The 63,680-nt window shown below is 47.7% G+C and overlaps 3 long non-coding RNA genes across 5 annotated transcripts; 1 reads left to right on the forward strand and 2 right to left on the reverse strand.

The window, feature by feature from the left end:
• The first annotated feature begins 9,351 nt into the window (after window positions 1–9,351).
• LOC104872390 lies at window positions 9,352–15,829 on the forward strand. 3 transcript variants are annotated; one of them, XR_783140.1, is made up of 4 exons: window positions 9,352–9,507; window positions 14,222–14,720; window positions 15,058–15,315; window positions 15,536–15,829. It is a non-coding gene; the product is annotated as an uncharacterized LOC104872390 (long non-coding RNA). The 3 variants fall into 3 exon arrangements; XR_002025858.1 differs by lacking the exon at window positions 15,536–15,829 and having other exon boundaries at window positions 15,058–15,371; XR_002025859.1 differs by lacking the exon at window positions 15,536–15,829 and having other exon boundaries at window positions 14,222–14,702; window positions 15,058–15,371.
• A 3,244-nt stretch (window positions 15,830–19,073) lies between these two features.
• On the reverse strand, window positions 19,074–26,950 carry LOC104872389. The gene is made up of 4 exons (XR_783139.1): window positions 26,863–26,950; window positions 24,089–24,240; window positions 22,939–23,014; window positions 19,074–19,238 (listed from the first exon to the last, which is right to left on the reverse strand). It is a non-coding gene; the product is annotated as an uncharacterized LOC104872389 (long non-coding RNA).
• Window positions 26,951–44,711: 17,761 nt separating this feature from the next.
• LOC117283754 lies at window positions 44,712–47,860 on the reverse strand. Its single transcript, XR_004514782.1, has 3 exons — window positions 47,398–47,860; window positions 45,552–46,135; window positions 44,712–44,752 (listed from the first exon to the last, which is right to left on the reverse strand). It is a non-coding gene; the product is annotated as an uncharacterized LOC117283754 (long non-coding RNA).
• Between the last annotated feature and the right edge of the window lie 15,820 nt (window positions 47,861–63,680).

The following is a 63,680-nucleotide window of genomic DNA, read 5'->3' on the forward strand; positions in this document are numbered from 1 at the left end:
TTTTTTTTTTTTTTTTTTTTTTTTTTTTGGTACCAGGGATCGAACTTGGGCCCTTATGTTTGCGAGGCAGGTGGTGGAACCACTGAGCCAAATCTCCAGCATGGCTTCCTTTTAATTCTAACCTTTTCAGCCACCAAGCTCTCTTCTCCAGATTTACAGGTCCCAACTTTATAATAACTTCCTTTCTAGTGAAATTCAAAACTATTATAATCACTCAGCTGTGCCAATTGCTCCTGATTCTTATTTTTTAATTTATTTTTTGGTACCAGGGATTGAACTTGGGTCCTTGTGCTTGCAAGGCAGGCCACCAAACCACTGAGCTAAATCCCTGGCCTCTACTCTTGATTTTTAACATAGAGCTGACTAGAAGTTCCCAACAGTACTCATACCACAGCCTGAATGTTGGGCTGCCTTGAAATTTCTTCTATCAAATTAATTAATCCACTGCCTTTATTTCTGTCTCCCACAAAAATCTCAGGACAGGAGCAAAATATAAATAAGTTTTCTGCCACAGCATAGCACACATGGCCTGAGTTTAACAATGAAAGGAGCTCTCAATTGAAACCTCCTGAGCCTTGTCTTTTCCATGTGATTTTAAATTAGCATTTTGATCTTCTGAGCTCTGACCAGAATCTCCCATCAAGCTAGGGCTACTTCTCCAGGCAGCATCACCAAACATTTCCAAACTCCTCCTGAAAATGTCACTTATCTGGTACTAAAACTTTGTCTTTATTGCTTTTTATCACTAGAACACAGTGCCCAGCTCCCACAATTTAGGGAGAAAAGGTATATTTTGGCTTGTAATTCTAGTTCATAGTTGACTGGCTCCAAGACAGAATGGCAAAGGGGCGTAGTGTAGGAGAAGCTGCTCATATCATGATGTCAGGGAAGCAGAGAGAGTGAAGGGAGGAACTAGGAAGGGAGGTACACATATCCTCCTAGGTCAGGCCTACAGGGATTCTGCAGGAATGTTTGAGGAGCTCAGAGCCTACAAACAATGAAGATAAACAATTGAATTGAGTGTGTTGTGCTCAGCTGGGAGGCAGTAGAGACTCTGCAAACACAGGGTGAATCAAAGGAGTGAAGAGTTTGCCTTAGGAGAAGGGTCTTTAGCCATGTTCCAGGGCAGTCTGTGGTGAACACTGAGCACCCAGTGGGAGGTGGCAGTTTGCTGTGTTCTCCCTGTGTGGGAGGAATGAGGCTGGGGAAGAGGTTTCAGGCTTGCTCCAGCTACCTGCAGTTGCCTGCAGAGCCCCATGCACCGCAGACAAAATGCCTGTCTCCTACCATCTATTTGTTGACACCCCAGTGGCCCAGAGCTTGCCTCTCGTTCCCACCCTCTATGCTCAAGCCCAAGGTCAGCTTCTGGAGATGAATAAGCCTGCAGTACAAGTCACCCTGAGATGCAGCTTTATCCAGGGATCTTCTCAAAACCTCCTAGGATCAGTATCATTAATAACATCTGTGCATCAATGACGCCAGGACCTTGATTGCTGCCCCTCATTTTTCAGGGAGACCACTTGTGATTTGCCTATGGTCCTGTGGCTGGGTTATCTCGATCCTGGAGTGCAGCTACCGTTGGCACTTCCTCCAGGACACTGGTATCTGGTTGCACCTTTCTGCTTCTCCCAACTAGCAAGATGCTGCCAATGCCATCCTTCCAGGCTCCCAAAGTTACACACTCAGCTATCAACAGAGGGCTGCAGCCACACAAACGTTATGAAGCATTTTGGAGCCATAGGCTACTCACATTTATGAGCAGGGGAGAAGGAGGTGACTGAGGACTCGAAGGCTGGTTAGGATGAGAGGCAGAGTAGGAGCAATGACAGCCCTGAACCATGCCACATCCAGGTTTTATCAGCATGTGTTGGAAATATGCCTGCTTTTCCTCTGCTCTCACACCCCAAGGAGCACAAAAGACTTCCTTGGCCCTAAAAGGGGCTATGGGTTCCTGCCAGCAGCAAGCAAACCACTCTTTAGCTGCAGACTCCAGTGTGCTGGCCTCTAATCTGATTCTGCTCTGACAGCATCTACTTATGGCAGCATCAGCTCCCACAGACTTGGGGTTCTGCTCCCCAGCCCTGCCCCACTCAGATGCCAGTCACAGGCCCCAGGTTGTCTGATGTGTGCTTCTGACTGGCCAGTGATACACTGGGGTCCCTACAGTCCTTTATTCAGGTTCAATTCATTTGCTTGCATGGCTCACAGATCTCAGGGAAACATGTCTGCCAGCTTATTATAAAGGAGACTCTGAGGGGCATAGTTGAAGTGCACGGTTATGGGCACACAGCTTCCACACTACCGTCCAGGGGCCTCTGCACATCCGGCCGTCTAGAGCCCTCCAAACCCTGTCCTTTGGGGATTTGTGAGGGTTTTGCTGCATGGGTGTGATGGTGCATGGACCAGGGGGGAGTCCAGCATGGCCCACACATGTCTCTGCAGCAGTGCCCTTCTGATTTGGGACTGACAAGTAGCAAGCTGCATCCAGGGCTTTCTTTATGGCCAGGGAATAGCATTCCTATGACCTGCTTTGGGAAGAGAGTTACCATCCAGAAACATGGATGAAACCCAAGACTTATATATCATCAGGTCACAGTCACCATAGTGGACATCTCTGTCAAGTACTAGCAAAGTTTCTTGCTTCCCTATAATTCAGCTGTATTATATTAGGAGTCCGAATGAAGCCTTATGTGACTCTCTCATATGGGCATATCAGATGGCAGAGTTGGGCAAGCACAGCTCCTCCACCGATGGCTGCCGTGGAGACCTGAGTCTTGGTCTGTGAAGTGGCAGGGCCCTATTGAGTTCACTTCTAGCTGAGGTCAGCCTGACCCCAATTAAATTCTTTTCCCCCTGAATTATGTCTTCCCTTACTGACCCAATGGGTTGCTGGTTAATTATGACCCTAGTCCCAGTACCCATTTGTTTTCTTTAGCAAGATAAGTAGTGCCTCCCCTTTTACAGCCTTGCCTGCGTATCTGCTATTGCTGGGTGCCTTGCACTCTTATCGCCAGTTGTCTCAGGGCATACGCTGCTCTCCTCCTTCCTGTGCTTGTAATCAAGAAGCACTGGATGTCTCTGGTGCCTTTTGTCTTTGTTGCTCAGAGAAGCTTGGACCAGCCAAGACCCAGCTTGCTCTTTAAGGCTTATTTCTGTGTCTTTCTTTAGCTTGCATCGTATTGCCTTGCGGGAGATCGAGCCCCATGTCAGGGGCTCTAGGTATTACCACATATGAGGTGACGAGGATCACATTGGGCTGATCTACAGGAGCAAACCGGGCTGTCCAAAGTTATCTGAACTGGTTTCCAGTCACGACTGCCCACCTGAAGTATCAGTCTCGAGCTGCTGTCCACTCAGCTACAAAAAGGGAATAAGGCTGTTACTAGGGTGCAAAACTAGCAGGACAATAGTGAACTCCCTGAGAAAATTAGGAAAACAATAGCATCAAGAAAAGTTACATACTCAGGAATTAACCTAGCCAAGCAAGTGAAAAACCTCTATAAGGAAAACTACAGTACTCTGACAAAGGAGTTAAAGAGGACATCAGAAAATGGAACAATGTCCCCTGCTCCTAGATAGGTAGAACTAGTGTAGTCAGAACAGACATACTTCCAAAACCATTATGCAGATTTAATGCACCAAATCAAAACACCAACAGTAAGGCCGGGGATTTAGCTCAGTGGTTCTGCTGCCTACCTCACAAGCACAAGTTCCCAAGTTCAATCCCCAGTACCAAAAAAACAAACAAAACAAACAAAATACCAACAGTATTCCTCACAGAAGTACAGAAATAATCCTAAAATTCTTATGGAACCAGAAGAGACCCAGGGTACCAAAAGCAATCTTGGGTAACAAGAACAATGCAGGAGGATCACAGTCCTGGACTTTAAGTTACATTACAAAGCTAGAGTGATGCTTTTTTAAAAAGCATGGTACTGGCACAAAAACAGACATGTAGATCAATGGAACAGAATAGAGGACACAGAAATAATCCCAGACACATTCAGCTATCTGGTCTTTGACAAAGGAGCCAAAAACACACGCTGGAGGGAAGTCAGCATCTGGTAACTGGGAAAACTGGCTGTGTACATGCAGAAGATTGAAACTAGACCCGTATCTCTCACTCTGCACTAAACTAAAATAAAAATGGATTGAAGACCTAAATGTTAAAACAGAAACACTTAAGGTGCTGAACAAAATAGATAAACGACTTGAAGACATTGGTGAATGCAAGGATTTTCTGAACAAAACCCTGATTGCACAAGAAATTGCACTAAGAATCAACGAAGGGGATCATATAAAATTAAAAAGCTTCAGGGCTGGAGATTTAGCTCAGTGGCACTGCGCTTGCATCAAAAGTACAAGGTCCTGAGTTCGATCCCTGGTACCAAAAAAGAAAAAAGCTTCTGCACAGCAAAGGAAACAGTCAAGAGTGAAGAGACAACTTACAAAGGGGGGAAATTTTTGTCAGCTATTTCTTAGAAAGAAAACTAATATCTAACCTATATAAAGTACTCAAAAGAATAAACCCCACAAAATAAGAGACCCAATTAAAAAAATGGGGAACTGGGATGAATAAATACTTCTCATAAGAAGTACACATAGTCAATAAATGCTTGAAAAAATGTTCAAAATCACTAGCCATTACAATAACGCAAATCACAACAGCACTGAGATTTCATTGCACTGCAGAAAGAATGGCTGTCATCAAGAAATCACACAATGCAAATGCTAGTGAGGCTTTGTTGGGGCCAGGGAGGAACTCTTGTACGCTGTTGGTGGGACTGTAAATTGGTAAAACCATATGGAAATCAGTATGGAGATTCCTTGAAAAACTGAATCTAGAAATTCCATTTGACCCAGCCAATCCTGTTTTAGGTATTTTCCCCACAGAGTTAAACACACCACATTATAACGATCCATGGCTGTCTGTTTATAGCAGTGCAACTCGTAACAACTCAATCTTGGAAGTGATCTATACATCAACACATGAAAGGATAACAAAAATGTGGTATGGACACAGTGTGGAATATTCTCCATAAAGAAACAGAAACTTGACTCATTTGTAGGAAAATGGATGTTCCTTGGGACTATAATGCTAAATAAAATAAATCAGACACAGAAGCTTAAATATCACATGGGTTCTCTTATATGAGAAACCCAAAGTATAAATAAAGAGCAAACAAAAGATAGGTAATAGGAAACAGGGAGATAGATATTCTGCACATGGGAAGAGGACCAAGAGGTGGAGGGAGGGGTAGGAAAACGAGGTGATATGTGTTGTGTACTTGTACCAACTCCACATGAGAAAAGTAAACATTTTTGTGCTGCAAACATCTATCTATAAGAAATAAAAGTTGGAGAAAAGAAGAATCACTGCCGTGACAATCAGGGACTTGATTTATGAAGCAGGTACACGGTGCCTGGCCCAGTGGCTGCCTAGTTGGTGCTGGCATGCTCCCTGCAATCATTCATTGGCTGCTGTCCTCGTGGGCTCCCGAGGCTGCAGTGGCACCGCACATCACCCCACAGCCTCACCCCACATCGCAACGTCACCAAGAGCACAGGGGGTCACAACCACATCAGCAAACTGCCGTGAGGTCCCTGCATCACCAGCCATGGTGGTTACCACGGGCACTGAATGCAAAACATGCAGAACGCACAGCACATCTGGGTTCAGAGTCCCTAGGCATAGGTAAAAGAAGACTTTTTCCAGTTTACTGTTGATAAAGCTTCTTTGCAAGTTATCCGATTTGTGAAACAGAATGACTTTGTGAGATCAAAGGCAGGGGCTGGCTGCTCTTAACCATGGCAGAGTAGAAGGCTAAATGGATAGAAACTTGTATTTCGCCATGGTGGGTTGGGGGGCGGTGTCTGTGTGGATTCAGGACTGAAATCCAGGTCTCTAACTCAGTCAGACATTTTAAAGTAGGTGGTTTATTTTAAAGTAAGTGCCAATACTTTGAAATAGGTGCTTGGGAAATACTGAAGATAAAAAGAACCTAATAAATCTTGAGTTTTAAATAATTCTCATCATTTTAAATTTGCTTACTGTCTATGTTAATATATGTGGATTTCATTGTAGGTATATATTGTAGCATGATTTTTTTTCATTTTTATTCTTGTTTTTGAGACAGGGTTTTGCTATGTAGTTCAGGGTGGGCTTGAACTCACTATGTAGCCCAGGCCAGCCTTGAATTTGTAGAGATCCTCCTGACTCAGCCTCCAAGTGCTAGGATTGTAGGCGTGAGCCATTACACCTATCTGCCTTCCACTTGTATTGCACAAACCATTTCCACTGTCAGCTAATTTAGAGATTTCATTTAATGGAATCCATTACCTGTGGATGGGTTTGCCTCTAGGAACTCCTAGGTTGGCAAGGTAAGCAGAGCCCCTTCAGTTAATTCACGAATGCAGACACACAACCTGAAGGGTCCATTGAGCAGGCAGATGGGTGCTGATCTGCAGTCTGGTCAGGCAACCCAGAAGCGCACATGGAGACCGTGGACGCGTGTCCCTGAGGCGGGGGGCACAGGCCTTCAGTCTGCAGCCGCTGCCACCCCTCTTCTCTTCGTCTGCCTTAGTGGGAACCGTTTCCATAGTAAATTGTGTTGTCCCGTAGTAAATGGTGTTTATTTAAGGATGTCACGTGTTATCCACGAGGGTCGCGTTGAGAAAATGACGTAACTGACACGCACTGGCTCACAGGATCGTAGCTGACTGCTGGGCGAGGTGCACGCTTCATAGCCTGTGTCCATGGTGCTCAAACATCAGTCTGCCTCAGCCTTTCCAGGAGGCTCCTGAAAGCAAGTATTGCTGCTCCCTGGCCCAGAGTTTCTGACTTTGCTGGCCTGGGGCGGGGTCTGGGAGCCCGCGCTTCTGGTAAGTTCCTATGTAACACCCGTGTGGCTGGTGGGGAGGCCCCACTGTGGGGCCCAGACTCACACGGCAGTGGGGGAGCAGTGGCTCCTCTCCTCGGTCTGCATTGCAGAGCCATCGCTTCCCTCCGCTTTGCCTCAGAACCATCACCTCTCTATGGAAAGGTAGAAACTAGACACAGCGGCGTCTTGAGATACAGTTTCAAACATTTGTGCAGTGAGAACCTATGATTGTTTCCCTACAAAACACCTTTGTATTAGAAGAAAAGCCTGTAATCCAAGCACTCGGAGAGGCTGAGGCAGGAGGATCAGAGTTTGAGCCCAGGCAGAGCAACTCAGCGAGACCCTGTCTCAAAATAACAAATGAAAAACAGCTGAGAACAACAGTGCAAGACCTTGGGTTCATTCCCCAGTACTAGAAAGAAAAAGAATGAAGGGGGCAGGCGGAGGAAGAACAAGGAAAGGAGCATCAACCTACATCAACCAGGAGGCCCATGTTCAAATCCCTCAGCCTCTGCTAGGGCTCAGGGGAGGCAGAGAAATTCCAGGAAGCTCCGGGACTGCTAGTCTTGCTTTGACGGACGCTGCTTCCTTAGGGTCTCAGCAAGGCAGGCTTGGGAAGGCCTCTGCTCTCTCGAAAGCAACCTACCAGTCCGCACAGGAGTGCTTTCTCCTGGCAGCCAGCCCACCTGAGCTTGCTGGGCAGCACTTAACCTCCACTGTGCGGAGTTCTGGCGCCTGAGGCCCCCTCTCCATGTGACCTTCTCTACTTTACGCTGCTTCTCCAGCCAGGTGAAACACAAAATGAAAGGAGGCCAGAAAGGTCTTCACTGGCTCTGAGGCACCAGACCCACACAGCCACTGTAAAGATCTCGGTGCACCCAGGGTTTGACAGCCATATCGGCCTTATTTCAGCTTCTCCGTGAATGAGATTGGCCTTAGAGAATGACCAGGTTGAAACCACCGGCCCCTCACCAAGGTCCACACCTCCAGGAGTGGAGTGCAGTAAATTTATTGAAGTGAATGAAAGCAAACAGCCTCCAGTTTATTGTTCTCAAGTACTTGTTAAAAGGAATTTGCAACTGTTTTTAAGAGCTACAAATGATAATTTTCTCTGCTGTGCTGTAAGAAACTCCCTGAGATAGATCAACTTGTGAGGAGAAAGGTTTACGTTGGCTGCAGTCTTGGTCCGTTGTCATTGGGCCCCATGACTTGGGGCTGTGGTGGGGCAGAGCCCTCATTTCCGGGTGGGGACCCCGAAAGAGGAAGACAAGAACTCCGCTAGGCCTTTCTTCCTCAGCTCCCCCCTCCCAGGTGTTCCATGCCGGGCACTGAGCCTTTGGGGCACATTAAAGACCCAAACTCTAGCCCACAGCATATCTTCCTCCCCTGATTTTTGAAATAACAACAACAAAAACGTCTCTTGGGTTAAGCATGGAAAGAACATCTTCCACCTCCAGTTGACTCCATCTTCAGAAATAAAATTGCAATTCATTTCCCCCAAAAAGGAATATATCTGTAGAGTTTCAATTAAGGAGAAAGATGTGAAAGCCAAATCCTTAAAATCTAGAAATCTTACCATTTTAGTACATGCTTTTGTAAATAGCAGTCAACCTAGCTGACAGAGAATACTCACAGTGAAGCCAGAACAGGATTTAATCCTTTTATAAGGTTTGTGCGGTGTGGCCACAGAGTCCTCCTTTCTCCAGGCAGCTGACAGTCCCCAAAGGGGTCAGGAACTGGAGGTGAGGGAATATTCAGAGAAGGGATCAAAGTTTCTGCTGGCAGCAGATTATAATAGTACTTTGTTTGATTCTATTCTCATAAGAGGGGCCTTACTACTTTATTATGTGAATTCCTGAGGACCTATGTAATTTTAAAACAGTCAGCATTGTTCAGCATTATAGATAACACAGAGAGAAGCCCCCAGATTGGATTCCGTGGAAGCACAGAGACTGCCACAGCATGCCCAAAGGCTTCACAAGTTTTCTGGTTTCTGCACTTTCCAAACCAAATAAATCACTGACAAAGCTAAACGGGTAATTATTATTAGTAAGAGTTCTTGAGAAGTCAGAGTGGTATAGAAAAGAGAGAACATGTTTAGCTTGAATATAATCAAGTTGTAAAATCTAATTTCCAGCTTATTAGAAATATAGGGGACGGAGAAGAGGCAAGTTAAAAAGCATTTGGGAAAACGTAATTCTCCAAAGTGATATCAATGTCAACACTACAAGTAGAAATGAGGAATATTGTTTGAGATTAAAAGAAAGTTTAATAACTTTCAAAATAACCGAATGTAAGGCATGAACCTTGCCACACTTAGATGGTCTGTGTTGAAGGCTACTGGGAGGTGGGGGCCCCTTAAGAGGTGGAGCTTAGTGGAAGGAAGGAAGTCAGGTCTTGGGGGAGTGGCTGGAAGGGCTGTTGAGGCTCCACCCCTTTCTCTCCCTCACTTCCTGTCCACTGTGAGATAAACACCTTGGCTACACCACAGACTCTGCCATGTTGTTCTTACCACAGCCACAAAACCAGAGCCACGGGGACTCGTGGTGCCCTCCTGGAAACCCAACACCTTGGGAGGCTGATGCAGGAGGATCGCTGCGAGTTTGAGACCAGTCTGAATTACCTAGTGAGTTCCATACCATCCTGAACTATACAGCAAGACCCTGTCTCAAAAAACAACAACAAAAAAAAAACAAAACAAGTCAGGGGAGTCATCCAACTGTAGACTGGGCAGAAGCCTCTGAACCCATGAGCCAAAATCAACCTTTCCTCCTTTTAAGTTGATCATGCCAGGCATTTGTTACAGCAATGGAAAACTGGCTAACATGAGCCTTAGTTGGAGTTTGGTTTGAACAAGCAGGTGTCAGAGATGGTTTGGGCACAATTGGGGCGGTTTTTATGGAGGATGGACATCAGTGGAGAGGGATTCGCTGCACCTTAGGTCTGGTGTGCTGTTTTACTATAGTTGTGTGTGCAAACATCTTTTTTCAGAGGTATATTCTGAGTAAGAGGGAAACGACACATCTACAATGTAAAATGTTTCAGTAAACAAGAAAATAGTGTCTGTGAAGCAAATACGTTGAATATTAATTGTTAAATCTAAATAATGGGAAAAATTATTCCTCTCTACTCTGATGTTTAAAGTTTTTCAATAGAAAAGGTTACAAACAAGATTTGAAGTTTATATTTAAGCAATCTCCTGCTTTTTCAGTTATGCACTTTATGAATCTGAAAAAAATCGTTTAAATTCTGAGACTCTGATACTTTGTAAATTTGTGATGCTAACAATAAAAATCAAAGTTGTATGAAGATTTAATAATATGCCTGTGGAAGTGCCTCACAAATGGTAAAGCTCATGTTTTTCTCCATCTTTTTTATGTACATGGCTTTTTAAAATCCTGAGATAAACTCCAGAATGCAAAGAGGGGCTAGGAGTTTAGCTCCGTGGTAAAGTGCTTGCCTTCCTTGGCTCAAGCCCTGGGTTTGATCCCCAGAACAAGGGGAGGGAGACAGAGAGGGAGGGGGAGAGGGCCAGGGCCAGTAGTGTGCAAAGCGATACGTCATCTCTGAAAGCACTGAGGATGCAGGGATTAGGGTTCTCCAGAGAAAGAGACAGAACTCAAGGGTGATGAATGGCTGATGGATAGGCAGATAGATACATTTGCTTTAAGGAGCTGGCTCACATGATTGTGTTGGAAAAATCTGCAGGGTAGGCCTGCGGGCTGGAGACTCGGGGAAATGTCTTGGTTCAAATCGTTTGATGCCATAGCTTTCAACCAGCAAGCACTATGTAGGAGTTTTTAAAAATAGAAGGTTTTAGAGATGAGGGGAGAAAGTGGAGGGATAAAAATAATCCAAATATTTTATATGAGTGTACCGATATACCGAAAGGGATCTCACTATTTTTATTACTACTATGCTCCAATAAGTAATAATAAATTAAAGCTGTAATAGAAGACTGTAAACTCAATGTCAAAATCTAGTTTTACATATCAAGCACGTGTTTATTGCTGGCCCCACATGGCAGCCTCCCTGCCTTGAGGCTGTGCTCACTGGAGATGGATTTATACTGGATGTGTTTACAAGGCCTGCTTAAAAATGTAGCTGTCAATCCAGGAAAATCAGTGTAGTTTGAGTAATGTTTACGTAGTATCGGTATTTCCATTTCTGTGTAATATTAAGTATGCAAAATAAAATTTCATTGTGTGTTTGAAAAAAATGATGTTTATACTATTAAGCCAAAACCAAAGAGAGAATTTGTGTCCAGATTTGTAAGTTACAGCTGATCTCCATCTACACGAGGGTCGATACCACGCCTGGCTTGCGCTGCCTCTCTGCAGATGCCTCTGTGACTGTCTCCCGGCCTCCCTTGGGATGTATTCCTTCCCAGCCTTCTCCAGCAAAATGCGAATACCTCACAAAGGGTGCTGAGCCGAAACTGGCATTCAGTACCCGAGCAGGGCCAACCCGGTCCGCCCATTACACTGGCCGGCGGTGTCCGGGGTGTCTCTGCCTCCGCGGGGACTGTGTCCAGCTGGGATCGCCCAGAGACCAGTGTTCAGCTCTGCCTCACAGCGGCAGCAGCTCCGGCCGGTGGAAGGCAGGGGGCTTTGTGGAGAGTGTTTCTTCTTTTCCTTCTTTCTACGGTTAGCTCCATGTGGGTAAGGAATAACCCCACTGTTTTCGCCTCTATGAAACTGGAGAGCAGTGCTGCGGGCCGAGACAGGAGAGTCAGGCTGTGGAATGAACCCGGACACAGGGCCCGGGGAGCAGCCGCACCTCAGGGGTTTGGTGAGCATGTCCACATACCTTTTCCATTATCCTCCATCAGCTTTCCAAGGTTGCAGCCATACACTTAACAGAAGACACGACCGAGAAACAGTTATGAAAACGATGGCTGGATTTTGACGGCATATTATCATTAGGGCAAGCATCACACTGGGAAGTACAATTTTTAAAATAATGCAAAAGCTAATAGGAATATTTTATTGTTTTCCATTTGTATATTAAATTTTATTATGACTATACCTACCTTAGAAGACCTGATGTTCAGGTTTTAGCCTCAGGTGATACGCAAAAACTTACATTTTTGAAGAGCAAAACTATCTATTTGCTTCCTCAGACAAAATATACATTCACATGTTTCTAGCAGCACAACTCATAATAGCTAAATCTTGGAGGTGGCCTCTATATTCACCGATAGATGAATGGATGAAGAAAATGTAGTAATGGGCCAGGGATTTAGCTCAGTGGCACTGTGTCGCTCACATGTGCAAGCTCATGAGTTCAATCCCTGGTACAAAAAAAAAGAGAAAGAAAATGTCGTTTTTATACACAACGGACTCTGCCATAAAGAAGGATAAATTTAAGTCATTTGTAGGCAAGTAAATCAGACACACGAGCTTAAATATCCCATGGTTTCTCTTAGATGAGAAATCCAAAGTACAAATAAATTAAGAGCAAAATAAAAGATAGATTTTAGGGGATAGGGAGATCTTTTATAAATGGGAAGGCCACCAAGAGATGGAGGGAGGGGTGAGGGAAGGGAGGGAAAAGGCAGGTACCAAGGATTAAGATGTGGTATGCATGTGCATCAACTCCCAGCACGGCAGGTAAACATAAACATGTACGAATAAAAATAAAGAATGAGAGTCTGTAATCACATACTAGCTTTAAAAATCACTCCCGATGAAAAGATTTAATAGTGACAGAGTCATGTTCCCTGAGAAGAGGATTTCTATCCCGAAACGCAGATATTTTTAAACAGAGATGCCAGAAATTGGGAGAAGTAGTTCCTGTTCTTCTTCCACATCGAGAGGGAGGTACAATGTCACCTTCTAGGGTGGTGCCTGCCATGGCTCCGGAACAGCAGTGAGGCTTTGCCGGAATGAGGTGCTCAACTTCTTGCAGCCTCTCCCAAGCGTTACCCTCCCTCGTTGATCCTAAGGGACTTAAGAGTACACCTGGAAAACTCGAGAAATAAAAATCACACAGAAAATTGGAATGGTTGCATAGATGGAAAATTTCATGAATCGGCAAAATTCTGCTCTTACCAGTTAAGTAGCATTCCTGGGTTTATATTGTAAATCAAATCAAATCTATTTAAAAGTTTTTCTGTGAAAAGACTGCAACTTTCCCCTTCCTCTTTGAACAAGGTTCAGCTGTGTTAAACTCAGTGTACAGTGTAGAGGTCACGTATATCTTCCGGCCCTTTTGATAAGATAAAAAAGGCATTCTATGACCTATGTTCAAGGTGCATCTATAAAGCAAATATGCTTCCTAGTTACTATGGTGAACACTGTTTGCTAGGCAGAAATACAACTGCTTCCTCCTCTACCCTGAGTGATACTCAGTTGTTCTGAAAAAGTATACATTTTATGAATCTGATAAATCACTTCTGGAATTCTGTATAGAGTCAAACACATTTCTTTAAAAGTTGTGAACACCTGTGGAGCACAATCCTGGGCTTCCTTGTCAGACTCCAACTCTCAAGGCCCAGTATGTGAGGAGCCCCTGCCTTTCCCTCCTTCCTCTCACACTCACTGTCCTGCTAGATTTTCCTTGTGCTCTGCGCCGGTGGATGGACGCTTACAACTTGCTCTGTGTATCCTTACAGTTCCTTTCACTAAGTACTGGTCGGGAGCCACGTTGGCCACCTCTTGTGGTCAGCTCTGAGCTCTCAGCACCCTCTCTGTCACAAGTGGTCATTGTTTCCTGGGACCAGGCCCCCCAACCGGTGCTGCCAGAATTCTGCAACTGGACCTCTCCAACCTGCCAGTGGTTACCTAGGTAACTGCGAGATTCCCATCTTTTGGAATGCTTAAAGATATGTTTCTGACGAGAGATTCTCTCAAATAATGGATCAAGAAATTAACCAAGATACAGTGGCCCCCATTTCTGTGAAACAGAAACCAGGGACTTGCTGCAGCTGGAGACACTGCAGACGGTTAGCTTATATCCTGACCGAAAGAATGCTGACTCTGGTCTCCTGAAAACGGGAGATGCTATTTGACCTTCATGATGATTTTTCTTGATTTGCTCTCTGTATTAGCTTTTGCTTTGACCCACTGTGCTCATAGAGGCACCTTGGTTCTCCCACAGCTGTGTGTCTTGCTGCTCCTATGACATCAGTGGCCGAGGTCACTCTATGGGTGTTACTCGTGCTGGATGGGAGAGTGTGACACACTGCGTGAGCAAGCGTGTGCTGGGACACTCCTGAGTGTTAGGAGCAGTGCTCAAGGTCATTAGGATGAGTCGTGAGTCAAGCCCTCCCTGGGCAGTCACAAAAGTCCAGAGCAAACGAGAATAAGCAACACTGTCGTTTTTCCATTTCTCACCAGCAGGTCCAGTTTGCTGTGGTTCAGAGTCCTGGTGAGCAGTAGCTGGGCCGGAAAAGCTACAGAGCCCCGGGACTGAAGGGAAGGCCATGGCCCACGGCCCCTGTGTCCAGTCACAAATGGCAGCCTGCACCAAGGCACAGAAGTGGTCATAGCCCGATGCCCTGATCCAAAGTCCTCCCAGGCTGAAGATTCAGCAGTCCCCAAAGCTGGATACTGCGCGCTCCATTGGAACGTGGATGCAGAGGGAGGGGGCGCTCACTCTGCGACGTCCATCGGCCTCGTCCTCCACGCCTGCTGCATTTTGTGCTTGTAGTTCTCCGGGGAGGAAATCTCCTCTCCACGGGAAGACACTGAGGAAGGGAACAGCAATTTGGAGCGGTCTACTTGCAGAGTTGGCAAGAGTCAGAACCAACTTCCCACCCAAGCCACCCCGTCCGGAATCCTCTCCTGGCTCTGTCCCTGGGAGTGTAACGGGCATGAAGTGAGGAAACCTATAGCAGTAAGACCTTGGTCGAACTCCAGCTCCCTCCCAGCCACTCTTCCCTTTGTCCCCGAGCCATGGTCCCAGTAACACATCCATCTGCAGTGCTCAGCCACTCAGGGGTCCTGGCCCCGACCCCTCCTGCACGGCTCAGGGGAGGCCTGGAGACAGCGAGGTGGCACTGCCCACTTGGGAGCCTGCGGGTGACAGGCTCCGCTCCGTCTTGCCTTGCAGGCACACAGGCAGCTGGGTGCCAACTGTGACTCCTGGGACAGCCAGAGAGTTGCTGTCCTGGCTCTTATCTTGTTATTTAAAATGTTCGGAATTTCTTCTTAACCAGTTCATTACGTTTCAGACCCGTGTGAAGGGCACAGAGCCAGAATGATCCAGCCCTGAGGTCGGCTCTGTGGGGCCCTCACTCTGGCCCGAGTCTGGCCCTGCACCACCCTTGTCCTCGCACGGATCCTGATGGTGGCACGAGGCCTACTTTGCAAGGACAGAGCTCCCTGTGCTGGTGCCGAAGATTAACAAGGCCTGAAGTGCAGAGTCCCCGAATCACTGCCAGGCGCGGGGACAGAACGCTCATCACCTCTGCCCCTCGGGCCGGGCCGGGGTGGGTGTCACCGCGACTGGACAGGGCCCTGGGGAGCAGGTGGGGAAGACCCTACCCCTGGGTGAGTGGAGGCAGAACCCTTCCCCGGGCTTTCTGGAGTGGGGCGTGTTCTCTCCCACCACTGCTCAGCAGATGAGGAAAATCAGAGTTCTAAAATTGTGTTTTAAAGGAAAACTGCAGCTTCAGGACACGAAAGTTACTCAAGCCTTTTCCCTTCTAGGGAACTCGCTTAAAAAAAAAACTCCTAAAGGTGTTAAAGACACCACGGGCTGTCACTCAGGTGCTGGGCCTGCGCTTCTCTGGGAACGGCCAGGACGCCGCAGCAGGAGAGAGCTGTGGACATCGGCCTCACGCCCAGTAATGGTTTGCTTTCTGACTCAGCCCAGCGGGGCAGACCGGAGGAGACAGCCCAGATCACCATCCTGAGGACGCCCGTGCAGCTCCCATCCCCAGGCCGCACTCCACACCTTTGCGTGTCTACTGTACTTTAAATTTCTGCCTACTAAATCCTTTGAGCCTCTTGCTAGCGCATCTGAATGTTCTTTTTCAGCCACACTGCAAGTGGATTCCCCAGGTGGGGTGGGTTTGAGAGCCTCCTGGACCCAGCGCGGGGAGCTGCATCTCCGGCTCCTCAGCCTTTGGGCTCTGGGACTTGTACCCCCTGCCCTTGGGGGGCTTCGGGCCAGGCTGCATCCTCACTGCTGGGGTCTGAGGCTGTGGCTCAAGGGACAGAGTCCCTGCACATGTCTCCTGTCTGCTGGGGATTATCCACGTGGGAGAGCCCGGACTGATCTGCCGCTGCTGGAAACCCCCAATCTAAGAACTGATGCAGACCGACATAAATGTTCTGTCTTCCTGATTTTCCCTACTAGATTTCACTGGAATTTTCCACTTTTGATTTCATTTGATAGCTAAAGGGGTTACTCTTCCTTTTTTGCAGTGCTGGGGATTGAACCCAAGGCCTCAGGCAGGCTGGGCAAGCTCTCTAGCACAGAGCCATACCCCAGCCGAGGGTCACCGCCTTAGTCTTAGCATGTCAAGGCTTTTCAGAGCGAGCGTGGCCCCATCTGCAGTGCGGACCTTTTGAGGACAGTGGGAGACTGTGGACAGCACTGCCGCCCTGTGCCTGCGAGCTTACAGGCCCTGACAGCAAGCTCGCTCGCCCATCTGGCCAGAACCTTTGGTGGCCGGAGGACCCCATGGCCTCAAAGCCCCTGCTGCTCATTCCGCTCCCCCCCACAGCCGTGCTCAGCTCCTGTGCAGAGTCCACCCCAGGGACACTGCAGAAACCAGGACCACGGTTCAGTGTAAAGAAGCTAAACTTCCCAGGGAGAAACAGTGAAAGGAACAAGGTTATCTCATGACCTGTAATAGGATTCACTGCTGGAGGGAAGAGGTACACCAGGGAATTAGAAGTTTGAAAGGGAGGCGGACCCCTCCTGGATTTCACTGTCATTCTCCAGCTCCTCTGCTGATCCAGCCAGTCACTGCTTCTGGAGCCAGTCCTCGGGGAGAGGGGACTCTGGCACGGGAAGGAAAGGGACTTTCACCTTGGGCTCATAGGCAAGGAGACAGAAGGCAGGAGATGTCACAGGGAGGTGTGTGCTGGGACTTCAGGACAAGCATAAATCCAGCTGGGTGTGGCAGTACCCTCCTTAGCACTCTGGGAGGCTGACACAGGAGGAGCATAAGTTTGAGCACAGCCTGAAAACTTCTCAATTTAGTGAGAACCTGCCTCAAAATATAAAATAAAAAAGGGCTGTGGCTATAGCTCAGTGCAAAGGCCCTGGATTCAATCCACAGCACTGAAGGGAGAGAGGGAGAGAGAGAGAGAGAGAGAGAGAGAGGGAGAGGGAGGAGAAAAAATAACCTCAGCTCATTGCCTGTGCAGGAAGGCTTAGAGGGCAGGTGTTCAGTCTGACCTTGAGGACGAAGCCGGGTCTGTACGTGTGGACTTGATCAAACAGCCCATTGGTGGTGCCTGGACAATCTCTTCTCAGGTGATCCTTGGTGTTTGGAAAACATACTTTACAGAACCAGTGCTTTCTCCGGCCTTCCCTCTCCCTGTCTGCCCACAAAAGCTCATTTAACCCGCAGTGCACCTGTGGTTCTCATAAATGCATCTGCTCAGCCACCTGTAAACATTGCGTGTGCCTGCGGGGATGCTGGCCCTGTACTGACCGTGAGGTTGTCCCATCCTCCTTCTCTGGCTGCAGCCCTAGGGTTCGGCCAGTACCAGGCTGCAGGGAGGAGCAGAATTTGCAAGGGGGAGCCAGGTGTGGGGCTTGAGCGACGCAACTCCAGGGGCTCCATGTGAGAAAGATTTTGCAGATCCCTTTTACTACTTTCATAAAACCATAGCAACTGTGTGGAGGTATCAGTAGGACCTGCCTCAGGGCTGGGTCCCAGCAAGCTAGAGACCCTGAGGTGTGAGCTTCATCAGCTTTCTAGAAAATCCACCTCTGAGATTTGAAATGCCTGGAGTCCAAGGTTCTTGATTCCCCCCCGCAAACACGGTGACTCCCAAGGTGCCCGGTGTCTGGGAGAAGCAAGATGTGCGCTCCCGCTTTTCCCCACCCAGCAGAGGGGTAGGAAGATGGAGATAAACACGAGGTCCAGACCTCAGTCGCAGCACAGGTGCAGGAGCCAGACAGGCCAGGGCTGCCTTCCAGAATTTCCCACTTTCTACAGCCAGTGGTTTCCCACTCAAAGAAGCGGATCACAGTGCCAACTTCAGAGAGTAGGTTCAGCAAAACATCACCTCTAAAACACAGAGCACAGATGAGGACAAGTAAGTCAGACTGCTGGAGAACAAGGACCACGTGAGCAGGTGGGCCAGGGAGGCAGAGCAGCTGAACATGGGTATTTATTAAATAGCAGTCAGGTGGAGCCAGGTGTGGTGGAGTATGCCTGGATCCCCAGCTACAGTACTCAGGAGGCCGAGGCAGAAGGATTGCAAGTTCAAGGATAGCCTGGGCAACTTAGCAAGACCCTGAGTAAAAATAAAATAAAACTTTAAAAGGCCTGGGGTGTAGCCCACTGGTAGAACTCTTGCCTAGAGTGCACAAGGCCCTGGGTTCCATGCCTCCTACTACCTCCATCCCTAATGGCCAGGTAGAATCCTTAATTTTGGAGACAAATACCAAAATATTTATCAACATGGTGTGTGAGGGATTTGCTCCCCTGTCAGGCAGTAGTCAAGGGCACAGGTAAACCTGCCCATTTGTCTTCTTCGGTGTTCAGCAGATCTGCCCTATCTGTGGTTTTGCTTTATGCAATTTCAGTTACCCACAGTCAATGTGACCTGAAATATTAGATGGAAAGTTCCAGAAATGAATAATTCCTGGGCTTTAAAGAGTGCACCACCTGAGTAATAGGATGAAACTGAGTAACAGGAAGAAATTTCATGCTGTCATCTCAGTCCCACCAGGACCAAGAGTCGTCCCCTTGCTCAGTGGATCCAGTTGGTATATGTTACCCTCCCATGATTCACTCAGTTATCAGATCAACTGTAGCAACATTGCAATACTTATGTTGAAGTCACTCTTATTTTACTTAAAATGGTCCCCAAAGTCCAAGAGCATCGATGCTGACAGTTCCAATAGGTCAAGGAGAAACTATCAAGTTCTTCCTTTAAGTGAGAAGATGAAAGTTCTTAACTAACGAGAAAAAAATTTATATGCTAAGCTTGCTAAAATCTGTAGAAAGAATGAATCCTTTATCCATGAAGTCATGAAGAAGGAAGAAATTCATGCTTTTCTGTTGTCCTTCAGGCTGCAAAAGCCATAGCTATAGTATCTGCCAGGTTCTTGGATGAGCTGGGAAAGGCAGGTGAGTGAGCAGGTCAGATGCTGTCTGTGGTCTCAGACGTCTGCTGGGGGCCCTGGAGCACCCCTTCATGCCTAATGGGGACCACTGCACATCTGAAAAATTTCACAGGACACAACTTTGAAATTATCAGATAAATGAAGTCAGTTATTCTATAATCTAGCAAATGTCAGAATGTACCCTTCACTGGCGTTTCCTCAGTCATGCATACTCTGGGCCCTAGGACTGGCTCCTGACTTTGGGGAGGCTTCTTGGTGGCTACAGAATCGTTCTGCTTTAGAGGATTCCTCTCCAGGGGCATGCTGGGTCTCTGTCATTGCCTTCTTTAACTCATGGTCTTTTCCTGCCTCTGGCCCTGCCTGGCCAGTACAATGTATTTATAATCTTTTTGCTTTCTCTCTGGAACTTGGAACTTGGTACTGGAACACCTCTAAGGCTCAAGACAATTTCATGCCTGTTGATTAACTTTCCCCTTCTTTACTTTTTTTATTTTTGTACTGGGGATCAAACTCAGGACTTTGTGCTTGCGAGGCAGGTGCCAGCACCACTGAGCTAAACCTGGCCCAATTTCACCCTTCTTTTAGTTTGAGACTCACTCAGTCTCCCTGATCAATTGGTGCTGCTGGCTCAAAGCCTTTGAAAGAGGAACAACTGTATTTTTCACTGTCAAAAGAAGTATATTTCCTTTCATTTCCTTGTAATTTTATTTTGGAGCTTTTAATGTGCTATGTATTTTCTTTCTTTCTTTCTTTTTCTGGTACTGGGGCTTGAACCCAGGACCTTCACACCAAGCTACATCCCCAACCTTTAAAAATTAAAAAAAAAAAATTTTGTAGACATGGTTTTGCCAAGTTGCCCAGCCTGGGTGCAAATTTGAGATTTGTCAAGCCTGGCCTGAATGAGACCTTCACAAGCAAATAGGCTGCTCTCTGTAAACAATGGGCTACTAGACAGATGGCCACAAAGAAAATTTAGGACAGAGTTTATAATCTCACCAGTGCCTGGAAGTACAGTGATTATCGGCACACCTGCACTTACTGTCCTTGGACTCTCGGTCATAAACATTTCACTCCAGATTCTTTAGCCCCTTCAATACCTATATAAACCTAATTCCCTTCCCAGCTTGCTTTTAGTATCTTCTCTTGATGTTAGCGCATCCACACACAGATGAAATCTCTTCCTAGCTGAAATGCTGAAATCTGCCCCCCATTTCAGTCACTAGAATAAACCTTTGTTTTTCACAAAGTCTGTCTGTGGATGTGCTCACATTCGCTATTTATAACAAGATCCTCTTGCCTCAGCCTTCCAGAGTGCTGGGATCACAGGTGTGTGTCACCACGCCAGCTTTCTGCTTTCAGTCTCAGTTTTCAGCCATCGTGTGAAATCTCAAGTGTGGGGACACACACCATGTACCAGTTTCCTGTTGCTGCTGTTACAAATCACCACAAATGTAGTGGTCTAAAACAACACGAAATTTATTATCCAGAAGGGTGGCAGTGCTGGCAGGGGGTGCTCCCTTCGAGGTGTGGGGGAGATCTGTTTTCTTCATCCCCTGCATGTTGCTGGGCAGTGAACAGCTCTGGGGGCCATGGGTCACCTTCAGGGCCATGGTTCTATAAACAGCCGACAGATCTGTGGATCTCTCTCCATTTCTTCACGGCTCAGCTTCCAGCAGGACGCAGAAGAGTGCTGGTCGATTTAAGTGATCCCTGATCTTAACCTGTGTGCTGATAACAAACCAAGTGACATACGCTTGTGGGTTGCTGCTGTTGGCTCAGGACACCCAGGTTCTGCTCTCTACTCTGCCTGGGCTCCAGCTGACCCTGCACGACCACATGTCCCAAGAATGTGGCCTGGTGTTCACATAAACGAGGCTGCCAGGGCCACCACCCCAAGCAGGGTGGAATATTCTGAAGCTGGGAGGGAGATTGGGGAACATCTATGATTTATTTATTTTAGCTAATTTTTTAGGTGAAGACAATGAGACCTCAGGACACTTAACTGCATGACTTAGAGAGGCTCTGTCTCAAAATTGATTTTTAAAAATAAAGGGCTGGGAGCTGGGGATTTAGCTCAGTGTTTTTGCTGCCTGCCTCCCAAGTACCAAAAAAAACGGGGTTGGGTGGGGGGTGCTGGGAGGTAGCCCAGTGCAAGTATTGTACACAGCTAAGTTAGTCAAAAACATAGGCACCAGGCCGGACGTGGTGGTGCATGTCTGTAATCCCAGCACTCATGAGGATGAGGCAGGAGGATCGCTGTGAGTTTAAGATGAGCCTGGGCTACATAATGAGTTCCAGGTCAGCCTCAACTACATAGCGAGACCCTGTCTCAAAAAACCCAAAGAAACAAATGAACAAAAGGCATCAGGCAGGGCTGGGCCCTCAAAGAAGTCAGTGCAGAGGACAGCCGTGTCTGGAGACACATTCACTGAGGGCCAGGCTTCAAGTGGAGAGGAGCACTACACCCACTGCCCTAGGATGAAGAGCGGTAACCGCCACTCTAGGCATCACTCACCTGGGCGGGGACCAAGACCTTACCCATCCCTTCCAGGAAAGGTCCCTGACCGGTCCCTGCCGGGAAATGCTTGTCCTCACTCATTCCATATATGTTTGCTACATGATTTGCTGCCCTGTTTGATTCCTGTTTAATCAGTATTGCCTAAGCAGCTGTACTTGTAATCTTAGTTGACTGTAGTTTTGTTCCACCTTGTGCCTGCCTCACCCTGTGGCTTTGCTCTATAAAACTCCCTTGAAAAGCGAAGTCCTTGGGCAACTCACTTTCCAGGCGCCTTCTGTCTCTCTTCAGCAGAAGCCAGCTTTTGATAAATTCTTCCTACTCTTAACCTCAGGACATCTTCAGTTTTAGAGAACATGACTTCACATTTTTGGACACCTAGCAGGTTGGGAGTTATAATATTTCCCTTATATTATTTGGAGGTCCATAGATCATACACCTTGTATCACAAGGACCCTGGGTTTAATCCTCAGCACCACCAAAAAAAAAAAAAAAAAAAAAAAAAAAAAAAAAAGACATAAAGAACTTTCCTTATTTTCTTTCCAAACACCCCTGGTAACATCTGTAATTCTGCCAATAGGTCTTTTTATTTTTATTTTTATTTTTTTGGTTTTGTTTTGAGACAGGGTCTCACTATGTAGTTGAGACTGACCTGGCACTCACTATGTAGCCCAAGCTGGTCTCAACTCACAGTGATCCTCCTGCCTCAGCCTCCCGAGTGCTGGGATTACAGGAGTTCACCACCATGCCAGGGCCGGCCAACAGATCTTTGTGAGTATTTTTTGTTTTGTTTTGTTTTTGAGACAGGGTCTCACTATATAGTCCAGACTGGCCTTCACCTCGTTATATAGCTCAGGGCTGGCCTTGAACTTGCGTTGATCATCCTGCTTCAGCCTCCTAGATGTTAGAATTACAGGTGTGCATCATCACAGCTGGCAGTAATTGTTTTAAAAAGAAGGCCCGTGTCACTTGTGTGTTATAAGTCCAGAGCCATGTGATAGTAGAAGAATGAAAGTCCTTTGTTCCAAAAGCGCACCCAGATGAGCTGTGGTGAAACAGCACAGTGCTGGTGGGAGAGGGCAGCCTGCCTTCCAAGTCAGTCCTTTCCTGGGCTGTGCTGCTGTGGTTGGCAGTGTCTCTGACCCCTAGATGTGGCAGTGGGGCAGGGGGGTGCTGCCATGCCCGATCAGGCAGTGCAGTGGGGGCCCCGACCGCTGTCCAGGGACACAGAGGCACACGTCCCAGCGGAGGACCGTCCACACCCTTTCCCAGCCAGCCTACCTCATTTGACCCTTTGTTCATTCCGGTCAGCAATGCTGCAGCTCCGTTCCCTGCTCCCAAGTCGGTGCACTGGGGCCTGGAAAGACAAAAGGAGGAGCAGCTGGTGATCTGGTGGAATTGTTCAGGGTTCCATGCTTTCACAGAATCCAGTCTGACCAGCAACCCCTAGGGGTCCACACAGCCTAGGGAAGCCCCCGATTATGTGGGAAACAGTAGGTTCTGTCTCTTCTATTCAACAGGAGTGACTTCATCTTGGACTCTGACCCATCCTAGACAGCCCTGCCTGAGCACACCAAGTTATGGAAAACACCTGCTTTGTTCCAGTGATGGGAACACAGCTGCAGACCAAAGACAGCTTACCACAGGTCAAGGATTTTCTGGTCTTCACACTCCCCTCCACCCTGCTTTGCTTCCCCTAGACAACCAATTGGGATAGACTGTGACCTTCCGAACCAGCCAATGGGAGTGGGTCCAACTGCCCCTCCTGCACTGGGGTGAAAAGGAAGGGGGCAACCCTCCTTTGTGCCACGCGCCTGCTGCCTTAAGCCCGTGCCCATTATCTGCACCAACAAATTGAACCTGGGGGCTCATTTCCACCAATTAGAAGGCTTGAGTTGAAGGCTGTCCCCACCCCTGGGCCCATCCTGGGAGGAGGATGACTCATGGGCAAATACCCTGGCAGGGCTAGATCTACTAAAGATCTAGAGGTGTTACAGTTGGTTCAGGCTTTTTTTTTTTTTTTTCCTTAAAGACAGTTGCCCAAGCTGGTCTTGAGCTCCGGAGGCCCTCCTGCCTCAGCTTCTGGAGTGGCTGAGACTATAAGTGCTCTGTGGTGCCCAGTGAGGGTCAGATTTTTAAAAGTAAAGTATGAGTTTGTCTGGCAGCTCATAAGCCTTGGGAGCTATTACTGTAATTCAGATTTCTGGTCAGGAGATTCTACCAGGCTTCAGTGGAGCTATCAAGTGGGAGGCTGGGGTGGGAAGGTGTGGACTGCGGCCCTGTTTCACAATGGCATTTGTAAACTAACTCAAATCGTAGTGGAGGGGGAAGCGTGGCTCCCTGCGTGACAATGGGGAAGGCACAGTTAATGTGACAGCTGCTCTCTAGATCGCACATGGGATGGCCGGGGTGGAGGCTGGGGGTGGCTGACCTTCGGTCTGCAGGTTCCTGGGCTCAGGACACCTAAGCCCTCGAGCGTGTGTTCAGTGAAGGAGACGTTTCCTGGACCAAGGGAGGCTGCTCGGATGATTTGTACGCCTGTTGTTCACAAAAGTGACACCTCCTCGAGCAATGATTCATTTCCTATATTAAATGTTGCAAAAATAAATTCTGACAAGTGGGTGTTGGAGGAAGAAATTATGCAGGCTGCTTAATTCAGTTTCCCATCTTTTGACGTCGATATTCTAATTCACTGCCACCTAAAATGAGCTTTCACGAGAGGCACTGATTTATTACTGTGAATTTTTCCTCCCGCTTCCTTTGCTCCTTTGTTATAGTATTCCTGAAACAGTAATGGAGAGTTATTTTTAAAAACACAGCTGATCTGATCGACAGCAAGATAATTTAGAATTTTAAATAAAATAAACTGGAGGGTCCTTATTAACCTCAACACAGGGACCAGAGAGTGAACTGTCACCTCGGAGACAGGCAAATCTAACGAGCCTGGAGTTATCACCATATATTCTGGTCTTAGCACGATCCCATCTCATACATCAATCATCTTAAGTTTCTCCCTGAAGGAGAGGTGTTGAGTGAAACTAACAGGAACCATGCTCTGGGGCGCAGGGTCTCCAGATCCTTGCTTCTCACTGGAGAAAGGGGAAATCCGCAGCTCCCAGGTTGCCCTTACTTTTCCGATGGGGTCTGCAAAGAGAAGGTTTTCTGCATTTTAAAAAAGAGCCTCAGAGACCTTGCCTGGATGACTGTCTTGCCTGGGTTACCAGAAGTAGGTTCTGGGAGCTGGTCAGGGGATCGATTCCCTTTCTGTCTCCGCTAAAGCAGATCCCTTGTTGATATCTCAGGGATTTACATTGACTTTAAAAATTAATGTGCAGCAGTTAAAATTCATGAAATCTAGTTCTTTCTTGAGCATCTAAGTTCAGTCTGATGTCTTACTGCATTTACCCACGTGATGCATTTTAACCATCACCTTTAAGGGTGTTCCTTTAGAAATTCCAAACTGTGTAGTCATAATATACTCAGTTTCCTTTTAAGTACCTTAAAATTTTTTTCTTTCTCAAGTTCTTAAATACCTAATAATACTTGACAAACTAAACACATATCCTTTTGATGTTATAGCACTATAAAAGCTTAGTGAAATGTTCATGAAAAGCATCACAAATCAAACTGAACCAGAAAAACGATTTCTGAGCAAAAAGTTTTTTCTGGGAGCTAGCTGACCTAACAGAGTCGCCACCAGATCATACCCGCGCCCCCCGAAATATGTCCTCCTTCATTGTCTTTTGTTCTCAGGAAGTGTCTGCGTCCTCAAGATGATGTAATCCCTACTTTCCTGCTGTGTATAAATGAGAGCAACTCCTGTGTACTTTTCTGCCCAATCGTGTCAACTGAACATAACTTCCTCAGCCAATGAAGTTAAGTGTCTTGCTTCTGTATCTATGCCCCTCTCCCCTCGATCCATGTAAACCCTGTTCACTGCCGGCTCCGGGCCTACGGCTTTGTGGAGAAATCCCAATCAGTCCACTGGTGTAAGAAAGCTGTCTGTCCGCTTGCCTCCAGCCTCCTGATGTGTTCTCCGTTCTTCTTGGCCCAACCCTGCTAAACCACAAAGAGCAGTAACGTCTGCCACAACATAATCAAGATTTAAAAAATGAATTACTATACTAACCTCTCTGCCTCTAATAACACAAATATTGAAAACGTTGCAAGTGGATAAAATTCAAATTCACATTCCATGACACAGTAATAATTTCGTAAGCTCTCAGATTTGACTTTTTAAATGTTTTTATGCTTAATTCTAAATCTTCCCAGGGAGAGAATTTTCTTCTTACTCTTGGATGTTCTGGGACGGCCGAGAGCTGTTTTTAGTGTGTGTGTGCCGTGCATCTTAGACATTGGTCCCTGTGTGTGCAATAGAGAATCTCCGTCCCTGAAGGCGGTGCTGTAGAGACACAGAGGCAGGGTCTGGACCCATCCAACTCTGGGCCCAGACCTAGGAACCGGAGGCTGCTATGTGGGGCTAGTTTTTCAGAATCGTGTGTATTTTATCTTTTACTTTGGAATACAGAAGTGAGTCTGTAATTTGAAGCTTGTGCTCCCCCGCATGGTTTTCCTCCTGAATCCTGCTGGGCCCTCTCCCTGACAGCCCCACAAGTGCGCCATGGCTCTCCCTGCCCCTAGGACTCCTCCTCCCCACCTTGGGACTGCTGCTTCTCCACAGGTGCGGGAGGGATTCAGAGGCTCCAGCTTCTGGACTGGAGCAGTTGTGCTCTGTCACGTGCTGTTGCTATCGCAGAGCACCACAGACTGGGGGAATTAGAGAGCTGGACTGGGTGCCTGCCCTTTGGGAGTCCTGGAGCTCGGCACCAGGGCCTGGCAAGGGCGACTGTGTGGAAGCACAGCCTGGCAGAAGGCAGTGAGCCTGTGAGGGACACAGAGAGAAAGGGGAGGGCGTGAAGTCGCCTGTGTGTGTGTGGGGGGTGGTACTGGGGATTGAACCCAGGGCCACTGCACTGAGCTACACATTCCAGACCTTTTTATTTTGAGACAGGCTTGCTAAGGGTCGTGCTAAGCCACTAAGTTGCCCACTCAGGCTTGAATTTGCAATCCTCCTGACTCAGCCTCCCAGAGTTCTGCGATTACAGGTGTGCACCACCACGTCTGGCTATTATGCTTCTATCAGAGGCCCATGCTAAGATTCCTAGCCCATCCTTTCCGTCCTCATGACCTGAAGGTCACACCTACTTCTGTCACAACAGCAATAACATTTGGACCCGAGCTCTGGGGGACTTCGAGCCACAGCGATCTCCTTCTTGTATTCAGCATTTCCTCAGCTGTGCATGCAGCAAGAAGCAGCGGCCTAGGAGCAGAACATAGGCACCGATTACCAATAGGAATAATAGCTTTACCCAAACCTCAGTATCTTAAAATATCTGTAGGAACCACGACTTTGAAATTATGTTAATCATTAGACCTGCTACCTCTTGTGGTTGGATGGGGTGTTGAAGTACTTGTGTTCTGACATCACAACTTTGTTTTTAAATATATTTAGTGCATTTCAACATCATTTTAAGAATATTATTTTCTCTTTCTTCTCTCTCTCCGTCTTCATGCTGTCTAGGCTGTCCTGGAATTCCCTCTGTTGCCCAAGCTGGCCTCGAACTTGCGATCCTCCTGCCTGAGCCTCCCAGTTGCTGGGATTGTAGATGTGCACCACTGCGCCAAGGTTACAGGGTTATTTTCTACTTATTTTGTCAGCTTTACTCTTCGCCTTACTCTTTGTCGAGTTTAACATTTACAGAATAAATGCATATGAAACACAACCTGCAGCATGCTCTCGGCGAGATCATACATTTGAGTACACCTGCTGGATGGCACCAGAGGTTCCTTGTGGTCTTCGCCACTTTCTTGTGTGGCCTCTGGTGGGAAAGTAACCGTCACCGGACTTCCATGTGAGTGCTCTCTGTGCTCACCTGCGTTAGCTCCTTTCCCAGCGCAGTCGCCGTGGGAGACGGCTGGTTTTGTCTGGTGTCTGCCGGTCTGCTCTCTCTTCCCGCTGTGCGGTACTCCAGTTTACGAACCAACACACGAGTCTACTCCCCTCTTGGTGCATGGATGGGTTGCTTCCTGTTCCTGTTATAAATAAAGCCACCGTGGGCATTGCTGTCTATCTTCGGGAGATAGCAGCACTGGATTCTCTGGAGATAAAGGTATGGGTGGGGTTGTGGGTCCTGGGGTGGACGTAGGGTTGGTGTTGTAGATGCTCTCCGACACTGAACGGCATCTCTGGGGTTGGATGAGCACTGCATGCATGCCAGTCGCTCTGCTTTGTCACCGGTCCAGGGTTTTCAGCCTCTCTCATGGGTGTTATGCAGGGTATTTTATTTTATGCATTTAAGAATGTTTTGTTGAGAAGAGACCTAAGGAGCCCACGCCTCAGGAGATTCTAAGGTGCTTGCATCAGATCGGAGTCCTTGTGTGCTAGGCCTCGGCTGAGCACGTTGCTTTTCCAACTCCAGAGAAGGACAAAGAGCAGAAGTCTGGACAGGCAATTTCCTATTAAGCGAGGGTTGCTCATTGCTTAGTCACTTGGCAGCTTAGTTGCTTGGCCACACCTGTCCCCCAGGGAGTCTGGAAATGTGGTCTCTGTGAGGCAAGCCCTGTGCTCAGCTTAAACTTGGCCAGTGGAAGGCCAGCTATCCCTGTGCTTACGACTCGGGAGGGCAGGGGCTCACAGTGGCACAGAGTGCCTGCCAGAGAGAAAGGCTGAGACAGCCTGTCCGCCCTGTCCTGCCTTTGGGTGCCCAGCCTAGGCTCAGGGGAAACCCAAATGTATTAGGCAATGAGTCCCGAGGTTTTCCAGCCCTGGGTACGAGATGTGTAGCATAGATCCAGGGCCCGAGGGTGAGTTCATCACTGTATTTGGGTCCTAGAGGTTTCAGTCCATAATCAGCTGGCTCCAATGCAGAGCAGCAACAGTCCATGGCAGACAGACAGAGGCAAAGCAAGAAGAGTTTAACAGTGTCTTTCTGCCCCTTTTATCCTGTTCGGACTACTGGGATTAGGGTGGTGCCAAACCAATCATCCACATGGTTTAGTAATCACACAGTGTAAACCCAGCGTCACACACTCTACATTCAGCCCCACCTTAGGATCTGTGTTGTAGAGGAGAAGTTCACACTGGGACATGGACAGGAAGAACCACAGTTGTGGTTCTGCATTACGGAGCCACAACTCAGAAGTTCAAGGCTGCAAACAGTCTTGAGAACCATCCGATAACATTCTGGGGGCAGCCTGTTTTGAGAAAGTATATGAATAACTAGAACCAGGGGTTCATAACAAATATTTTCTAATGCTTTGCTGGAGGTAATCTGTAAGGAACTAACTGTTTATCCTCATGGAAGTATTGTGCATGTACCTAATAAAACCAAGATTGGTGAGAGTTGGCTGCTGTTTGCCTGTGAGAGCTTCAGCCCCTCGGCTCCTCGGCAAAACCACTTTCCTGCTGCCTGCTGTCCTTCGCGTCCCCGACGACAGCCCTGTGTGAGGCTGTGGGGGACATCCAGACACGGCCACAGCGAGCGCTAACGGTGTCCGTGTAGGGTCTCTGCCAAATACCATAGGTGCTGCTTCACTGTTTAACTCCATTGCCACAGACATGCTGACCCTTGTCCGGGAAGTCACCAATTCTACTGCTCTCCCCTCAGATGGCAGTGATCGGAGGGTGGAAAGAGCGAGCAGGGGAGAGGAGACACCCGTCTACTGGGGAATTGTGTAGCCGGCGCCACACAGGTATGCGTGGGTCCCTCGGGAATCAGGGAAAGGCAGCGGCCCGGCTCCTGCAATACCAGGTTGTCGGAAGAGGCCCAGCCACACAAGTCAGTGTCCGAGTGGAGCTAACGTCTTCATTGCAGGGAAGCTGGATTTAAGCAGCCAGGCATGGGTGGAGCTTGGAGCTCCAAGACAGACTAAGGAGGGCAATGATAGAGAGACTAATTCGTACTTTAAAAAATATATACCTGGGGTCCACGTCGATTTTCTGATGCTAATAACACAATACTGCAGTCTGGGTGGTTATGAAGAAGAGGTGGGTTTGGGCTGATAGCTCTGGTCCGAGGTTGGGGGTGGCATCTGGCAGCGTCAAGGCAGAGCAGGGTGGCACAAGGCGAGACGTAGGCTCCTGGGCTGTTGTACCAGACCCATGCTCGAGGTATTCCATGAATCTGTGGCTCCATCTATCAAATGAGTGGATTAACCCACATATGAGGGCAGAGCTCTAGTTGCATTGTAAAAGTCCCACCTGGTCCTCTACCACGTTGTAATAGAGCCAGATGTGGTAGCATATACCTGTAATCCCAGTGCTCTGAGGGTGGCTGAGGCAGGAGTACTGCAGTTAGTTAAGTTAGTTAGAAATTATAAGGCAATTAGACAAAGCTGGACCTCAGCATAGAAAGCGATTGAGACACATTCTGGTTAGCATTATGAAAAGAGAGAAATTTCTATACCCACGTACTTCCCTTAGGGATGACTGGCAGTGATTGATATTCTAAATAAGTATCAATCCTCTGGGTGTGCAGGCCGGGCTACAGGAACTGCTTGGCTGCCGCCGACTCCCAGCAGCTCTTGTTGGAAGCCTGAGGCTGGCGTGGACCCGTCACTTTCTGATGGCCACACACATGTGAGAGGGGTGCACTTGAGACCAGAAAACCCTGACTGTAATACTTTCCCCCTCTCCTTTACAATACAGTATTGGGCTAAATGAAGAGTTGTACTGTAGATGTTTTCTGGGCCACCTATGAGGATGTCTGTACTGACTATAAAGCATTTGGTGTGTAGGGCACAGGCACCAGCTCACTAAAGGTGTGGGTGATCTTTGAGGGAAGGTAGTGAGGTTCAGAGTTGGGGACCGGCTTCTATTCTAAACCCAGTAACACATTGAGCATCAGGATGGGATTGGTGAGAGCTTTCTCAACGTCCCCCTCAGCTGGGTAAGAACTCTAGAAAAACCCATCTATAGGGAAGGCCTTTGGAAATCACTTCCCAGCAGCAGTTCATCAGCAATCTGCTCATAGCTGAAGCATCTGGTGAAAATATAGCTTCCATTTCAAATATAATGAAAGTGATATTCAAATGAAAGGTGGAAAAGAAACACAGTCAACCAATTTCACTTCAAATTATTTACTAAAATTATCATTAGAATTAAAACAACAGATGAAGGGATGAAGAAAATGTGGTATTTATACACAATGGAGTATTATGAAAGATATCATAGAAAAGGATAAACTAATTCCGTTTAGGAAAATGGATGCATCTTGAGACATAATGTTAAGTGAAATAAATCACAGAAGCTTAAATGTTACATGACTTCTGTTATATAAGAAACCCAAAATATAAATAAGATAAAGAATAAAATAAAATACATGTAATAGAAACAGAGAAGTAGATCTTTTGCAAAGTGGAAGGGATCGAAGAGATGGAGGAATGAGGCAGAGAAAGGAAAAAAAAAGTGTAGGGAATGGTAAAGGAGAAATTACCAGAGCCTCTGAAGTGAGTCCTGATCTCATGTGAGCCACTACAACACAAAATGAATTGAAGAACTAAGACAGGAAATGAGACTTATAAAAGAAGCTGAGCTTTGGGCCTGATCTGTGCTGCTCTGGGCAGCAAAGATGAAGGCACTCCGAGCTTGCTACTATTTATTGGGCTCACGGTGAGTATCAGGTGACTTGAGGGTGGCAATAATCCTACATTGACAAGGATCTTATAATCAAAGGAAGTATCAGGTGACTCAGAAGGTGGCGGTAATCCTAGGACCATAAGGATCTTATGCTGATGAGGATCGAGTTTAAGCTGATTAGGATGGTGAGGTGAGCAAAATGTTCTTACAACAGTATGTGGGATGAGTTAAATTGATAAGGAATTTATCCCTCCCCAGGTGAAACCTTTCTACTCAATTTTTAAAGAACCAGGATGTCTTCCTCTGATGTAATCTTGCCCTTGAGCATCACAGTATAACAGGACTGTTGAGGCTTCAGACAGCCCTGATCATAATTTAATTATTAAATGATTCTCCCCCAAAATTATGTAGAATGGCTTCTGACAGAAAAGGAGATGAAGAAAGAATTAAGATGTGTTATGTACATGTACTAACTCCACATGATGAATATAATTATATACTGCAAATATGTAATAATAAAAATAATTAAAATGTAGAATTAGTGATAGAACTTCAGTAAGTAGTCTGAAAACTACAAAATGTTAAAGAAAATATAGAATAACTGCTGTCTTTTGCTTCTGTAATTTGCTTTGCTTTATTTATTTAACGAAATATGCAAGATTTCACAATTAAAGCTTAAAGGCTTGTAGCCCCAGTTTAAAATTAAACAACCTGAAAGAAAATGCTACATTTGGGTTAACATTGAACTTTCTTGTGACCATGATTTGTGATGGGAACTACAATGTCTTATCACCTAAAATGAGGTCATGACTGTAAAACTCCTACAAAAGGCAGATTTTAACCCAGCCCTGGATTGGTTATTTGGCACAGCCTTTGGTTCAGGCTGACCCTTTGCTAGCAAATTTTTGTTTTATCCACTTCTGAATCTCTGTGTGTCATTTATTAGTTCCTTCTGCAACATTAAAGGTTAAGAATAAGATGGTAACCATAGAAAAATTTAAAAAAAAAGATACAACTGAATATTAATCAAACCTTTGGTGTATTTGTATAGGGGCAGGCTGTTAAATTTAGATGAAATTACATAGAAACAATATATGTATTTTTATGCTATTTTGAATGTCAACATTTGCAAAAAACATAAGATGGAAAAAAGACTGAAAAATAATATCACCGGCCAATCAGAAACAAGTTAGTAATGATTGTCTTGGGTCAGGTTCCATAGGAACAGGCTCCAGTGAGGATTTGTCTACAGGAAGGTTATGGGGAAGATTCTAGAAGCAGCAGCAGAGAGGGTGTGAGGGCCCAGGATGGGGAGGAAGAGTTGAATCACCTCAGACTCAGGCACCAGGCCTGGTATCTGGGACATTTGGGGGCCCTGGATCTGGGCAGGGCAACTCCCCTTAGACCACAAGAGCAGCAGGGGAGCTGCTGCCAAATGTCCACCTCAGCTGGGACTCTGGAGGCTCCCGTCACTCCAACTTCAGTCACCCGAAAGGGACAAAGTCAGTGGAAGAAACAACTGCAAAGCAGGAAAGGCTGGTTTTGCTCTAGGGTTCAGAGGCCTCTGTTCATGGTCAGTTGGCTCCACTGGGCTGGGCCTGTGCTGAGGTGGGACAACCTGGATGAGTGGTGGAGCCAAGCTGCTCACTTCATGGTGGTCAGGAAGTGAAGAGAGAGATAGGAAGGGGCTGAGGTCCCACATCTCCATTAAGGGCACACCTGTATGTCCAGAAAACCTCAGACTAGGCCCTACCTCTTTTACAAAGTTAGTTATTTATTATGGTACTTGGGATTGAACACAAGGCCTTCACGCTGAGCTATATCCTCAGTCCTTTCTTTCATTTTTCATTTTGAGACAGGGTCTTAATAACTTGCTAAATTGCCTGAGCTCGGCCAGAACGTGAAATCCTCCTGCCTTAGCTTACCAGAGTGCTGGGATTACAGGCATGTGCTGTGCCCAGCTGGGTACCCACCTCTTAAAAGATCCCAGCAACTCCCCATGACACTGGTGACCAAGCCTTTAGCACAGGAGCCTTTGGGGCACATTTTGAGAGAGGAGACCACCCTTCCATATGAAATTGGCAACTATGAGTTAACTGTTTATTAGGCAAGTAAGGGTTAACTAGGTAAATGTACTCTAGGTAGAATGTATTTGAGTAGCCATGACAACTTCTGTAATCTGTCACCAAAGGAGCATAATGGACTCAGAAAGTCCTGCCAGAACTCTTTGCTCTCTCCCTCTCCACTGCTCTGCTTTGTGTAAATTCTGCTTGCTATATTCCCAGGGAAACTCCAATGGAATTCAGCCTCATATATGTAAGAAGAGGTTTATAAGGAAGTGCAAACATCCTTGTGGTATTCTTGAGACAGACGGGAGTCATGCACTGGGCCAACGGCATCATTAAAAGCTGCTTTCTGCTCCTGTCTTTGTGTTAAAGAGTTATCTGTGCCCATGCCCTCATTGTTTCCTGCTTCAATTTATGATCCAAGCTGTATCTATACAGTATTTGTCCTTCAGGGACTTTGCTTCCCTAGTTTAATGTCCCAGAAGTATATCCAGGGAGAGAATGTACTGGACGGCCTTCCTCTTGAAGGGCGGGCCACAGCAGTGGCTGTGGACTGGGCTCTGTATCTGTCCATCCAGCACTGGACACTAGGCTTGTCCACCTCTTGGCTGTTGGGAATTGTGCTGTGGAAAAATAAACGAGGCGCTTTTACACACCACGTAGTTTATTGCCAGCATGAACCATTGATGGCCCTTTTCTCTCCGAAAAGGTCTCATTCTCATTTGTCCTCTTTTCTCTCTTCCCCTTGCTGGTGGAGGGGAGACATTGCTGACTGGCTGTACAATGTCTCCAGGGTGCAGGATGTGACATGGCTCACAGAGGACTTGGGTCGCTCGGTCCCAGCCTCGGGACCTGGTCATGGGGAGAAAGTGCCACTGTTGACCTTCCCAGGTGGCTGCTGCATCTAACTCGAGGTTACGTCCTCCTGGGGGCGGAGTGCACAGGAGTTCAGCTGTACAGGCAGGTGTCTCCACCCAGGAGGAGGAAGTGGTGCAAATATTAAATGTGCAAGACCTTTTCTCGTCTCAGCACTAGAGCTGGAGGCCAGCCTGGGCTATCTAGTGAGTTCTAGGTCAGTCAGAACAAACAGACAAAAAGAAACGACAAGATTTTTATTAAATGGTTAGTTTCTATTGCATTTGTAATTTTCGTGTGTGTGTGCGCACGCGCAAGTGCACGCGTGTCCTGGGGATTGAACCCAGAGCCTTGCACATACTAAGCACACGCTCTACCATAGAAATCTACCCTAGCCCTTCTTTGGTAATTTTATTTTGTTTTTATTAACCTACATTTGCAGTCCATGATGCTTACATTCATCTAGGGGAGTCGATTTGTGTACATAATTCATCTTAATGCTCCTTACACGTGCTCCTCCCCTACCCTGTCTCTCGATCCCCTTCCCGTTTGCAAAAGCTCTGTACTTGGAAAGGGGAGACCCAGTGCATAGTGAAAATGAACCTCACCCCAGAGAGGCCCAGCCTTGGCCTGGACACAGGGAGGTGGTCTCCAGGCCTGGACATGTGCGGGTGTCTGTGTTTGCCTGGGGGTAAAGTGACTCATACCAGGGGACTCGGGCTTGGGGAGCCTTGATATCCATTCTGCTCTGGAAGGGGCTGAGCTGAAGACCGGCGCTGTGGGCCGGGTGTGACCCTTCCACAAGGACACAGGATGCCACAGGGCCTGGTGAGCTCTGCGGGCCACCAGTAAGGCCACCTTGGGGTGGTGGCCCGTGGCTAAACTCTTTCCTCAGGTCTAGGAGTCCACACTGCTGAGTTGGGAAGTGAGATTATCTGTGGACGATCACCCACCCCCTGCCCCTGCCCTGACTCCTCCCCTTCTGGGTCATCTCTGCCTTTGATTCTCCCTACCAACATCTTTCTGGCACATGCTGTGTTCTCTTGGTGCCCCAAATTGGAGCCTCTTACTGCAGACAAAAGTATCCTTAACCTGACCAGCAGATTTCACCGAAGAACTTCTTTACAGGACAAATAAAAGTCAGGTTAGCTGAATGGGAGGAGATAAGAAACAGAGAACAAGAAATGAGATCGTCACAATTCTGTTGGAGTTGGATCTGGATTCCCAACACTGACACGTGAGGGAGAGGGTCAGGCGTTTGTCACCTGCTCATTATCTGAAAGTAGAGTTTGCACATGGGATGGAACAGTCACTTCCTGCTCACCAGCTTTAAACCACGGTCGATACTTTACCAGTATTGTTTATCTATACCTGCCCCGCCTCTCCCCTCCAACTCAAATATTTTACAGCCATTCCAGAAAACACAGCATTTCTTCAGGAAGACTGTGGCATGGATCTCTAAGATATGATTGTTTTTTCCTCCCCCAAACTCAATCACAATACATTATATTTTCTTTAGAAATCAAACTTATTGGCCGGGCGTCATGGCGCATGCCTGTAATCCCAGCACTCGGGAGGCTGAGGCAGGAGGATCGCTGTGAGTTCGAGACCAGCCTGGACTACACAGTGAGTTCCAGGTCAGTCTCAACTACATAGTGAGACCCTGTCTAAAAAAAAAAAAGAAATCAAACTTTTTTACTATTCCCAAATACAGAGCCAACACTATGAGCTCATACTTATTTTCCATTCAAATTAAATAGCTCATGATTTTTCCCTCCTCTTAATTTTACTTTTATATCATCTTCTTATATCAAATAGCTTAGTTCTTAATAAAGTTTACCTGACATAATTATCTCAGAAATAGTTGGATAAACAGACTGATTATAGACAGTGTGTGTTTGCACATTTGTGTACATCCATGTACAAGATGTGATCTAAAAGTATGGTGATTATTCACATTTTTTAAAGACACACGGCCCTCCCTGTCAAGGTCCTCCCGTCTGCTTTGAACCTGCTTTTCCATCACTCTTGCCTCTTTCTGAAGCGGCTCTGGAAGTCCTCTTTCATGAGTATCTTTAGTTGTGTTTTCATGGCTGCCTTAATATCCTGAATTGCTAAAAAACATTATGTTTCATGATCATTTTGACTTTGGAGAGCCAGCAGTTAGATAGTATCAGTGAATAAGGTGAATGAGGACACACTGTCTCTTATGCAATTTTCTTTCTTTTTTGAGACAAAGTCTCTCTATGTAACTCAGGCTGGCCTTGAACTCATTATGTAGCCCAGGCTGGCCACAGACTTACAGGGATCCTCCTGCCTCGGGGATTACTGATGTGTGTCACTACACCTGGCTTTTATGCTAAATTTTCATATTTGAGTTTTTCGGGAGGTTTCAATCCGTTGCTCTTTCTATTCAAGGGTCAGTTACATAAAATTTGAATCACAGTAGTTTTAAATATTTAAATTTAAATAGCTGATAAGACCACTGTCCTCTTGTGTTGTTTTTCAGATTTTCTCTTTCCTGTGAAATATAGAATCAGTTTACTTTTTAAAATCCTGATAATGAATTTCACTGGTTGCATCAGTTTTGATCCATATTTTCTTAGAAAATTATCTATTCCATACACACTAAAAATGTTTTTCTATCTCAAATCTTGTATTATTAACTGTGGCTATGGCTATATTCTTTTCTTTCTTTCTTTTTTTTTTTGGTACGGGGGATCGAACTCAGGTCCATGCACTTGTGAGGCAGGTGGCAGCACCACTGAGCTAAATCCCCAACTCCATTTCTTTTCTTCTTTGACGTATTTGACATTGTCTATTTCCTTCAGAGAATGATTTAATGTGTGCATTAAATGTATTATCTGATGTTTTCTAATTTACCTATTTTTGCTTTTGACTTTACAATTTCTTTCCTTTGTTCTCCTTAGAGAAAAAATAATCATTTACGAGAAATACCTGTATTCAATGTAAAGGAAAGGCTTTTTTTTCTCATTCATTCACTTCATAATTTCTAACGTCTCCTCTGGTCTGAGACAGGTATTAGCCGGAAGAAAAAGTAAGATTTCCTTTTTCTAGGAAGATGAGACATCTCCCAGCACATAAATACCATCAGAGCTTGCACGCTGCCGTTCTGGAACATTTCGGAGCGGAGTGGGCAGCTGTGACCTCGCTACCGCTCAGCCTGGGCTCTGGCGTTCCGACCCTGCCGGGAGGCCAGGTGTCTCAGAGCCGCTGTTAACAATTCCCAGGCGCTGTCCTGCCCTGCCTGATCGTGGCTCTCCCAGAAACCTCTCAGTGCAGGCCTTTGTGAGGGAAAAGGCCTGAGAGTGAAGTTCTGCAGCTGGGAGAGGTATTTAAATACCAGTGATAGAAGCTCCCCAGCCAGCCGGCACCTCCTCACTTCTCAAAGCTGTGTGGCCTTTCGGTAAAGGCTTCTTCAAGTGGTTTAACCTTTCTCTTATGTGCTGTAAACGGATGATAACCAGAAATAACACTTACTACTCCTTAGTTTCTGATGCTGACAACGATGCTCCTCTCGTCCTGGGTTTCTGTAACACAGAAGCTTCTTTTTCGTGCTTTCATAGGAGCATCGTGGACCCTCTGGGGCTCCAGCTCAAGGGCTCTGCCTTCTCGGGTCAGAGGGTGGAAATCATCAGGGGCTGAGCCGGTCCCTTGCCCGAGGTCATGGGGTTTAGGAGAAGAGCATGTCCCCGTCCTATAATGTCTCACGTATAAAATCGGAGCAATCCTGGCATTGGCAGGCACTAATTATGGAGAGGGTAAGGGAAAGTTGTAATGCGCCGAGTGAAGTTGCTAACATTCCTAAGAGTAAGCTCACGTTTTTAAACTTTTAACCTGAGATCTACAATCATCATATGTCCCTACGTTCCTAGAACTAGATGGTGGAGGCTAGAGTCATCCACGACTGCAAAATATTAGTGCTTTACAGTTATCTCAGGAAGCCGATGGTCTGGGAAATGGTCAGAGCTAGCACCCTGGCTGCAATCAGAGCTGGATTTCATAGCAAACCCATAGCATTTCTTTTGACATCACATTCACTAACATAGAAGCTAAGGTAGCAGATTTCGCTCAGTTATACGATAGTGAGTGAAAGGTTTTCCATACCAAAAAGTATCATCTTGTGAGCGAACAGAAGTGTGAAGGAGATGACAGGGCAGCTAGGGTGAGGCTCTCCTTCCATCTGGGCCTCATCTGTGATTTCTCTAAAATTCAATTGCTGTCATCAGGGTTTACAAGGGAAATGGATTAATAGGACACACAATTTATAGGATTACTTTATAATAGTCACCCAAAAAGTCAAATACAGAGGAATGCAAGAGATCCAGCCGCACACTAGCGGCCCAAACAAGTCAGCCAAGGGTCTGGATCCCACAGCAGTGTCCCGCACGAGACCAGCTGAAGGCCCAGAGTCCCAGGCAGTGTCCTCCCCCAGCCCAGCCAGGGGCCTGGAGCCCACGGTGATGCCTCATGCTTGTCCGTATCAAGGATCTGCATCCGGAAGGCCCAAAGGCCAGTGGTGGAAGCCAGAAAACTGGCACCAGTGAGGTGAAGGATCTGTGCCATCAGACTGAGAGATCCGCCCGGGAGCCAGGAAATGATGGTCACGGTGCAGATCAGAGCTCCCCTGACGAGAACAACAGCCATTCTCTGTGATAGCGAGGCTCCAAGCTCCTTTGGCGAGAACAGCCAAGTTTTCATCAGGAAAACCATCTGCAGCAGGCTTCTCCTAGAGAGTCAACAGCCGATGACGTTCGCCTCCAGGTCTTTTATGCCATTGGCAACAGCCCTCAGGTGGGTCTTCCATTCCCAGACCATGCTGATTCAGTTCAGCTGGGCATGCCAAGTTGCCTATTAGTTAATCCACCACATCAAGCAGCAAGTTTATTTTAAATACAGTTTTAAACAGATTAAGCCCTGCTTTGTTTTATAATCTATTTCCTATTTTCTGCTCTACCCTCCAACATGAGTTCAGCAAGAAAATTTCAGTCTCTAGTTGATAAAGTTGTTATCCCAGGGTCTCCATCAGGTGACCTTTCAACATTATTTGATCTTGAACACAGGAAGCCCTCATTTGGAGCAGGGGTTGGTAGACTTTTGGACCTCAGGAGGTTTTTTTCTTAAAAAATAATAGATGAGACCAAGATCTACCAAAATGAAAAATGGAAGCCACTTAACAACACGAATATTAAGTGCTAAAAGTGGATACAAGTCCCACCTAAACACAATAAGAAGTGGGATTCTGGCCCAGGGAAACTTGAAATAGCTTTTAAATTGCATTTCCTGTTCTTTAAACTGATACCCAGCATGGCCCATTCTGATGCCATTTGATTTCCTCTTTTTTCGTATGGATGAGGCTCCAAAAGAATTTTCAACAGATGGGTGGTATGAAGAGACAATGCCTGTGCCCCTGAGTTATGATTGGTGAAGATCCAATCTTGGTAGCTTGTCTTTGGGGTGGGGTGGGTAGCAGGCTGTGGATCCATTCACCGGCTGATGGGCATTTGGATTGCATCCAGTTTGGGGCAATCGCAAATTGATTGCTAGGAACATGTTTTCATTGCTTCTGGTGAATTCACAGGAGTGGAATGTTGTGTGTCTGGCTCGGTTCGTGGTGCTGAGGATTGGATCACGTGGGGTTTATGCTCTACCACTGAGCTACTATCCCAGCTCCCTAAGTTCTTAAAGAAGCTGCTAAACTCTTTTCCAGGGGGGCTATACCATTTCACATTCCCAGCAGCACTAGATGAGGGCTCCATTTCCCCTCTGTGGTCACCAATACTCGAAAGTTGCATGAATTGTAACCACTTTCACGGGTGAGTGATGGTGTCTTACTGGAGTCTCGATTTGCCCTCCTTTACGTGTGGTGGTGTTGAGTGTCCCATGTGCTCACTTGCGATTCCTGCCTTGTTAAGGAACACTTGCTCAGATCTTCCTGCCCATTTAAAAGTTGTTTTCGCATTGAATTTTGAGAATTCCTTGTGATTTCTCAGACATATGATTTGTTCCCCCACCTTGTAGCTTATCTTTTCATCCAGTTAATCATATCTTTGCAGAATAGGAGCTTCAAAGTCAATCTAATTTATCAATTATTTCTTCAATAGATCATGCTTTTGGTGTATTTAGAAAACTTTTGATTAAGCTGCATGGACTTTCCTTTGTGTTTTCAAGGAGTTAATATTTTTAGGTCTTGCGTTTGGGTCTTGAATCAATTTTGAGTAAACTTTTGTATCAATGTGAGCCATGGGACAGAGTTTTTATTTCTTGTGGAAATTTAGTTGTTTTAATACTATTTGTTGAAAAGACTGTTTCTCCTTGGAAATGCCTGGGTAACTTTGAAAATGTCACTTGTTGTGTATGTGTTGATCTATTTTGGGACCCTGTTTTGAGTTGTTTGTCCATATTTATGTCAATATCAGGCATTTTGATTGCTGAAGCCACACAGTACAGCTTCAGATCAGGAAATAGTAGTTTTTCAATTGTTTGCTTTTTCAGAGTTGTTTTGACTGTAGATTTTGACATTTCTGTGTGTAATTTAGAGACTCATCAATGTACACCCACACAAACAGCCTGTTGGGATTTTGACTAGGATTATGTTGAATCTATAAATCGATTTTGGAAGGATGACATCTTAACAATATTGAGTCTTTGATCCACCCACAATGAGTATCTCTCCATTCACTTAAGTCTCAGTTAATGTCTTTGAGAAGTGTTTTGTGTTTTTAGCGTATAGGGCTCATACTTCATTTTTCAGATGTATCTTTAGGAGTTTAACAACTTTTGTTGAATATAGTTTTTTAAAATTTCAATTTTGGATTGTTGCTAATACACAGAAGAATAATTGATTTTTAAATTTGATATTAGGGGAAGTAAAAAGGAAAAAGAGTGATACATCCATGTACCAACTCCCCAAGATGAATGTATTTATTATGTATTAGAAACATATGCTAATACAAAAATTTAAAAAATATTAATCTTGTATCTTGCAGCTTTATTCATCTTACTCAACCCTAGTAGATCCCTTCTCACTTTCTACATTAATAACCAAAGTTTCAAGGAAGAGAGTTTTATTTTTGTCTTTCCCATCTGGATGTCTTTTTGTTTGTGTGTGTGTTTTTGTTTTCGATTTTTCCAGTTTGGTGTCTAAATCTCAGTACTACTCCTGCATGGAAGTGATAAATTCATGTTTTGTTCGCAATCCGAATGGGAAGGAATTTAGTTCACCATGAAATCTGATACTGACTAGAGGTTTGTGTAGATGTCTTGTGTCAGTCTGAGGAGCCTGGGTCCTTCCTGTCCGTGGTTTGCTGAGTTTCTATCGGGAATGGGCACGACACGGTATTACTTGAAAGTGGAATGCAGTGAGTTCAATAGGCCAGGTTTGTTAACTGCATTTTCCGGGTCTTCCCTAACTGGTATTCTATTTGCTCGTCCTGCCAGTGATGGAGAGAAGAGCTGAAATCTGTTGTTACAGTTATAGATGGATATTTCTCATTGTATTTCTCTCAGCTTTTATTTCACTTTGGGCTTTGTTATTATGCATCTACTCACTTAGTATTATTCTGTCCTCTTTGTGACTTGACTCCTTATCATTACAAGATGGCCATCTTTGTGCCTCGTAGTATTATTTGTGCTGAGAGTTGTTCGCTCTGTCTTTGGCTGTGATGGACTCTTTTCTCACTGTTATTATTTTTTTTTTTTCCCAGTACCGGGGATCAAACTCAGGACCTTGTGCTAAATCCCTGGACCTTTTTCTCATTATTTTAATTTCACTTTTTGTGGTTTTATATTTAAAGTGTGTCCCTCCTACTTTCCTCCCTCCCTCCCTCCCTCTTCTCTGTGGTACTAGGGATTGAAGCCAGGGCCTTTGCATTGAGCCACATCCCTAATCTTTTCTTGATTTACTTTTAAATTTTGAGACGGGGTCTCACTGCGTTGCTAAGTTTCCAAGAGTGGGCTTGAACTCGTGATCTTCCTGCCTCAGCCTCCCAAAGTTCTGGGATTATAGGGGTGCACCAACATACCTGGCTTAAAGTGTATATCTTATAGGCAGTATATGATTCCAATGTGAAAACCTTTGCTTTTGAATTAAGGTAGTTAGAGTATTTAAGGTGGTATGACTATTGAAATGTTTTGTTAAATCTGTCATCTTAATATTTTTTTTCTATTTGACCCATCTTTGTGTTTCATTTTTTGTTTCTTGCTTTCATTGGGATTATTTTCCACGATTCATTTCACCTCTTTCATTGGATTATCACATAAAAGTCTTCTTTGTGTTTAGGTGGCTGCTTAGAGCTCATAGCGGTATCACCTCACCAGTCACAATTGCTAAGTCCATCTGTTCCTCTCCAGTCTATGTGCAATGTTGTCACACATTTTACTTTCAAATGTATTAGAGTCCCTGCAGTACACTATTTTGTTTTTGTATAAATGGTCAGTTACATTTAAAACCCTTTTTTTTTTTTTGGTACCGGGGATCGAACTCGGGTCCTTGCACTCGCAAGGCAGACAGTGGAAACGCTGAGCTAAATCCCCAGCTAAAACACATTTTAAAAGTAAGCAACATTGAACGGGCCGGGGATTTAGCTCAGTGGTTCCGCCGCCTGCCTCGCAAGTTCAAGGACCCGAGTTTGATCCCTGGTACCAAAAAAACAAAAAACAAATAAAAGTAAGCAAAATATTATATACCTAATCCATGTAATAAGTGGTATTTGGTGCTGTTCCTTCCACTGCATAGATCTGAATTCCTATCTGATATCAGATATATTCTTAACCTTAGAAAACTTTTTATTGTGGAAAAATTTGCAAAGGTAGGGAAAACAGTAGAATGAACTCCCATGCATCTATTACTCAGCTTGAATGATTAGAAACAATCATGTTTTATAGATTAAAATAAGTAGATTAAACTATGAAGGTAAGATTCCTGTGCCCAAGCCATACTGCAAAACCACAGAAACAAGATCTTGGAGACCAGGCCAGGAATCTGCATCTCAGTAAACTCCCTGTCCAACTCCGGGAAGAGCTGCCTGCAGAGTTTTTGGTGTGGCGTTTGCGTTAGTGATGCTGGCTCAGCTGTGCGTGTGCGTGGCTGAAAAAGTCCTTTCACTTGCATTTTAAAAACAATATCACGCCGGGGCGCAGCCTCCTGTTGATCAGGGGCCTGGCGGTGGCCTCTGTGCCCAGTTGCTGAGCTGTCTGGGGTGAGAGGCAGTTTTCTGGAATGTTTCTTTATTTACTGTTTGCTCTCTCACGGGCACGTCTCCCTCATTTTGTCGCTTTCATAGTCACAGTGGTGGCACCAGGGACTTCTTCCGTCATTCTGGTTCAGCGCCCTCTGCTCACCTTTTTATTCTTTTATCCTTCCAGATTTCATCCCCCCACCGCCCCCACTGAGCTAAATCTCCCTGGCCCTTCTGGGTTTCATTTTTAAGACGTTTCTTCAAGCTCAGTAATCTTTTCTCACATGTCAGCTACCATGTGACTCTTTCCCGTCACACAATGCAGTTTTGTTTGCAACATACAATGCAGCTTGTTCTTTCTTTCTTTCGGGAATACAGTCATAGTAAACTCTTTAATGTCTTTGTCTTCCAGTTCTAACTCCTGAGTTAATTTTAATTGATTTTCCTCTTTAGTATGGCTTTTAATTTCCTATTTCTTTTTTTTCTGTAATTTCCTATTTCTTCGCATAGTTGGTAATGAATGTTTGATTCGATGTCAGAATTCAGAGTTTTGGGTGCTGGCATTTTTGAATTCCTATACACATTTTTGAGCTCTGACCTGGAAACACAGTTACACTGCTTGAAGCAACTGGGCCCCTTCAGGGCTTGCTTTTCTGGATGAATCAGCTGGGTGCTGAGGGTTCGGTAATTCTCCACTTGCCCTGCTTCCCACCCCAGGCAGGAATCTGAGTCTGCCCCCCCTGGGGGCCTTAGCAGTGCTGACCTCTGACCCGCTGAGTGGCCCCCCCCATCTCTGAGGACCTCCTGGCCCAGTGTGCCCCGCCTGCGTCCTACAGGTCCCTGTGTCCTCTCTGGGAGACAGCTGCTCAGTGCATGAGCCCCACCTTCAGGGACCTACTGTCCACACTCCCTACGCTGCGTCCTGGCTGTGCCAGGGCCCTCCTGAGGCCACCAGGTGGGGCCATCTCCCATGTCTTGTTGACCAAGTCCAGCGTCTTGAAACTTTGGCTTTTTAAGCTTCTGTGCTTTGGTTGGTTTTTATCATTTTTTCAGGAAGGAGCACAAATCTGGACCCTGGGGCTTCATCTTGGCTAGAAGCAGAAGTGTGGAAGCTCCTTTGAAATGTGTTTATTTTGTTCTGAATGCAGCAAGTGAAAGGATGAAGTTTAGGATTGACAATGAGATGCTTCTGTGTATAAATAAAAGAACAGCACCTGGACAGATGATATTTCAAGACATCAAAAACTAAATGTGAGAAAAAAAAAAACAAAAACCCAAATGTGGATCTCTGCTCTGGGTAAATTCCGGGCTCAAACTCTTCCCAGTAGCTGCGCTCTCTGGAAAGAAAGTAGAGAAAACCATGACCTGTTTAGCCGCCTCAGACTTCCTGCTTGTTCACTCTCTCTCTCTCTCTCTCCCCCTTTCTCCTTCTGAAACTGCAATAGCTGGAACTAGCATTAAGGCAACAAAGACACTAGTTAAAGTGTTTATGTTAGTAGTTGAAAGCTTGATTTAAATTCAAGTTTAATTCACCCTTTAAGTCAAATACTTAATACAAAAGGGCAATGCATGCAGGACTTCAAAATGTTCCTGTTTCAAAACCCAAGCCGCAGGCTGGGCATGATAGTGCACGCCTGTAATCCCAGCACTGGGGAGGCTCAGGCAGGAGGATCACTGCCTAGTTCAAGGCCAGCCTGAACTACACAGGGAGACCCCGTCTCACAATAACAAAAAATAAAACCCAAACAAATGAAATCCAAAAAACAAACAAAACCCAAGCTACAGTCCCTGAAAGCTCACTGTTCACAGTTCTGCTTTTACCAAAGAGCGAAAACACTGAAACCAAGCCACGCCCTCAGAAATGTGCTGCTGACCAGAGCTGCAGGGGCAGAGGAGCAGCCTTAGGTCAGGTCTGGGAAAGCGGGGGCTCAGGGGCTGCAGCTCTCCATCCGGGCCCCTGCTCGCTTGCCCTTGGTCTCGATCCTTGGGGGCAGGAGGCCCAGAGCAGATGCCCCATTCTTCCTGCCACTGCTCTGCCTGTGTTCTGGGCTTCCCGCCTGTCTCTGCTGTTCTCTGAGGCCTTTCTCTGGTTCCCACATCTGCCAGGCTGTGTCCAGAAAGAGCAGGTCTCCTCACCTCTCCCCGCCATGACCGGGCCTCAGCTTTGACAGGCCCAACAGACCGCATGCGGGTGACGTGTGCTCTCCACTTCTCCTCAGGGACTCCTGTCTCCTTGTACAAAGTTCTTGGGGGCTTCAGCCCGAGGAGTAGCCCGTAGAAGCCCCAGTCTGGGTACAGACCCTGCACAGAGCCATGAGGGCCTGGCCTCTCCACTGAGGACAGGTTTCGGGTTGTCCAGGCCCTGCCAGGAGACAGGGGCGGAGTGGGACTGCGGACAGAAGGGAGAAGAGGAGCAACCTCCAGGCCAGACACCCGCCCTCTTCTCAGGACGACCCCACCCCAAGTCCAGCGTGCTCACTGCGTGACTTCTGAAGCTGCTCCACGAATCCCTCCCCGCTTTCTGTCATCTTCTCTGGTCCGATCCAGCCCCTGCTCAGTTCTGATTCCACGGCACAGAAGGGGCTCCCAGACCTGCGCTGCCTGTGCTCCTGGACGGAACTTGGTCTCCCCGTGAATGGCTGGGGGATGTTACTATGTTGAGGTCGTGTCCAGTGGGGATAGGATGCAAATCCCAGATGTCATTTGAAATGTTATAGCGCCTGTATTTGAAGATGTGACAAGAAATCGCTTGAACTCACTCTAATCATGTATTGTTAAACCCTGTATATCCAAGACCTTATCATTTCAATGTGGCTTCTGCCATTCTGGGTTTCAGGGTTCACAGAGGCCCACGTGTGAATTCTAGGTTCCCAGAATGGCACTTGCTGTCAGGAGGGGGTGTGACCTTCATGGGTGGGAGGGGGGCCCCTGTTCATTGAGAGAGTGCTCTGGGGGCTGGGGGTCTTCCTGCTCCTGCTTCCTGGCCCTGAGGTGTGCAGATGCCATTGCTGCCTGGAGCCCCAACCAGAGGCCTAAGTGATGGGTTGGCTGACCATTGGACCTCTAGGACTGTGAGCTAAGAAACCTTTTCTCTCATAGCTTCATTGCCTCTGGTATTTCATTATAGTATCTGGACACTGACTAATATGGAATCAATTAAAAAATTAAAGAAATACTTTGCTGTTGTTTTTTTCCCCAGTGTGAGGACTGAGGACCCAGGGCCCCCGTGTTCTACCTCCAAGCCATCCCCAGGCCCCCAGTTTTTTTCATTCCAAGTCCTCAGTCTCTTGGGTCCTTTTACTTCCTGCATACCTTAACTTGGACTGGCCGTATTGCATGCAAGTGCTTCACAGCCGCATGTGGCCCATGGCTACAGACAGCACAGTTCAGTGGCTGGGTATAACTGACAGGAAAGGAATCTGCCACCGCTGACTTAGAGACTGCGCTTTAGGGCATGGTAGTTGTCATAGCTGATGGAGGGCGCCCCCCCAGGTGCATCCTGTAACAGGAAGGAACACAGCTCAGACTAAGGGTATAACTGAGGCCGGCACTCACTACACTACAGGCTCAAGCAAATCAACTGTGTGTCTGCAGCCTGGGGCTGTGCTGCAGTGGGGTAAGGAATGTTTTCCACATCTGTGGACATTGCTGTCTCCTGAGGCAGAGAGACATTGCTCAGAATCACTCAGCCCACGGTGCTAAGTGTCACACAGGAAGGCGCCCAGCCAGTGCCAGCAGATTCTGGGGCTCGGTCTAGGGGTTCAGGAGGAGCTTCCCTGAGGAAGACATTTGGGCTGAGATCTGACATGTACAAGAGTTTAGAGACAAAAAGGAGAAGAAAGAAAAAGTGAAGGTGGCAGGAGACAGGGCATCTCCAGGATATGAGGTGACCTCTGGGGCTACCGGAGGGGCAGGAGGGAGAGAGGCAGGAAGGAGGAAGGGAATGGAGGCAGAGGGTGCCTGATCGGGTTACGGTTTTCACCTTTGTCCCCACAGGGAGACCAGGCAGAAGGCCGCAGCAGTCATGTCCACCAGAGTCCACGGTGGCCACATCATCGTGGTGCCTGTAGGTAGGGAGAGGCAGGCAACTGGAAAAGGTCAGGAAGGTAGGAGGCAGGGCTTTGTCGCGGGGCGAGAGTGGTTTCATCCTCTGAAATGTGTCTGCAGACCTGACTGGGGAGGAAGGACCATGCAGAGTGTCGGGTGCCCAGGCACCAGCGTGGCAGTGTCAGGAAGGGCGGTAGTCAGTCTTCTGTGACTAAAACAAAATATGTGGGGCTGGGTACGTTATAAAGAAAAGAAGTTTCTTTAGCTGGTTTTGGAGGCTGATGGTCCGCACAGCATGGCACTGCTCCCTTGAGGCCCCACTGGCCACATCTCGGGGAGGAGCACAAGTGGGGAGCCTCCCACAGGGATGAAGGGACTCAGAGTGGGGAGGCCAGGCTCTATCCCTTATAACAGCCACCGCAGTTCCTCTGCGGGCAGCATCCGACCCTGATCTGATCGCCTCCTTGTGGCCTCTCCTCTTACACATCCCACCAGCTCCCATGTCACCAGGCTGGGGACCAAACTTCCAACACGTGAACCACGTCCACACCACAGGAAGTGTCTGAGGCTCCCACGAGGGGTCAAGGCTGTGAATGCACTCCGTTCCCCGCCCACCCAGGCCCTGTGACTCCCTGGGGTGCCCTGGACAAAGCCGCCTCTGACCTCTGCTGTAGAACTGCCCCTCCTCGGGGTGCCTTTCCCGAAGCCTCTGTCACAACAGCACCCCCAGCACCAAGATCTCGCCTTTCTGGTGGTTGGAGCAGTGACAATTTGCCATTTCCCATTTATTTGCAGCATTATTGGATTAGTGATTGACTCTGTCACTAGACTGGAAGGGAAGACCCGGTCTCTTTGCTTTTCTTTCTCTCTCTTTTTTTGTTTTTTCCTCCAAACAGTCTTTTTAAAGCAATTTTAAATTCACAGAAAAGTTGAGTAGAAAGTACAGGAATCACCATATTAACCCTCCCCAAACACACAGCTGCCCCATCACACCCCTGCCAGAGTGGTCTGCTTGTTTTGTTATTGTTGTTGTTGTTATTATTTGTTTATTTATTTTTGAGACAAGCTCTCACTCTGTACTCCAGGCTGGCCTCAAACTCAAGGTGATCCTCCTGCCTCAGCCTCCCGAGTGCTGGGGTTACAGGTGTGTGCCACCACACCCGGGGAGCAGTCTACTCATTAGAATTGGTCACAACACTGACACTGACATGTCACTGTCATGCAAGCCCACACCTTCCACTGGGTGCACTTGGCGTGGTGCACACCATGGATTCGCACACATTTAAGGTGGATTATCCCCCTCATGGTGCCACACAGAGTAGCTGCACTACCCTAAATATCCCCATGATCTTCCTGTCCACCCATGTCTCCCCTGGCCTGGCAACCACTGTTCTTCCAAACCTCTCCACAGTTCCCTTTTTCCAGAATGTCATATAGTTGGAATCCTGCATTTCCTTACCGGCTCCTTGTGGTTGGTAAACTGCGTGCAAGTTTCCTCCCAGTTATCTTCTTGGCTTGAAGTAGGTCTTTGCCGTTTTAACCTGGATCTCACTGCCTCACTGCTGAGTGGGGGGTTCTGGTGAATTCCACCCCGTTCGTCCCGGGAGCTGGGTCTCAGGTCAGACTCGGTAGGTGCCCAGCAGGTGCTCGCCGAGCGAGTGACAGGTGCACAGAGTGGCCGCTGGGTAAAGATCAATGCTCTATATAAAGAGCACAGGCAGGACTTAGATGTGAAGGGTTTCCCCTCACTGAAGAAACCACCCAAATGGCCACCGTGCGTCAGAACACAGGCTCGGTCTCAGCAGGAAAATGCGGACACAAACCACAGGGAGATCCGGCCACATGCCCATGGGACAGCCCAGAGGGCCCTCGCTGCCCAGGGCTGCCAGGAAGGCAGAGTGACCAGAAGTCACAGTCTGCCAAGGGAGTACATCAGCTAAGACCAAACCCACTCACATTTCAGGAAGTAACAATTCAGTCTGCATATACAGAGGTTTGTGGTTCTATTTATACAAAAATTCAAACTAATCTATGGGCTGTGCCGCCCTTGAATGGGGGCCAGGCCTACGAGACCGGTATTTCCTGACTTCAGTTTGTGATGACTCATTGGCCGCTCATTTCAGTGTGAGCTTTTCTGTGAGCTTGTAACTCCCTCCTGGTGGACTTACTTAAAAAGAAGAAAAGGCAAGTCAGTTTGGGGTGTCCCGAAAGTAAACACACAAGCTGTCTCCCACCCTGCCGGTGCGGTCTCCGGCCTGTGCGATGCAAAGGAAGAATTACCAAGACAGCTCTGTTCCCAGACAGAAATATGGGAGTTGCCTCTTCATGAAAACAAGTGTTACGCCTTTTTTTTTTGTGGTACCGGGGATTGGACTTGGAACCTTATGCTTACAAGGTAAACAGCAGAACCACTGAGCTAAATCCCCAGGCTGGGAGTTATGCATTTTAAACGCTACTGCTTTAACCTGGAACTTATCATGGTCCCTGAGAAGACACTTAAGGAGCTAAGGGGTGGAGGGCTTGCCTGCCACGTGTGAGGCTCTGGGTTCAACTCCCCGCACTGCAAAATAAAACAGAAAACAAAGAAGAAACTTAACTGATGGTCACGGAATGATTATTTGGGGAAGGATTTAGGATCGTTAATACATCACGACAGAAAATACTTGAGCAAGCACATGGCTATAAATCTCAGAACTCCAGGAGGCTGGAGCAGGAGGACTACACATTTGAGATCTACCCGGGCAACTTAGAAAGACCCTGTCTCAAAGCGGAACGTAAAATAGGACTGGGATCTCACTCAGGAGTGGGGATCTAAGTCCGCACAAAGGCAAGAGGGAGGAAGAGGGACAGGGGGAGAAGAGGAAAAGCCTGGCACCCCAGCTGTTTTCAGTTCTTCTCAATGGAGCTCTGTCATCTACTCACTGAATTACAGATAACAAACCACAAGATGCATCTGCCTGACTGTGTAGGTGGTTTTGGTTTTGCAAATCTGTCAGTGTTTCTAACAGCTGTGGCTGAGCTGTAGCTGATGGCTTAGAGTCCTCAGAGGTAGAGGTGCTGTCTGCAGAGCGGGTTTGCTCTCGTACACCTCCTTTTCTCTCCTGTGTGGAGGCTGCGGAGTGGACGCCGGGTGGCGGAACACGTCACACAGACCCACACAACGCCAGGACGAGTGACCGTCACAGATCCCAAGACGCCAGAGTACAGGCAGGAGACAGCGGTGGCTGCTCCTGCTCTTGCAGTGACCTGGGCAGTCCTGGGTGCCCTCCTCCTGGAAGATGGGGTGAGCCCTTCTGTGCAGGTGGGAGGACGCCAGAGTCCGTGGCAGGCGCTCCGCACAGTTCTCCGTGCTCCTCCATCTGCACGGAGGGGGAATGCTGCAATCCATAATGTTCAATAAACATTTTCTCAGCAGGCAGTGAGCGGGGGCTCTGAGGGGGCTTGTGGCAAGGCGGCTTCACTATGATCGGTGTTTGAGTTAAAAGTCGCTGGGCGCTTTGACCACCCCACCGTCGTGGCCCCTGTGGGGTCGCCTCATATGACCTTTTCCGTGGCGAGGGGTCTGAAACCAGTGCCGCAGTCTGGCCGTGCAGTCACCACATCACCCCTCGGGGGCCTTGTCCTTGCCACATGGCGGATGGGGCAGCGGCTGATAAGCCTGTCAGCCCCGGTGCTCACAGCCTCCCCACAGGGCCAGTTCTCCCGTGGGTGGCGTCTGGCCTCAGCTACAGCCCCTGGGGATGAGGACAGCGAAGTCCATCAGACCCTCCCCCCTGGAAGGCGCGCTGTCTCCCCGCCCTGTCCCCCTGCCCTTTCATTCCGTCTTTGCCTCCACCAGTGTCCCCTCAGTGACAGAAGGAGCTGAATACCAGCCTTCCCCAGCCGACTGTGCCAGCCATGGCCAGATCAGGACCACCGGGCCTGTCTCTCCTCCTGAGGGCGAGGCAGGGCCCGGAGGGGAGAACTGGTGACAGGAGGGTGAGGTGGAGCGAGGCCTGGCCTAGGAGGGGACAGAAGGCATGTCCTGCAGGCCCGGGCCACTCTCTGTGTTTCAATCTTGGGCATCCCTGACCTCCCCTGGGCTCCCCTGTCTCTGCACTGCCTGACGCTTTCTCCCCTCAGGGTGTGGAGCCCCACTGAGAGCCGCCTGATTTCTCTGTCACTGTCATTTCTCACCCCAGCACCCGTCAGCCACACGGGCCGTGGCATTGCTGTTCTGTTCCTGGCTCCTCCAGGTCCCAAACACCTCTTTAGCTGGCAGCTGCCTCTGGAGAGCATAACAGTGTGTGCTCGGTCCTCCCTGCTGCGCCCGGGGTACCATGGGCAGTCACCTGGGGAGCCCAGTGGGCATGCTGGTTCTGTCCCGGCCCAACATCCGGGGGCCACGCTGGTGACCACTCTGCCAGCATCACATGGTGTGGGACAGTGAGCACTCGTGGGCGTGTGTCCCTCCTCCTTTCCTCCTCTTCTTTTCCTCTCTGTATGGCACTGGGGATGGAACCAGGGTCTTTACACTGAGTCACATCCCCAGACGTTTTTATTTTTGTCTTGAGACAGGGTCTTGCTAAGTTTCCCAGGCTGGGCTGGCAGTTGCAGCCCTCCTGCCTCAGCCTCCCAGAGTGCTGGAAATACAGAGTGCTCACCACCATTCCCTGCTTAGGTCTCTCCTCCTTCCTACTAAAGCCACCAGGATTCATCCCGTTTGTCTCATCCCCTCCCCAAGACCTCCAGGGTAAAACATCTAGATTAACATTTTGGGGTGCAGAGCTGAGGCCTCCCACATACCAGGTGAGCGCTGTGCCCCTGAGGACATTCCCAGCTGTCTCCGCCTCTGCAGGCCTGCCTGGGGAGAAATGGCAGCACAGGGAGACAGTCACAGACAGACTAGAGCCCTGCCTAGGCTGCCATGCCCAGCTCCGGGTTGCGGGGTGTGTGTATGTGTGTGGCTGTCCTCAGAGGCAGGTGCAGGCAGGCAGGAGTGACGCTGTCTCCCTGAGAGTGGCCAGACATCACTCGCGTGCACCAGGGGCCAGATTGGAAGGGGCCAGGGAGTGGGGGTGGGGTTACACTCGCTGCTGCTGCCCTCTGGTGGCCTGAGTGCCCCCCAGACAAGGGTCTTTGTGCATGGGCAGCGGGCTTGGGGCCTTGAGCTCTGCAGGCGTGACAGGGAGGGAGAGAACATCAGGCCTGCCCCAGGGCCTCATCCCTGGTGGCCTCCAAGATGACCACTGCTGGACAGGGCTGGGGCCAGGGATGGACCCGGAGCACAGGCTCAGAGCCTCCCAGGGCCGGCGGCCGGGACCTCAGCCCACTTCCTGAGTCCTGCGGGTCCTGGTCTGTCCTGAGGGATGTTTGTGCTCTGCTCTCTTCTTTCTTTCTCTGCCAGCTGTCTCTGGTTTCCTCGGGCTTTGGCTCCAGCACGGGGAGGAAATGTGGCCAGAGCTGCCGCTGGTGTCAGAAACCAGGTCCTGGGCTGGCCCGAGTGGGCTACAGTGGAACAGGAAGAAAGAAGAGAGAGAGAGATAGAAAGAGAAAGAAAGACAGACAGACAGACAGGAAGGAAGGAAGGAAGGAAAGAAAGGGAGAAAGGAAGAAAGGGAAGAAATTTACCTAGATTTCCCCTTTCATAAAAGACAGAATATTTATCTTCCGAAGTAGGAAGGACACAGACTCAGAATAATCTAATCAGGTACATTTAGCATCAAGGAGAACTTACTCCAGCAGCTTTTGTTGGTGCTGAGGCACTGGGGCCTGGGCCCAGGGTCTTCTCATGCAGCTACACCCATCCCCTTCAAACTTCTGTTTTCAACTCTAAGGTGGAGTCTTGCTGAGTTTCCCAGGCTGGCTCCACCTTGTGGTCCTGCTGCCTCAGCCTCCTAGAGTCTGGGATGACAGGCATGCACCCCGGGGCCTGGCCGTTACCTTTTATCCCTGGCATTTGCTGCGGTTGGAGGCAGCATGGCCCAGGGAACAGGAGCCCCGCGGGGTGAGAGAGAGCAGGGGTCTGCAGGGTGCCATCTCGTCAGCCTCCGTGAGAGGACAGAAATGACTCAGAGGCCAAGGGAGCGGCTTTCTGACCCGAGTCTGCAGCAATTTCTCAGGTGACACCGGAGCTCCAGCCTGGGCTTGCACTTTGGGAGCCACCGATGCAGACATCCGGGGATTCAGGCTTCAGCCAGGTGCAGAGCTGAGAGAGCAGAGCGAGTTGTGCAAGACAGCGGGGTGGGTGGACTCGGCAGGTCGGCGTGGGGTGTGAAGCCATCAGCTTTGCATTGCTGGGGCAGAATACCTGACATCAGAAGTTTAAGGAGGAAAGCTTGGTTTGGCTCATGGTCTAGCATTTTCTCCGCAGTGCTGCAGTGTCAGGACCAGCAGCCTCTCCTTGTGGCCTGGCGACCACGGCCACCTTGCATTCCTCCACCCGGGGCTGGCCCTCCCTTCGGTGTCCTGTGTACAGAGCAGTAAGCACAGGTCATCTGGCGCCATGGTGTGGGCTGGACAAGGGCCAACCTGCTGGCAGTGTGGACACTGGGGTCCCCTCACCACGTGGTGGCCTTGCCATCCCTACTCAACTGCCTCTCAGCAGTTTCTCCATCAGCTCTGCTTGCTGTGTCTGCCACCGCTAGTCACTAAGAATCTACGGGCCGCGTCTTCCCTGCTTCTGTCCCGGCCCTGCCACCTCGGGCGTTTGCTGACCACCACACCCTCTCCTGCCCCATGAGCGTGGCCACTCTCACATGTCCTTCTGTGGCCCTGTCAAGAGAAGGAAGGACTCCCTGGCTCTGGGCTCCTTGTCTACGTTGGCGTCTCCGGCTCCTGCTAGGAGTCTGCACAGAGGGCCTGGATCCATGTGCGGAACGGAGTCTGAAGCTTGGCGTGTGTGCTGCAGGGGGCTGGGGACAAGGGTGTCAGGTTCTCTGGAGATGAGCAGACAGATCTACCCACACGTGAGTGCTGTGTCCGGCCCAGCTCACACACAGGGTGAGTCCCACAGGTACTGTGGGTTTAGTGAGGGCTGAACCTAGGGCCTTCGGAACAATATTGTTGAGTGGGAAATGTGTCCCACAGGCAGGCTCTCTTGCAATCAACAGAAATTATTTTTCTCTCTCTGGGAGAGATTCCTCCCCCCTGCAGAAAATGCTAAAATGAGAAGGCTGCCGTTCTGAAGCCTTCCACTTAGCAGGGAAATCAGATCTGTGCCAAGGTAGTGGATGGGATTATGGCAACTCGTCATCTCTGTGGCTAACTCCTGATTCTCTACTTAGCTCTGATTTCTTTTTTCTTTTTCATTTTTTGGTAGTGGAGATTGAACTGAGGGCCTTTGCACTGTGCTACATCCCTAGTCTTCCTCTAAACATGGCCCTCGATCTTTTTTTGAGAGACAAAGTCTTGCTAAATTCCCCCGGTCCTCCTGCCTCAGCCTCCCAGAGCGCCTGGCTTACTGGTGTGCACTGCCATGCCTACCTCAGCTCTGTTATTTTATTTCCCACCTTTCACATTCCTGGCATTGCCTCAAACTGAAACCTGAATTTAAGTACATGGTGGGGTAGGTCACGATGCTTCTGGAAATGTCTGGCTTGAGCCCTGGCCGTGGCCCTGTGGGCAGGGACTGTGCCTCAGTGCTAAGAACGCCAGTGCCTTCTGTGCAGGAGGGGGTCAATGACGTTGCGTCACGGATACCAGGTGCTGGCAGGGTCCACCTGGTGCTGAGTGAGAGCTAGCTCCTGTTATCACTTGTGTCATTGCCCCATGTAAGACCCAAATTACAAGCCCATGCTAAATGACAAAGGGCCTAGGAGACAGTGCTCTGAGCCCCTCCCATTGTAGCCATAGCCCCGACCTTTGTTCAAACCCTGGCTTAGGAATGTAAGGCAATCTTGTACTGTTTGAAGTCCAGATCCTGATTAACGTGTAAGTTAGTGGTTCTATACTATGAAATACATAGAGACCCCAAGTTAATTGTCGAACTGTTTGCTCATCCTGAATGTCTTGGTGACCTTTGAACCATCCTATAGATATCTGTTACTCATCAATGTGTGACTGCAGAGTACGTGACTGCTGACCACCAGCTCAAGTCAGCAGACCTTTGTCCCCTGCCTGCAAGTTTAAAATGTTAACCCCCCTTTTTACCCCCCTATAAAAAGGACCTCAGCCCCTGAGCTGGCACCTCTCTGAGCTACCTGGCTCTGGGAGTGCCGTCTGGCCAGACTAATAAAGGTCTGTTTACCGTCTAGCCTGGTGTGTTCCTTCCTGGGTTTCTCGTTCCTCCGTCGAGCTCCCAGAGCCTCGCTGAGCTACAGGTCCCAGCATCATGGAGGCCCTTTTGGCTGTTCACGGCTTCCGGAAGTAAGGCCCTGGGTCTTGCGTTCGGAACCATCGTTGGGCTATAGGACTCAGCATCGTGGAGGCCTTTCGGCTGTTCCCGCTCCATGGAGTAGAAGTGAGATGTTAGGTCTTACACCCGTCCAGATTTTCACATTTCAAAATCGAGAGGATTCCTGGTCACCCAGACTCAAACCTCCTGGTTCCAGGGCCCTTTCCTTAGGCAGATGTTGTATTAAGATCAGGAAGCTTTCAGATTCTTTACGCCTGATGCCTGCCCAACCCTAGAATTAAAGATGCTAGGAAGAGAGTATAAACTTATTCATAGAGAACAAAACAAACGTGTAGATAAGGGATGGTGAGAGTGCCCTTGTGACAAAGGATACTGACACATGCAAAGAAATGATGAGACCAGGCCACTTCTGAGCAGCCGACCAAACTTCCTGTTCATGTACAGCTGCTTCAGGTTTTATAACTTTGCTAATTTGACGAGCAGAAAATTGTTCCTCAATGTTTGGTTTTATTTATTTGTTTTCGACTTAGCTAGATCTTTTTTACTTTTCATCTTTATTGGTGTATGTTTGCAGTACTTGACGATTACAGTCATTACAGGGAGCTGGTATAGGGATAGTGCGCACCCTAATTCTTTCTGTGTCCCCTCTATTTGTGACACTGTGTATCTTCTTTATATGGATGTCCTACTTGTGAATTGTCTATGTCTGCTCATGTTTCCCTCCTGGATCATGGTGGTTTTATAAAAATAAATTATTAGTTCTTTCTATATTAAGATCATTAACTGGGTCATCTTTATGACTAATATTCTCCCAGATTGCAGTTTTGATACATTGCATTTGATATTTCTTCCATAAGGCAGGTGTTAACTTGTATGATGTCAACTCTATTAGCTTTTCTCTTAGAGATTTCTAGATGAAACTACATTTTCCTCCCTCTGTTTAGGAGAAATCCAACCAATGTCTCAACCCCAGGCTCTCCACAACAACCGCGGACAAGCTTGTTGCTCCAGTTTTGAGCAAGTGCTGACAATCAAACCAAGGGAGGTTCTGCTAACTTTGGCCTACAGCTGTCTTTGTACATACTTTAGGTTTGGAGTGAAGTTTTCTCCATACATAGTGAACTGTAACCTAACTTGATGTATAAACAAAGTGTAACCTACTGTTGTAGCAAATAGATGAATCTCATCCAATGATAACCGGCCAATGTTCAAACCAACAAGACAAACATGAGCTGTGACCAATCAGGCTGTCTACTGTTCACTTCCCTTTCTATAGGGAACTTCCTTTTCTCTGGCTACAAATGCAATCTGCCCATTGTGGTCAAAGGGAGCATTCTGAACCATTTTTGATCCAGTTTACTGTGCAGATTCTAGAATCATACAGAAAGCCAATTAAGATCTCCAGTTTCTTATAATTTACTTTTTCTGTTCTATAGCTTGAAATTCAGGGCACACATGTGAGTTAAATGCATCATTGTTTGAAGGAAGGTAAACTTCCCAGAAGCATTTCCCCAAGGGAGGATTCTGCTTTAAAGCCCTTAAAAGCCCCTGAACGTGAGCTTCTGGTGGTTGGTTCTGAGACAAAGGTTTGGGACCCCAGAGACTCAAGTGTGAGGTGTCCAGAGAGGGAGAGAGGTTGGCTGGGGGCCAAGGGACCTCACAAGCTGGGAAATGAAGCCATCTCATTTTGGCTTCTGTTTTTATTAATTTTTAAAGACCTGGTATGTCTTTCAGCGAGACGGTTGTTAATAGCTCAAGTCTGAATCTATGTCATCAGCCTTCCATGCAAAATGAGCATCATATAGCCATGGGACCTTAAGCCATGAAGACATATTAATGTTGCTTTCTCAATTTAGGATTTTTTCCCCTATGTTTAGAGCTGGACATGAGACTGGAACTTAATACCTTCTTTTTAATGGGCAGTTAACCCTAAAACAGTATTAAATTAGGGAAAGACACAGTGTGACAACCATTCGGGTTTATCAACTTCGTTGGAGGAATTTTCAGCTGGTCATCTTGATTTGCTTTTGACAGCGTGCGCGCGCACGCACACACTCATACACACACACACACACACCCCTCATGTAACCCTCCCCCTAAATAATGCATCTGTTTATGTCCACTTCTTCCAGAGGAATAAACTATGGGTTGAAGAGATTCAGAAACTTAAATGACCCAAACTGGCAGTAAAGGAGCCTAGATTGGAACTTGGTTCTGTCTGACTCACAGTGCCCTTTCTGCCCTACCACACTGGAGGTTCATTTGTCCTGGTCATTAACTGACTCTTTGACACACCCAGCACCAGATATTTCAGAGCGCAGGATGTGTGGTGTGTAAGACCTGGATTCAGATCATGTCTCAGATGCTCTCATACTGATGCAGAGGGTCCCTGAACAGCAATGAGAATAATGCTTTAACAATACGTACTAATAGTATGGGGCAGGGAGTGCCAGGCCCCACAGACCAGACCCAACCCAAAGGAGTCACTCATGCCTGGTGCCAGGAATCCAAGTGAGCTTTAAGATGACCACGTCTTCCAAAATCACAATAGCCAATCAGAAGCCGCCAACGGGAGCCTCCTGAGTTTTAACCCTGCAGTGCTAGGAGCTAACTTGGAAATGACTGTTGCACTTTCTTCTGCTCCTGCTTCTTTAGCCCTTTTTCACCTCTCAGCCCCTCAGCTCCTCTGAGCACCTCTGCTAAATCTTCACCTGGGCTGCATGTCTGTACTCACGCATGAGTGCAGAAGTCAGTTACAGCTTTGCATTGTGGATGTTTTGGTTTTGTTTTTTTTCTAACAATAATGACTACAACAATAGAAACTAAATTTTCAAGAGCTCCAATGTAATTGGAGCCTGAAGACAATTTGGTTGACCATTAAATACTTAATATTTCAGTATTCTTTGGTATAATACAGTACTGTTTTTTGAGATAGGGTCTCGCTTTGTAGTCCAGGCTGGCCCCAAACTTGCAGCAATCTTCCTGCTTCAGCCTCCTGAGTGCTGGGATTATAGGCCACTATGCATGGCCAGTTAGTAGCTAGATATTCTAAGACACTTCCAGGAAAGGAGAGTTGGTGATACATTCTTCCTAGTCTAGTGCAGTCTTGCAAGTTCAGACAGAACTAATCTCTCTCTCTCTCTCCCTCACACACACACTCTTGTACACTTACAGTCTCACACTTTCACACATACGACTTTCTTACAGGCACATACTCATAGAGCTCTCACACACACACACTCACACCTTCCTTTTATACGTGCTCACACTAGCAGACACTCCTACATGCACATCATTTTATACACACTTACCATACATCCATGCACACATGCCTCACACACTCAAGCCCGTAACTCGTATTCACACAAGGCGCTCACACTCACACACTGTCACCCTCACAGTCTTTCTCTTGCTGCCCTGACACACACAGCCCTCATGGTTGGCTAAATTCAAACTCTCTCCTTCTTGGTTGTGTGGATCCTCTTCCCCTGGCCGGGGTGGGGCCTGGTTTTGATTGCACTGAAGTTTTTATTCTTAGTTTCTTTTTTTTATCATTACACTTTTTATTGGTGTTTTAGTGGGGATTTTTTTTTGTTTGTTTCTCATTGAGTTTATTGGTACTTTTTAAGTATACAGTACAGTTACATTTATCATTGGATCTTGTCTTTACATGACAGATCTTGGTTCTCATTTTTTCCCATACTCCTCTCCTCCTTTTACCCCTCCCTGCTCCCCATTTACAAAGACTTTGTTTCCATTTTTTCATTTTCTCATATTTTTTCTTTTCCCTTATTACCTTTCCCCTACCCTTCCCGTGTCCCCTGCACCTTTAGCCCTTTCTTCCTATTTCTTTAGCCCATTTCTTCCTATTTCACATTGTCAATTATACAATTTGGGTCTTATTTACACTTTTAGTTTTTCATACCAGAGAAACTATTTGGTATTTACACTTCAATATGCATCCATTTTCCTATGAATGACTCTAGTTTCTCATTCTTTATGGCTGAGTAATATTCCATTTTATAGAAAACCACATTTTCTTTATCCAGTCTCCAACAGATGGGCAATTGGGCTATTTCCAAGTTTTAGCTATTACAAACTGTGCCACAATAAACATGGGTGTGCCTTTATCACTGTGGTATGATTCTTTTCATTATTTTGGAAAGACCCAGCAGAGGGTTAGCTGGGTCAAATGGAACCTCTAGTCCTAGTTCTTTGAGGTATCTCTGTATTTATTTGCACAGTGGTTGCACCAGTCTGCACTCCCACCAACAATGGAGAAGGGTTCCTTTCTCCCCACAACGCCACCAACATTTGTTATTGGTTGATTTCTTGACAGCAGCCATTCTCTCTGGGGTGAGGTGGAATCTCAGTGTTGTTTTCATCTGCATCTCTTGAATTACCAGTGATGTGGAACATTTTTTCATATGATTGTTTGCTGCTTTTACTTCTTTGTCTGAGAAATGTCTGTTCATTTCAGATGCCCATTTTTGAATTGGGTCATTATATTTGGGGGGCCTGATTTTTGAGTTCTTTATATGTGCTCATTTTCTTAATGATAAGAACAATAAATGTTTTATGCTCATTTTCTTATTTAAAAAAAAAATTTGGCACTGGTGATCAAACTCGGGATCTTGAGCTTGTGAGGCAGGCAGTAGAACCACTGAGCGGAATCCCCAGCCCTTAATGATAAGAATAATAGAAATGTGGCAAAGCTCAGACATTCCCTTGCATGTCACAAAGCCCTTTCCCCTCAGCTCGGCCAGCCAGGAGCAGCCAGTGTCTGTCCTGCACACGGTGGGTGTCTGCTATTTGCTGGACTGGGGACAGACGATGGTGGAGACTCCTGAAGATATAAGAAGTGTTGCTCCCTCCAAAATTAAAGTTTTTTTGTTTGAAACCAAATAATGCTGAAATTTAAAAATAAGTGAAATGTGACCTCTCCTAAGAAACAACACATTCTACACTGGCAGTATGACAGGGCAATTGCAGTAAAGCCCCCAAACAGATAAAAAGAACCCCCGGAGGATGGCCGGAGACACACGCCTGGTTGTGTTCACTTCGGTCCGAGTGACTGTCCTTGAATTTCCAGGTGTTACCAGTAAGCAGGACAAAGGAGCGGCACTGGCCAGGCTACCTGCTTAAAGCTTCTAGGGAGTCACAGCTGAGGAGTTGGGTTTTATCCTGTCCCCCACAGAGGCCCTTGGAGATGTTGAAGCCGCAGAAAAGTGGGAATCTGAACAGGTGTCTTGACCTTTCACCTCTCAAAGTCCTCACCAAAACTTGCACTGTTTTGATACCTTGCCAGTTCCATACTGTTGGCTTTTTACCCTTGATTAGGTTATATCAGAACTTGTTCATAATCACAGAACACTCTGCAGGAGTCAGCTGGGTTTCCACTGTGTGCCCCAATGGCTCATGTTTCAGGAGACCTGGTCCGCGTGTGCTGATTTTGATACCCGCAGGGTGGGAGTGTTAAGAGCTGTGTCTTCGTGGGAGGTCCGCAGCTCACTGGAGCGCTGCCCTCCAAAGGGGACCCTGAGTGCTGGGGGTGGGAGCGGGTGGTGACTCGAGTGGGCCCTCCCCACCCCACTTCCTGTGTGGAGCTCTTGTCCTCCCACAAGCACTCTCCAGTCTCCAGCCACAAGCTGCTCCCTGTCCTCATCCTGCAGGAGCTCCTCCCTAGAGCTGACCGTGGCCTGGGCCACACAGTTGGGACCTTCAGCCTCCAAAGCTGTGAGCTGCAGAAGCGTGCTGCTGTCACAGCTGACTGATACCATGTGCCCTTGGCACACAGGGACAGAGGGTACTCACAGAGAACACCTTGTCTTAACAAGGTGGGAGCCACCCAGGCCCTGTCACTCCCGAAGTGAGTCTCTTAGAAGTCACCTTCTCATCTGGGCTAGAGCTTTATGTGAGGCCCTAGGCCTCCGGCGGGGACTTGGTTTTCATGTGGCCACGTGGAAGTCTCCAGGGCGGCCTGGCTGAGGAGGGGGCACAGGGACACCAGCATGGCTTGGGGGATGGACCAGCACTGCCACTGGGTAAAGCAGGGAGCAAGGCGTGAACATAATAGCACATGGACGAGGTGACTTCATGGGGCTGGGAGTAGGGGGAGGGACAATTAGACAGGGCAGAAACCCAAGGGTCAGGCATCAATACAGAGACCAAAGTCCTACTTGCTGCCTACTAAGAGTGCTGCAGAGATGCCGGGAAGGCCCAGGAGGCAGGGCCAAGGTGTCTGCAACTGTGCAGCACTGTGCTCTGCTGCTGGGTCCTGCTGGGCCAGGACACAGAAGCCTCTGTGCTCTGGGTACTGAGTCAAGGACAGATGCTGATAAGACAGCCTTGTCCGTGGCTACTTTTTGAACAACTTAGTGCAGATAGTGGCCCTCCACTAGGCCGCACCTGGCCCGGGAGGGCAGCTGTCGTGCTGCAAACTGCTGGGAACTGTATCGACCATCTGCCTGTCTCCTGTCGTGGGGGCTGTGCACACCCCATGCCCCAGGGCTGGAGGCTGAACCCAGGGTGCTCTGTGGAGGATTGTGTGTGGGGTGCTACCGTGGCTGGATGATGGCTTTGACCTGGCTTCCCCTGGAGCCAAGCCAGAGAGAGTGGGGGCTCTGGTGTTGTCCAGACCTCAGTTCCAGGACTCCAGGCTTCCGGAGGAGCTGTGTCTTCCAGGAGAGCGGGGGCCCTCCCAAATGGGGAGCCAAGAGAGAGGCTGAGTTTGGGGTGGTAAATAGAGTTGATTAAAACTGTTATGAATGATTCAGATTCTGTGCAAAGGCTGTTGTTTCTACAACAGCAACAACTGATACGACCTGGGGGAGGAGGTGGCCCAGGTGCTCCTGGAGAAGACAGGAGCTCAGGCAGCTTCAGCCTCAGATGCCGCAGCACTGTGGCTCCCAAGTCCGGCACGCCGGAGGTGTGAGGCCTCACCTGGGTGTTCTGCCCTCCTGGCTGGGTTTTCTACACAGAGAAAGGGTGCTTCCTCTCTGGAAGGTGTCTCCCTGTGTGGGCCCAAGAGGCTGCTCCAGAAGGGGTGACAGAGCTTCAGGTCGGAACCTGGGCTGAGAGGGAGCCTGGAGGCTTGGAGAGGCCCAGGCCATGGAGCTGTCTGGGCTCTGTGCCCCTCGGTGGGGGGTATGGAGGACACACGGTACCCAGACAATGGGGTCCAGGCCCCCACTAGGTGCAGGGCGCAGCTGGCCCTACCGTCCCTCCCAGCACCCCATCCTTTTATCAGACAGCAAACTAGGTGGACAGGAAAGCAGGTCAGTGCAGAAGAGAGAGCACATCACAACTGGCTGGAGGCGCATGTGTCGAAGGTCAGGCCTCAAGGTAAAGTCGGAAGGACCTGAGCAGGCCTGCGTGCCTTGGATAAGCAAGAAGTTGAAACTTATAGTATATCTGGTATCACGTGGTCCAACAAAGCCTAGATAGACATCATTCACCCAGGTGAGCAGCCGGAACCTCTGGACCCTTCTCTTCCCCAGGTGCCTTTGCTCTCCCCATGGACCCTTATTACGGGACCCGCTTCCCTGTTGGATCAGCATTACCTGAGTGGCTACACTTGTGACTTTACTGGTTGGCAGTGGTTTGACCCACGTTGTACTCACCTGTGATTTTGCTCTATAAAACATTCTTAGAGAAGTGGCCTCGGAGGCTACCGACTTTCGGGTCCCTCCCTGTGTCTCAGGAGCTCTCGATACATCTTTCCTATGGAACCTCCTTGTCCCTTAGAATTCATTCTTCTATGTCGGAGTATACAAACTTGGGGTATCTTGACATCCAGCAGGTCCCAGAACCCTGGGCGCACAGGTCCCGGGCAGAGGCCCGCAAGGCGCCGGGTGGAGCCCGCGCCACGTGACCACGGGGCC

The sequence above is a fragment of the Fukomys damarensis genome, unplaced genomic scaffold (assembly GCF_012274545.1).
Source record: "Fukomys damarensis isolate Sample0158 unplaced genomic scaffold, DMR_v1.0_HiC HiC_scaffold_30, whole genome shotgun sequence".
Classification (NCBI taxonomy): Eukaryota; Metazoa; Chordata; class Mammalia; order Rodentia; family Bathyergidae; genus Fukomys; species Fukomys damarensis.